Source organism: Lucilia sericata, unplaced genomic scaffold, assembly GCF_015586225.1.
Source record: "Lucilia sericata isolate MDLA Ls3-8-SP2 unplaced genomic scaffold, ASM1558622v1 Contig001646F_arrow, whole genome shotgun sequence".
Lineage (NCBI taxonomy): Eukaryota > Metazoa > Arthropoda > Insecta > Diptera > Calliphoridae > Lucilia > Lucilia sericata.
The window spans coordinates 43,045-104,218 of NW_023995560.1; the positions used below are offsets into that span (position 1 = coordinate 43,045).

The window sequence follows — 61,174 nt, forward strand, 5'->3', positions numbered from 1 at the left end:
ACAATATTTTCTTTTGAGAATCGCTGCTATATTGTAATTTTCTTTGATATTCATATATTTTCTAAAGAAAATCGCTGCTATATTGTCATTTTCTATGCTATTACTATATTTTCTTAAGAGAATCACTGCTATATTGTCAATTTCTATGCTTTTCATTTATTTTCTTAGTAGAATCACTGCTATATTGTAATTTTCTTAACTATTACTATATTTTCTTTAGAGAATAGCTGCTATATAGTAATTTTTTATGCTTTTATACTTTTTCTATATTTTCTTTAGAGAATCGCTGCTATCTTGTAGGTTTCTTAACTATTCTTTATTTTCTATAGAGAATCATTGCTATATTTTTTTTTTCCAAACTATTCCATTATTTTCTTTAGAGAATCGCTGATATATTCAAATTTTTTTTACTATTCATATATTTGTAGAAAATGGTAGCTATGTAGTAATTTTCTTAAGTGTTCCTATATTTTCTTTTCAGAATCGCTGCTATATTGTAATTTCCTTTAATATTTTAAAATTTTTACAGAAAATATTTAAAACACCAAAACTGAACTCTTAAGAAGAAAAATAAAAAAACAAAGATAAATCTTTCCATCATTCTTATCTGATCGACCTTGTCATGTTTTGTTCATTTTATTTTCATGTTCTTCTTCTTTTTTTTTAAAAAAAAACTAAAACGAAAAAACAAGATAGTTAAACGTAATAAAATTCTTCGTGATATAAACACATTGTGGTACTCAGTCTTGGCTCAAGTATCAGATTAAACTGGAAAAGGAAAATGTGTATAAGAGTGGTAGCCAGAAAAAACAGACAATAAAACAAACATCAGTTATTTGTATAGTTATTTATGACGAGATGAAAAGCTTGATGAAAGAGGAAAATAAAAAATTATGGAAAATATGAAGAATGTTAAAATTTTTCATTTAAATTTTTCTTCTCTTGTGAGTGTCAATTAAAAACAGCAGTTGATAGTAGTTTTATAGGATTCAGGAGAATTAAGGTTTGAAGAAATTAATAACTCTAGTAGTTTTGATGATAAAGAAATAAAACTATAGTAATAAAGTAAATATATAGCATTGATTTTATCAAGAAAATTAGCAAATAGTTAAAGAAAATTACAATATAGCAGTGACAATCTATAATATTTAATAAGTTTTGCAACTAAATTAATAACAAATTAAGAGTGATTTACAGTATAGCAAATGTTTTTTTTTTAACTATAATTAAAGTGTAATAGATTTCTGTAGTCTTTTGAACTTGTAAGACTTCCATATTCCAGCTGCTAGTTATAAAACATTTATCAAAGTGAAAGCAAAATAATTGTCTGACAAGTTTTTTCTTCATTTGGCCAAAAATTACAAGTTTCAAGGTTTATTATTAGTCAAAAGTAATTTATATACATTACAGCTGAAAAAAAAACTAACAAAAAGTTAATTAATTTGCCTGACACTTGCCATATTCATTGAAATATTAATTGTTTTTTTCATAAAATGTTCGTTTTAGTTGTTTTTCATTTTGATTTATATTAAATCGTTTAAATACTTATCTACATTTTGTTTATATTTTTTCTTTAAACATTTTCAGCAAATGACTCAATTTTGTTTTTAGTTTTTGTTATTTTATTAGCTAGATTATAAAATAATTTGTTGTCTTTAAAAATGCAAAAAAAAAAAAATATTTTGTCTGCTAACAAACAATTGTTTGCTAGTTTTTCACTTTTATTTAAAGAATTTGTTTCAGTCATTTTTAAGAATTTGTTGTTTTGGTTTATAATTTAAAGTGCTCTACAGTTGGCATATTTTCGCCAAAGAAAATTTTTAACTTTTATTTAATATTATTAATATATTTTCTTTTGAAAATCGCTACTATATTGCAAAACTGTTTGCTATTACTATATTTTCTATAGAGAATCGCTGCTATATTGGAATTTTCTCAACTATTCATATATTTTCTATAGAAAATCGCTGCTATATTGTTATTTTCTTAACTATTTCTATATTTTCTATAGAGAATCTTAACTATTCATATATTTTCTTTTGAGAATAGTTGCTATAATTGTAATTTTCTAGGCTATTCCTATATTTGCTATACAGAACCTCTGCTATATTGTAATTTTCTTAACTATTCCTGTATTTGCTATACAGAATCGCTCCTATATTATCATTTTCTTAACTATTGCGATATTTGCTATACAGAATCGCTGCTATATTGTAATTTCCTTAACTATTCATACATTTTCTATAAAAAATAGCTGCTATATTGTAATTTTATATGCCATTCCTATATTTTCTATAGAAAATCGCTGCTATATTGTAATTTTCTATGCTATTCCTATATTTGCTGTACAGAATCGCTGCTATATAGTAATTTTTTTTAACTATTCCAATATTTACAATACAGAATCGCTGCTATATTGTGATTTTCTTAACTATTCCTATATTTGCTATACAGAATCGCTGCTATATTGTGATTTTCTTAACTATTCCCATATTTGCTATACAGAATCGCTGCTATATTGTAATTTTCTTAACAATTTCTATATTTGCTGTACAGAATCGCTGCTATATTATAATTTCCTTAACTATTCCTATATTTTCTATACAGAATAGCTGCTATGTTGTAATTTCCTTAAATATTCATACATTTTCTATAGAGAATAGCTGCTATATTGCTATTTTCTTTACTATTCATATATTTTCTATGGAGAATCGCTGCTGTATTGTAATTTTCTTAAACATTCCTATATTTTCTATAGAAAATCGCTGCTATATTGTAATTTTCTATGCTATTCCTTTACTATACAGAATCGTTGCTATATAGTAATTTTCTTAACTATTCCTATATATATGCTATACAGAATCGCTGCTATTTAGTCATTTTCTTAACTATTCCTATATTAGCTATACAGAATCGCTGCTATATTGTAATTTTCTTAACTATACCTATATTTGCTATACATAATTGTTTCTATATTGTAATTTTCTTAACTATTCCCGTATTTACTGTACAGAATCGCTGCTATATTGTAATTTTCATAACTATGCCTATATTTGCTATGCAGAATCGCTGCTATATTGTAATTCTCTTAACTATTCCTATATTTGCTATACAGAATCACTGCTATATTGTAATTATCTTAACTATGTCTATATTTGCTATGCAGAATCACTGCTATATTGTAATTTTTTTTAACTATTCCTATATTTGCTTTACAGAATCGCTGCTATATTGTAATTTTCTTTACTACTCCTATATTTTCTATACGATTTGCTGCTATATTGTAATTTTCTTAACTATTCCTATATTTGCTATACAGAATCGCTGCTATATTGTAATTTTCTTAACTATTCCTATATTTGCTATACAGAATCGCTGCTATATTGTAATTTGCTTAACTATTCCTATATTTGCTATACAGAATCGCTGCTATATTGTAATTTTCTTAACTATTCCTATATTTTCTATGCAGAATAGCTGCTATATTTTAATTTCTTTACTCTTTATATATTTTCTATAGATAATAGCTGCTATATTGCTATTTTCTTTACTATTCATATATTTGCTATACAGAATTGCTGCTATATTGTAATTTTCTTAAACATTCCTATATTTTCTATAGAAAATCGCTGCTATATTGTAATTTTCTATGCTATTCCTATATTTGCTATACAGAATCGTTGCTATATAGTAATTTTCTTAACTATTCCTATATATGCTATACAGAATCGCTGCTATATAGTAATTTTCTTAACTATTCCTATACTTGCTATACAGAATCGCTGCTATATTTTAATTTTCTTAACTATACCTATATTTGCTATACAGAATCGTTGCTATATTGTAATTTTCTTAACTATTCCCGTATTTGCTGTACAGAATCGCTGCTATATTATAATTTTCTTAAGTTTTCCTATATTTGCTATACAAAATCGCTGCTATATTGTAATTATCTTAACTATTCCTATATTTGCTATACAGGATCGCTGATATGTTGTAATTTCCTTTACTATTCATATATTTTCTATACAGAATTGCTGCTATATTGTAATTTTCTTTACTATTCATATATTTTCTATACAGAATCGCTGCTGTATTGTAATTTTTTTAACTATTCATATTTTTTCTATATAGAATCGCTGCTATATAGCAATTTTCTTTACTATTCATACATTTCCTATAGAGAATTGCTGCTATATTGTAATTTTATATGCCATTCCTATATTTTCTATAGAAAATCGTTGTTATATTGTAAATTTAGTTAAATATTGTTAGGGTGTTTTAAATATCTACCAGTGTGACACTAATAAAATAAAATCTTTTAAAATTTCACAGCAATATTTTTAAACAACTACAGAATAACTTATTTCTATATAAATATATATTTATACACCAACAACTATATACTTATATATTTATTATTCTGTTTATAAACAATATATACTATTGACTATTACTTCATAAATGGTTTTTAAAAAAATTGTTCTTGATTTTCATAATCATTGACATTCTTCTTTATTCGCCTTTAATTTCTCTCATTCATTTTCATTTTGTATATTATTTTAGAAGCCACCACCACCCTGAACACAATACAGAAAATTATATTAAATATTCGAACTGACAATTTAATTTAATATATTTTTTTTCATTTCCCAAATTTTGTTAATAAAACATTTAAAATTTGAATAAATTTATTTGTTTTTAAATTATTTTCCTTATTAAAATTCCATTTTTATGGTTTGAATTATGGCAAAATGCACTTTTGTGCTTGAACATTTTCAAAAACGCATTTCGTAAATTTGTAATAAATTATGTCAGTGTTTGGTTTAAGTTTATTTTTCTTTATTTTTTTTTCTGGTATTGTTTAACAAGTGTCCAAAAATTTAGTTTTAACAAAATTTTTAAAAAATTTCAAATAACAATTAAATAATTTGTTTAGCTATTAAATCATATTTATTATTATTTATTTTCATTTATTTAGTTTTGGGCACGTGCTGTACAAAAATTTAGAATTTTTTTAAAGAAAGCTAAAAAAAAAAACAGTTGTTTTAATGGAATGTGAAGTGATTTTTCTGAATGAAATTTAAATAAATGAAACAATTTTAAGTGAACTCAAACAGAAATAGAAATGAACTAGAACTGAACTAGAACTGAACTAGACTGAACTAGAACTGAACTAGAACTGAACTAGAACTGAACTAGAACTGAACTAGAACTGAACTAGAACTGAAACTAGAACTGAACTGAACTAGAACTGAACTAGAACTGAACTAGAACTGAACTAGAACTGACTAGATGAACTGACATAGAACTAGAAGAACTACTGAACTAGAACTGAACTAGAACTGAACTAGAACTGAACTAGAACTGAACTAGAACTGAACTAGAACTGAACTAGAACTGAACTAGAACTGAACTAGAACTGAACTAGAACTGAACTAGAACTGAACTAGAACTGAACTAGAACTGAACTAGAACGAAGAACTGAACTAGAACTGAACTAGAACTGAACTAGAACTGAACTAAACTGAACTAGAACTGAACTAGAAATGAACTAGAACTGAACTAGGAACTGAAACTAGAACTGAACTAGAACTGAACTAGAAACTGAACTAGAACTAGAACTGAACTAGAACTGAACTCGAACTGAACTAGAACTGAGACTAGAACTAACTAGAACTGAATAGAACTGAACTAGAACTGAACTAGAACTGAACTAGAACTGAACTAGAACTGAACTAGAACTGAACTAGGAACTGAACTAGAACTGAACTAGGAACTGAACTAGAAACTGAACTAGAACTGAACTAGAACTGAACTAGAACTGAACTAGAACTGAACTAGAACTGAACTAGAACTGAACTAAGAACTGAACTAGAACTGAACTAGAACTGAACTAGAACTGACTAGAACTGAACTAGAACTGAACTAGAACTGAACTAGAACTGACTAGAACTGAACTAGAACTGAACTAGAACTGAACTAGAACTGACTATAACTGAACTAGAACTGAACTAGAACTGAACTAGAACTGAACTAGAACTGAACTGGAACTGAACTAGAACTGAACTAGAACTGAACTAGACTGAACTAGAACTGATTTTTGCGATTTTACAATTTTTGGTTTAAAATTTCATGAAACTTTATAAAATTAATATCAATCATACGCCATGTATGATGAGCCTCACAAAAATAAACGTTTTTTAACAGTAAAATCCCCACTACATAATCGATTTTTATAAAATTTGCTACATAAATAGAGTGAGAATAGTGCTTTTAAGATATACTTAAAGCAGAAGTTAAATTAGAACTCAGTGGGCCTGGGTGTGATAAAAAGCTACAAAATGTTTTCATAACTATTTTATGATCCATATTTTTTCCAATTTTCTGTCTAGTTAATTAAAATTATTTAATAAAATATTTTTGTTTGAAAACAGACCAAAAAATAAACCAAGAAAATCACCTTCGTCATAAACTAAACAAATAAAATAAAACTGTATAAATAAAAAAAGACAAGATATTTTCATATTCATAGACATAATGAAGAAAATTAAAAAAAAAATACATACAGATTGATATAAAAAGAAAACAAAATTCATACAAAAAAATAATACAAATTTGTGTGAGAGATTAAAAGAAATGTATAAAAAATCTTTAATAAACATAAAGAAAAATTAACACATAAATGTATCTGATAACTAATAAACAGACAGTGGTTAAAAAAAGCGAAAATTAGTGAACATTACAAAGTAGTATGTAGTAGCTAATTCTAAGATTTCAGTGTTTTTCAGTGATTTTAACTCTTTCTTTAATATTTGATATTCCAAGTTGTATAATAATCTTTTCAGTAGTTTAAAATTTTTACATAGTTACTTCTATTATGTGCCCACAATGAAATGTGAATATTTGTTTATTTATTTTACACTCAAAGAAAAAATAATAAATTGATGGTTGAAATAGGTAATAATATATTGAGTTGCGCACACTATGAAGCCTATAACTATATCATAACATTGTTGGAATTCTTGCAAATCATGTAATAATGATTGTTTATAAAGAACTGCAAGCACATTTTTCTCTGAGTGTATGTATTCCACATATGCTAGTATATTTGCTTAAACTGACACGGTATTTATTCAATGCTATTCTCACACTTTCTCACTCATTCATTCCATGGTTAATGACGATGATAGACATGATAATGACGATTATGATGTGAGTGTATTTAAATATGATTTTCTTTCTCTCATAAAGCTTCTTTTCCTTATATTTTTCCTGTTATCACATAAGCAACACACACTCATATTTACATATTTACGTTTGTTTTCCTTTTTGCCTCCACATGCTGTTCTTATTGTTGTTGCTACTGCCGCTGCTACGAGTAAGTGTATATTTGCTTATGTAAAAGAAAAACACTGAAAATAACTTAAAAGCTTATTTTTTTATAGATTAAAGTAAAAAACTGTTGTATTATTGAATTTATTTTTGCCAACAAAAAATTGCTTTAATATTATGTTTAAATGTTTTTTTTTTTTTAATTTTAAAAAAAAATTTGGTGGGTTTTGGAAATGAAGAAAAACTGAAATGAGACGCAAAGAAAAACAGAACAACAAGTCAAATAAAAAGAAAATATATCAATAACTTACAGTGGACGTGAGTTACAGAAGTGGCTAAACAAAAACAAAACTCAACTTATGTTCCTACATGAAGTATGAATAATATTAATTTGAACTGCAGGACACAGCTACAATATGACTAGAACAGTAGTAAACAACAACTAGATCACAACACGAACAAAGGTAGAAAATAACCAGAACAGAACTAAAAAAGAACTAAAACAGAATTAGAACAGAATTAGAACGAACTAGAACAGAACTAGAACAGAACTAGCACAGAACTAGAACAGCACTAGAACAGAACTAGAACAGAACTAGAAAGAACTAGAACAGAACTAGAACAGAACTAGAACAGAACTAGAACAGAACTAGAACAGAACTAGAACAGAACTAGAATAGAACTAGAACCAGAACTAGAACAGAACTTAAACAGAACTCGAACAGAACTAGACAACTAGAACAGAACTAGAACGAACTAGAACAGAACTAGAAACAGAACTAGAACAGAACTAGAACAGAACTAGAACAGAACTAGAACAGAACTAAGAACTAGAACAGACTAGAACAGAACTAGAACAGAACTAGAACAGAACTAGAACAGAACTAGAACAGAACTAGAACAGAACTAGAACAGAACTAGAACAGAACTAGAACAGAACTAGAACAGAACTAGAACAGAACTAGAACAGAACTAGAACAGAACTAGAACAGAACTAGAACAGAACTAGAACAGAACTAGAACAGAACTAGAACAGAACTAGAAACGAACTAGAACAGAACTAGAACAGAACTAGAACAGAACTAGAACAGAACTAGAAACATAGACAGAACTAGAACAGAACTAGAACAGAACTAGAACAGAAATAGAACAGAACTAGAACAGAACTAGAACAGAAATAGAACAGAACTAGAACAGAACTAGAACAGAACTAGAACAGAACTAGAACAGAACTAGAACAGAACTAGAACAGAACTAGAACAGAACTAGAACAGAACTAGAACAGAACTAGAACAGAACTAGAACAGAACTAGAACAGAACTAGAACAGAACTGAACAGAACTAAACAGAACTAGAACAGAACTAGAACAGAACTAGAACAGAACTAAAACAGAACTAGAACAGAACGAAACGAACTAGAACAGAACTAGAACAGAACTAGAACAGAACTAGAACAGAAATAGAACAGAACTAGAACAGAACTAGAACAGAACTAGAACAGAACTAGAACAGAACTAGAACAGAACTAGAACAGAACTAGAACAGAACTAGAACAACTAGAACAAACTAGAACAGAGAACAGAACTAGAACAGAACTAGAACAGAACTAGAACAACTAGAACATAACTAGAACAGAACTAGAACAGAACTAGAACAGAACTAGAACAGAACTAGAAAGAACTAGAACAGAACTAGAACAGAACTAGAACAGAACTAGAACAGAACTAGACAGCTAGAACAGAACTAGAACAGAACTAGAACAGAACTAACGAACTAGAACAGAACTAGAACAGAAAACTAGAACTAACAGAACTAGAAAGAACTAGAACAGAACTAGAACAGAACTAGAACAGAACTAGAACAGAACTAGAACAGAACTAGAACAGAACTAGAACAGAACTAGAACAGTATTATAATAGGACAGATCTCGGATTGAATTGCAACTGATCTTGAACTGTACTATAACCGACAACTTGTTTGTTACAGATCATAAACCGAACTCGAGTTGAAGTGCTAAAGTGAAAACTGATATAGAAGCGATGAAGAAGACTTGAACTGCTCTAGAGATTAATTGGAACTGAAGCAGACGTAAGGGCTACAATTGAATTGGAGTAGATTATAACAATTTTCTATTACTAATGATATTTTGTAGAAATTTTAAAATTTTCATCCACTGTACGCTATTGAGATGCTTTCTTTTTCACCTTATTAATTGTGTGTAGGTATTTGTTTAATGTTAAGTACATATACACTCTGATACACACATTTTTCTATGTATGTATAAAACAAACGCACACTCACACCCATGTACATATTTGTGTATATGTTGACATACAGACAAAAGTCATAAGTAAATGTATTTTAACACAGTAATAAGTTGTATTTAGTATTCATGATCATTTATTATGCGTGAGTACGAGTATATATTTGTTAGATGTGTGTATGTGTTCTCTCACATATACATATATGTATATTGGAATAAGTACGAATACGTGCGAATGTGTTTGGGCATTTTCTACGTAAATGAACTTGAAAATTAATTGCTTTGAACGGTGTATGACATATTAAAATAGCAACAACACTAACAACTAAAATAATAATGAAAAAACAAAAAAAAAAAAAAATAATAATAATAGCAATGAAATGAAAACCGACAAACAGACATACATATACATACATGTATAATAATGTATGTACATATATATGTATGTACATACATATGTATGTTTTTAATAATATTAAGTCGATTTTATTTTTCATTATTTAAATATTTGTTGGCTTTTCTTAATATTCAATCAATGTGTTCTTAAACGCATTGAACAAAAATTTAAATATTATGACAATTTGCTTGATTAAGCAAATATACGTATATAATGAAACAAAAATATATATGTATGTATATACATACATATATAGAATTATAACATTGATATACATATATACTTATGTTTAAATATGTGCGTATTTATATACATATACGAATTTGATTAAATGCTGTTGTCTTATGCTTAATAGGCTGTTTATGTATGTGAGTCTTAGATTTTTTGTGTTATTCTTCCACTAAATACTTCAACACTTAATTTAAATCTTTTTGTTATTGTTTAGTTGTTGATTTTTTCTTAAATTTATATTATTTCTGTTTTCCTTTTCATAGAAGTAGCATTAAGCTTCTCGTTAAAGAAAATTTCTATTTTTTTGCGTTCCATTTGTTAAGACGTCAACGAGGAAGTTGTTTGCTGACGCTCTGTAACAGATACATTTCCTTCTTCCGCTTTTAAGGAAATTTCTATTGTATTTTCCGTTTGGAAAAAAATTGAGATAAATAATACTTATTAAACAGGAGTTTAATTGGTGAGGTTTTATTGTTGTTTATAATAAACAATTTTTAGTATACAAGTGGTTAAAAAAATAAATTCTTAAAAAATTTAAATTCGTCGGTAACTGCTGTAAACTACTAAGAAATAAATTGGAATCGAACTAGAATTGAAATAGAACTGAACTAGAACTGAACTAGAACTGAACTAGAACTGAACTAGAACTGAACTAGAACTGAACTAGAACTGAACTAGAACTGAACTAGAACTGAACTAGAACTGAACTAGAACTGAACTGAACTGAACTAGAACTGAACTAGAACTGAACTAGAACTGAACTAGAACTGAACTTAGAACTGAACTAGAACTACTGAACTAACTAGAACTGAACTAGAACTGAACTAGAACTGAACTAGAACAGAACTAGAACTGAACTAGAAACAGAACTAGAACTGAACTAGAACTGAACTAGAACTGAACTAGAACTGAACTAGAACTGAACTAGAACTGAACTAGAACTGAACTAGAACTGAACTAGAACTGAAACTAGAACTGAACTAGAACTGAACTAGAACTGAACTAGAACTGAACTAGAACTGAACTAGAACTGAACTAGAACTGAACTAGAACTGAACTAGAACTGAACTAGACTGAACTAGAACTGAACTAGAACTGAACTAGAACTGAACTAGAACTGAACTAGAACTGAACTAGAACTGAACTAGAACTGAACTAGAACTGAACTAGAACTGAACTAGAACTGAACTAGAACTGACTACTACTAGAACTGACTAGAACTGAACTAGAACTGAACTAGAACTGAACTAGAACTGAACTAGACTGAACTAGAACTGAACTAGAACTGAACTAGCAACTGAACTAGAACTGAACTAGAACTGAACTAGAACTGAACTAGAACTGAACTAGAACTGACTAGAACTGAACTAGAACTGAACTAGAACTGAACTATGAACTAGAACTGAACTAGAACTGAAGAACTAGAAACTGAACTAGAACTGAACTAGAACTGAACTAGAACTGAACTAGAACTGAACTAGAACGACTAGAACTGAACTAGAACTGAACTAGAACTGAACTAGAACTGAACTAGAACTGAACTAGAACTGAACTAGAACTGAACTAGAACTGAACTAGAACTGAACTAGAGAACTGAACTAGAACTGAACTAGAACTGAACTAGAACTGAACTAGAACTGAACTAGAACTGAACTAGAACTGAACTAGAACTGAACTAGAACTGAACTAGAACTGACTAGAACTGAACTAGAATGAACTAGAACTGAACTAGAACTGAACTAGAACTGAACTAGAACTGAACTAGAACTGAACTAGAACTGAACTAGAACTGAACTAGAACTGAACTAGAACTGAACTAGAACTGAACTAGAACTGAACTAGACTGAACTAGAACTGAACTAGGAACTGAACTAGAACTGAACTAGAACTGAACTAGAACTGAACTAGAACTGAACTAGAACTGAACTAGAACTGAACTAGAACTGAACTAGAAGTGAACTAGAACTGAACTAGAACTGAACTAGAACTGAACTAGAACTGAACTAGAACTGACTAGAACTGAACTAGAACTGAACTAGAACTGAACTAGAACTGAACTAGAACTGAACTAGAGCTGAACTAGAACAGAAATAGTTAAATCTATAAAAAATTGCCAAAGTTATAATAAAATGTATGAAAATATTTTTTGATATCCCAATTAAGATTAATCATACGCCACACTGGGCGAATGAATGATTGAGAAATTCATAGTTTATAAATACCAAATGTAAATTTGTATAAAACATGGTACACACCATTGAGAAATTGTTATGCTTTTGAAAAGTTAAATTTAAAATTTAGGAACAGTGGGCTTTGTATAGTAAAATCTTACAGTCAAGTACGTATATGAAAAATTGTACAATTTTGTGTTCTTTTATTATTTACGTCTAAATTGTCTATTGCAGCTATGCAAAATTTACACAACATTTCTAATTTAACACACCACCACCTATTTTGCTTAAATGCAAAAACAAAACCGCGAAAAATATATTTATTTAATAAAAAATTTATTTTTAAACTAAAATATGTTCAAATATATTAATAAAATTATTATCTCTCACATACTTTAAGTATTTTCATATGCAAAATTTCAATATTAAATTAAAAAGAAAAAAATAATAATACAAAACAAATGATCATGAATAAAATGCATCATTGTAAAGTAGAAAAAAACAAAACACCTCCATTGAACCTCTAACAACAAGTACTTATACAAAAATGTTAAAGAAAACAACAAGTTCTTGTAAATGATTATCATGATCATTACGAATTAACATCAAATGAAAACAAAAGAATGAAACGAAATTAAATGAATCATTGTCAGGTATTGTATGGTAGTGATTCTGTTTCTGATTCTCATTTTCCTTAGTTTCACTTCTGCATTCTTTTTATTTTTTTCTTTTGATATTGAAAATTCATCACGATGATTTTTAAAACTAAATAATAGAAATTATTTTTTACAAGAAAACCACACAATATGTAATTGAAACAATCAAAAATTTATTTAAAAAGAAATAAATATTTAAATTTCTTGTGCTTTTTTACTTGTTTACATTTTTATGAGAGATATTAAACTTGAACTTCTTTTGTGTGTATTTGTTTTATTTGAATATTTATTTTAAATATTTATATGTGCAATGTTGCCTTGTGGTTAAATTAGTAACTGTTTCAAGATCATACTGATAAGTATTTGAAATATATTTTCTGAATTTTTAATACCTCGAATTCAGTTTTAGTCTAGTTCTAGTTTAGTTCTAGTTCAATTCTAGTTCAGTTCTAGTTCAGTTCTAGTCTAGTTCTAGTTTAGTTCTAGTTCAATTCTAGTTCAGTTCTAGTTCAGTTCTAGTTCAGTTCTAGTTCAGTTCTAGTTCAGTTCTAGTTCAGTTCTAGTTCAGTTCTAGTTCAGTTCTAGTTCAGTTCTAGTTCAGTTCTAGTTCAGTTCAGTTCTGTTAGTTCTAGTCTTTCTAGTTCAGTTCTAGTTCAGTTCTAGTTGAGTTCTAGTTGAGTTAGTTCAGTTTCTAGTTCAGTTCTAGTTCAGTTCTGTTGAGTTCTAGTTGAGTTCTAGTTCAGTTCTAGTTCAGTTCTAGTGAGTTCTAGTTGAGTTCTAGTTGAGTTCTAGTTCAGTTCTAGTTCAGTTCTAGTTCAGTTATAGTTCAGTTCTAGTTCAGTTCTAGTTCAGTTTCTAGTTTTCAGTTCTTAGTTCAGTTCTAGTTCAGTTCTAGTTCAGTTAGGTTCAGTTTAGTTCAGTTCTAGTTCAGTTCTAGTTCAGTTCTAGTTCAGTTCTAGTTCAGTTCTAGTTCAGTTCTAGTTCAGTTCTAGTTCAGTTTTAGTTCAGTTCTAGTTCAGTTCTAGTTCAGTTCTAGTTCAGTTCTAGTTCAGTTCTAGTTCAGTTCTAGTTCAGTTCTAGTTCAGTTCTAGTTCAGTTTCTAGTTCAGTTCTAGTTCAGTTCTAGTTCAGTTCTAGTTCAGTTCTAGTTTCAGTTCTAGTTCAGTTCTAGTTCAGTTCTAGTTCAGTTCTAGTTCAGTTCTAGTTCAGTTCTAGTTCAGTTCTAGTTCAGTTCTAGTTCAGTTCTAGTTCAGTTCTAGTTCAGTTCTAGTTCAGTTCTAGTTCAGTTCTAGTTCAGTTCTAGTTCAGTTCTAGTTCAGTTCTAGTTCAGTTCTAGTTCAGTTCTAGTTCAGTTCTAGTTCAGTTCTAGTTCAGTTCTAGTTCAGTTCTAGTTCAGTTCTAGTTCAGTTCTAGTTCAGTTCTAGTTCAGTTCTAGTTCAGTTCTAGTTCAGTTCTAGTTCAGTTCTAGTTCAGTTCTAGTTCAGTTCTAGTTCAGTTCTAGTTCAGTTCTAGTTCAGTTCTAGTTCAGTTCTAGTTCAGTTCTAGTTCAGTTCTAGTTCAGTTCTAGTTCAGTTCTAGTTCAGTTCTAGTTCAGTTCTAGTTCAGTTCTAGTTCTAGTTCAGTTCTATTCTAGTTCAGTTCTAGTTCAGTTCTAGTTCAGTTCTAGTTCAGTTCTAGTTCAGTTCTAGTTCAGTTCTAGTTCAGTTCTAGTTCAGTTCTAGTTCAGTTCTAGTTCAGTTCTAGTTCAGTTCTAGTTCAGTTCTAGTTCAGTTCTAGTTCAGTTCTAGTTCAGTTCTAGTTCAGTTCTAGTTCAGTTCTAGTTCAGTTCTAGTTCAGTTCTAGTTCAGTTCTAGTTCAGTTCTAGTTCAGTTCTAGTTCAGTTCTAGTTCAGTTCTAGTTCAGTTCTAGTTCAGTTCTAGTTCAGTTCTAGTTCAGTTCTAGTTCAGTTCTAGTTCAGTTCTAGTTCAGTTCTAGTTCAGTTCTAGTTCAGTTCTAGTTCAGTTCTAGTTCAGTTCTAGTTCAGTTCTAGTTCAGTTCTAGTTCAGTTCTAGTTCAGTTCTAGTTCAGTTCTAGTTCAGTTCTAGTTCAGTTCTAGTTCAGTTCTAGTTCAGTTCTAGTTCAGTTCTAGTTCAGTTCTAGTTCAGTTCTAGTTCAGTTCAGTTCTAGTTCAGTTCTAGTTCAGTTCTAGTTCATTCTAGTTCAGTTCTAGTTCAGTTCTAGTTCAGTTCTAGTTCGGTTCTAGTTTGTTTTTTAGTTAATTTTTCTTTCATACGTCATTAAAAATTCCATTAAGATGATTTTGATAATAATTTCTACTTCTTAGTTTCTTGTCATTGCCATAAATGAGTTTGTATTTTGGTGCTAAAATTAATAACACACAAGAATACATGAATTTTTGCCTCTTTTATCTTATTCCCTAATGTAAAATGAATGGTTTTGGCATCATTTACAGGTGTTGATTAAAAGGCATGTGCTAAAAATTACAAGGAAAAAACCACAAAATTAAACCACGTCATTTCAATTATGAATAAAATTTAAATAAAGAAAAATTATTCAGCTAAAACAGCCTACAATTAAAATTCATTGAAATTAAAAAAAATATCAAAATTTAAAAAAAATTAAATATAATTATTTAATGTATAACATAACACAAACAATTCCTATTAAGAAAATTATGTTATTTTCTTCGGTCTTCCTATGTTTATTTTTTGTTTTCAAGGTCTTTGTTAAAAAAGTATTTCAAATGTTCGCCCTTCAACCTATTTTTTTTTTCGTTTCGTTTGTACTTAAAACGATTTATTTTGCAGCGTACATTTGACCTTCCTGTTTCTCATCGGAGTACAATGACTCATAGATGAGATGATACTTGCTGTTGCTGTTTTTTTTTTTTAATTTGTAGATAAAATAATTTATATAATTCCTAAACAAGTCCAGCTGTTTCCTTAATGTTTGTAGAGTGTGTGTCTGTTGTTTTCTTTAGTTTAATTTAAGATAAACAACAAATTGTTGTTGCTAATAATTAGTTGGATATTTTCTGGTGCTTTTTTCATACACACAAATTATAGATTAGCTAGACATGGAAAATATTGTTTTTTTGTGAGTTCCCTTTAAAACATGATTTCCAACAGCAATTTTAAATGCTTTTCCTACAGATGATAAATAGTTTTCTTGTGATCAGGAAGTTTCAAACTATTACTTTATTAATATGTTTATAACTTAAATTTTTCTAGAAGAGTTAAGCCTAGAGAATATTAACAGCAAAAAGTTAAATTTTAAAATCTAGTTCTAGTCCACTTCTAGTTCAGTTCTAGTTCAGTTCAGTTCTAGTTCAGTTCTAGTTCAGTTCTAGTTCAGTTCTAGTTCAGTTCTAGTTCAGTTCTATTCAGTTCTACTTCAGTTCTAGTTCAGTTCTAGTTCAGTTCTAGTTCAGTTCTAGTTCAGTTCTAGTTCAGTTCTAGTTCTGTTCTAGTTCTGTTCTAGTTCTGTTCTAGTTCTGTTCTAGTTCTAGTTCTGTTCTAGTTCTGTTCTAGTTCTGTTCTAGTTCTGTTCTAGTTCTGTTCTAGTTCTGTTCTAGTTCTGTTCTAGTTCTGTTCCAGTTCTGTTCTAGTTCTGTTCTAGTTCTGTTCTAGTTCTGTTCTAGTTCTGTTCTAGTTCTGTTCTAGTTCTGTTCTAGTTCTGTTCTAGTTCAGTTCTAGTTCTGTTCTAGTTCTGTTCTAGTTCTGTTCTAGTTCCGTTCTAGTTCTGTTCTAGTTCTGTTCTAGTTCTGTTCTAGTTCTGTTCTAGTTCTGTTCTAGTTCTGTTCTAGTTCTGTTCTAGTTCTGTTCTAGTTCTGTTCTAGTTCTGTTCTGTTCTAGTTCTGTTCTAGTTCTGTTCTAGTTCTGTTCTGTTCTAGTTCTGTTCTAGTTCTGTTCTAGTTCTGTTCTAGTTCTGTTCTAGTTCTGTTCTAGTTCTGTTCTAGTTCTGTTCTAGTTCTGTTCTAGTTCTGTTCTAGTTCTGTTCTAGTTCTGTTCTAGTTCTGTTCTAGTTCTGTTCTAGTTATACCCTACACCACTTTAGTGGGGAGGGTATATTGGATTTGTGCTGATGTTTGTAACATATAAAAATATTCGTCCTAGACCCACCTTAAGTATACCAATCGGCTTAGAATCGTTTTCTGAGTCGATTAAGCTATGTCCGTCCGTCCGTCCGTCCGTCCGTCTGGCTGGCTGGCTGGCTGGCTGGCTGTCCATGTAAACCTTGTGCGCAAGCTACAGGTCGCAATTTTCAAGATAATTGGATGAAATTTGGCACGCATGTTTTATTTGACCCAAGGACGAAGCCTATTGAAAATGGTTAAAATCGGTCCATTATTTCACCTAGCCCCCATAGAACAGAACCCCCCGAAAAGGGCTTCTGAGCTCATAATTATGTTAAATTTACAGATATATCGATAAAATACGGCATAACTAAGATTTATAGAAGTCTTGATAACCCTGCCAAATTTCATAAAGATCGGGCCCCATTTGACCCTAGCTCCCATACAAAGTCCCCTTCAGAAAATTACTTGAATGTCCCAAATTAACTTATAAACACAAATATCGCGATGAAATTCAGCACAATAAAATATTATGTAAATATAAATATATTCACAAAATTTTATCGGGCTTGGTCCATATTTGCCCCTAGCCCCCATATAAAGCCTCTTTCAGAAAATTAGTTTTTCATCCATAAATTGCTTAAATGTATCGGAACAAGGGAATATTGAAGATAAATGCGATATTATGAAAATAAATCACATTTAATATTCATAACTGGTGTAGGGTATCATATGGTCGGCCACGCCCGACTATACTTTCTTACTTGTTCTGTTCTAGTTCTGTTCTAGTTCTGTTCTAGTTCTGTTCTAGTTCTGTTCTAGTTCTGTTCTAGTTCTGTTCTAGTTCTGTTCTAGTTCTGTTCTAGTTCTGTTCTAGTTCTGTTCTAGTTCTGTTCTAGTTCTGTTCTAGTTCTGTTCTAGTTCTGTTCTAGTTTTGTTCTAGGTTCTGTTCTAGTTCTGTTCTAGTTTTGTTCTAGTTCTGTTCTAGTTCTGTTCTAGTTCTGTTCTAGTTCTGTTCTAGTTCTGTTCTAGTTCAGTTCTAGTTCTGTTCTAGTTCTGTCTAGTTCTGTTCTAGTTCCGTTCTAGTTCTGTTCTAGTTCTGTTCTAGTCTGTTCTAGTTCATGTTCTAGTTCTGTTCTAGTTCTGTTCTAGTTCTGTTCTAGTTTCTGTTCTAGTTCTGTTCTAGTTCTGTTTCTAGTTCTGTTTCTAGTTCTGTTCTGTTCTAGGTTCTGTTCTAGTTCTGTTCTAGTTCTGTCTGTTCTAGTTCTGTTCTAGTTCTGTTCGTCTGTTCTAGTTCTGTTCTAGTTCTGTTCTAGTTCTGTTCTAGTTCTGTTCTAGTTCTGTTCTAGTTCTGTTCTAGTTCTGTTCTAGTTCTGTTCTAGGTCTGTTCTAGTTCTGTTCTAGTTCTGTTCTAGTCTGTTCTAGTTCTGTTCTAGTTCTGTTCTAGTTCTGTTCTAGTTCTGTTTCTAAGTTCTGTTCTAGTTCTGTTCTAGTTCTGTTCTAGTTCTGTTCTAGTTCTGTTCTAGTTCTGTTCTAGTTCTGTCTAGTCTGTTCTAGTTCTGTTCTAGTTCTGTTCTAGTTCTGTTCTAGTTCTGTTCTAGTTCTGTTCTAGTATTTTGTTCTAGTTCTGTTTCTAGTTCTGTTCTAGTTTTGTTCTAGTTCTGTTCTAGTTCTGTTCTACTTCTGTTCTAGTTCTGTTCTAATTCTGTTCTAGTTCTGTTCTAGTTCTGCCCTAGTTCATTTCTACTTCTGTTCTAGTTCTGTTATGGTTCTGGTTAAGAAACCGTAATCTTAGTATATTTTTTATGTGGGGAAATGGTGTATTTTTCTTTGTATTATAAATAAGTTCAAATATTTTTTATTTATTTCCTTATTGAAAATATCTCTCATGTTACAATTTATTACACTAAATTTGTGTTTTAGTTGTGGGCCTTAAATTGTGACCCCTTTTTATTTATTTTAAATATTTTTTTCCTCTACATTTATTTACATAATTTTACGGTTTTATTTGATTTCCTGGAAAATATGTTATAAAAAAAGTATTTTTGTTTAGTTTTATTTTAAACTAAACAAATTTGTTTCTCTGTTTCTTAAAAGAATTTGTTTATAAACAATACAACCCACATAAGCAGTGGTAGCAGAAGAAAAAAAAAAAAAAAAAACAAAATATTTTCTTATGTTTTTAGTTAGTTGTAGGTAATTAATATTGGCAATATTTTCTTCGTGTGGAATTTAAGGAAAAAATATATAAATTGAAGAAGAAATTTTTAATTTAAACAAAATTTTGCTATAACAATGACGTTATAAAGAACAATGTAAAGGAAATATACTTTGAAAAAGAAAAAGATTTAAAATTAATTGACGTCATATAATTTTCTTAGTCTTTAGCAGAAGATTATAAATTTAAGCTCTAAAGCTTAAAATGTATAGTTATTTTAAGCTGCTTTTGTTGTTTTCAACAAGAAACTGTTTCATTATATTTTTAAGTAGATTGAAAAGGTATTTGTAGAGATTTTGTTAGTTTAATTAGAGTTTTAGTTGTTTGGAAAAATAATGATAAAAAATTAAAAAAAATAATCTTAAACATATAAATGGGATTTTTTTTATATAATTTCTTATATTATTTAGATATTTTAATACAATGTAAAAAAACCAGTATGTATTATGCCAGTATAATGAAAAGATGTTAAGTACTTACTTTATTTGTTAACATAGAAAATTTTACTTTTTTTAGAAAAAAGTAAGCCTGCAAAAGAAATAGGTATTAATTCATTGGACATTATATTAAGTAGAAGTAATTTTAATAATTTTCCTAAAAAATAAATATTTTGTAAAGAAATATGTTTTTTAAAAAATCTTCTGTACAATTTTTATAAAACGAAAACGTAATTTTACTTTTCGTTATTTGATAGATCTAAACGTAAGCTTTTAGAAATATAAGAGATCAACTAAAACGCTTAATATAATTATTTTTTACATGACTTTAAATTTTGACCATTTTTTTAAAATGTAAAAATGTTCTAGTTCAGCTCTATTTCAGTTCTAGTTCATTTCTAGTTCTAGTTCAGTTCTAGTTCAGTTCTAGTTCAGTTCTAGTTCTAGTTCTAGTTCTAGTTCAGTTCTAGTTCTAGTTCTAGTTCTAGTTCAGTTCTAGTTCAGTTCTAGTTTCAGTTCTAGTTCAGTTCTAGTTCAGTTCAAGTTAAGTTCAAGTTTAGTTCTAGTTCAGTTCTAGTTCAGTTCAGTTTTAGTTCAGTTCTAGTTCGATTTCTAGTTCTATTTCTAGTTCAGTTCTAGTTCAGTTCTAGTTCAGTTCTAGTTTAGTTTTAGTTCAGTTCTAGTTCTGTTTTAGTTCTGTTCTAGTTCTGTTCTAGTTCTGTTCTAGTTCTGTTCTAGTTCTGTTCTGTTCTAGTTCTGTTCTAGTTCTGTTCTAGTTCTGTTCTAGTTCTGTTCTAGTTCTGTTCTAGTTCTGTTCTAGTTCTGTTCTAGTTCTGTTCTAGTTCTGTTCTAGTTCTAGTTCTTTTCTAGTTCTGTTCTAGTTCTGTTCTAGTTCTGTTCTAGTTCTGTTCTAGTTCTGTTCTAGTTCTGTTCTAGTTCTGTTCTAGTTCTGTTCTAGTTCTGTTCTAGTTCTGTTCTAGTTCTGTTCTAGTTCTGTTCTAGTTCTGTTCTAGTTCTGTTCTAGTTCTGTTCTAGTTCTGTTCTAGTTCTGTTCTAGTTCTGTTCTAGTTCTGTTCTAGTTCTGTTCTAGTTCTGTCTAGTTCTGTTCTAGTTCTGTTCTAGTTCTGTTCTAGTTCTGTTCTAGTTCTGTTCTAGTTCTGTTCTAGTTCTGTTCTAGTTCTGTTCTAGTTCTGTTCTAGTTCTGTTCTAGTTCTGTTCTAGTTCTGTTCTAGTTCTGTTCTAGTTCTTTCTAGTTCTGTTCTAGTTCTGTTCAGTTCTGTTCTAGTTCTGTTCTAGTTCTGTTCTAGTTCTGTTCTAGTTCTGTTCTAGTTCTGTTCTAGTTCTAGTTCTGTTCTAGTTCTATTCTAGTTCTGTCTTTCTGTTCTAGTTCAGTTCTAGTTCAGTTCTAGTTCAGTTCTAGTTCAGTTCTAGTTCAGTTCTAGTTCAGTTCTAGTTCAGTTTTAGTTCAGTTCCAGTTCATTCTAGTTCAGTTTCTAGTTCAGTTCTAGTTCAGTTCTAGTTCTGTTCTAGTTCTGTTCTAGTTTTGTTCTAGTTTTGTTCTAGTTCTGTTCTAGTTCAGTTCTAGTTCAGTTTTAGTTCAGTTCCAGTTCAGTTCTAGTTCAGTTCTAGTTCAGTTCTAGTTCAGTTCTAGTTCAGTTCTAGTTCAGTTCTAGTTCTGTTCTAGTTCTGTTCTAGTTCTGTTCTAGTTCTGTTCTGTTCTGTTCTAGTTCTGTTCTAGTTCTGTTCTAGTTCTGTTCTAGTTCTGTTCTAGTTCTGTTCTAGTTCTGTTCTAGTTCTGTTCTAGTTCTGTTCTAGTTCTGTTCTAGTTCTGTTCTAGTTCTGTTCTAGTTCTGTTCTAGTTCTGTTCTAGTTCTGTTCTAGTTCTGTTCTAGTTCTGTTCTAGTTCTGTTCTAGTTCTGTTCTAGTTCATTTCTAGTTCTGTTCTAGTTCTGTTCTAGTTCTGTTCTGTTCTAGTTCTGTTCTAGTTCTGTTCTAGTTCTGTTCTAGTTCTCTTCTAGTTCTCTTCTAGCTCTGTTCTAGTTCTGTTCTAGTTCTGTTCTAGTTCTGTTCTAGTTCTGTTCTAGTTCTGTTCTAGTTCTGTTCTAGTTCTGTTCTAGTTCTGTTCTAGTTCTGTTCTAGTTTCTAGTTCTGTCTAGTTCTGTTCTAGTTCTGTTCTAGTTCTGTTCTAGTTCTGTTCTAGTTCTGTTCTAGTTCTGTTCTAGTTCTGTTCTAGTTCTGTTCTAGTTCTTTCTAGTTCTTTCTAGTTCTGTTCTAGTTCTGTTCTAGTTCTGTTCTAGTTCTGTTCTAGTTCTGTTCTAGTTCTGTTCTAGTTTCTGTTCTAGTTCTGTTCTAGTTCTGTTCTAGTTCTGTTCTAGTTCTGTTCTAGTTCTGTTCTAGTTCTGTTCTAGTTCTGTTCTAGTTCTGTTCTAGTTCTGTTCTAGTTCTGTTCTAGTTCTGTTCTAGTTCTAGTTCTGTTCTAGTTCTGTTCTAGTTCTGTTCTAGTTCTGTTCTAGTTCTGTTCTAGTTCTGTTCAAGTTCTGTTCTAGTTCTGTTCTAGTTCTGTCCTAGTTCTGTTCTAGTTCTGTTCTAGTTCTGTTCTAGTTCTAGTTCTGTTCTAGTTCTATTCTAGTTCTGTTCTAGTTCTGTTCTAGTTCAGTTCTAGTTCAGTTCTAGTTCAGTTCTAGTTCAGTTCTAGTTCAGTTCTAGTGTCAGTTCTAGTTCAGTTCTAGTTCAGTTCTAGTTCAGTTCTAGTTCAGTTTTAGTTCAGTTCCAGTTCAGTTCTAGTTCAGTTCTAGTTCAGTTCTAGTTCAGTTCTAGTTCTGTTCTAGTTCTGTTCTAGTTTTGTTCTAGTTTTGTTCTAGTTTTGTTCTAGTTTTGTTCTAGTTTTGTTCTAGTTCTGTTCTAGTTCAGTTCTAGTTCAGTTCTAGTTCAGTTCTAGTTCAGTTCTAGTTCTAGTTCTAGTTAGTTCTAGTTCTAGTTCTAGTTCTGTTCTAGTTCTGTTTCTAGTTCTGTTCTAGTTCTGTTCTAGTTCTGTTCTAGTTCTGTTCTAGTTCTGTTCTAGTTCTGTTCTAGTTCTGTTCTAGTTCTGTTCTAGTTCTGTTCTAGTTCTGTTCTAGTTCTGTTCTAGTTCTGTTCTAGTTCTGTTCTAGTTCTGTTCTAGTTCTGTTCTAGTTCTGTTCTAGTTCTGTTCTAGTTCTGTTCTAGTTCTGTTCTAGTTCTGTTCTAGTTCTGTTCTAGTTCTGTTCTAGTTCTGTTCTAGTTCTGTTCTAGTTCTGTTCTAGTTCTGTTCTAGTTCTGTTCTAGTTCTGTTCTAGTTCTGTTCTAGTTCTGTTCTAGTTCTGTTCTAGTTCTGTTCTAGTTCTGTTCTAGTTCTGTTCTAGTTCTGTTCTAGTTCTCTTCTAGTTCTCTTCTAGTCTCTGTTCTAGTTCTGTTCTAGTTCTGTTCTAGTTCTGTTCTAGTTCTGTTCTAGTTCTGTTCTAGTTCTGTTCTAGTTCTGTTCTAGTTCTGTTCTAGTTCTGTTCTAGTTCTGTTCTAGTTCTGTTCTAGTTCTGTTCTAGTTCTGTTCTAGTTCTGTTCTAGTTCTGTTCTAGTTCTGTTCTAGTTCTGTTCTAGTTCTGTTCTAGTTCTGTTCTAGTTCTGTTCTAGTTCTGTTCTAGTAAAAAAGTACTAAATACCAGATGTTTCTTGGTACTTTTTCTTTTAAATTTGGCACTAAAATTAAGCGAAAGTTATGTAGAATATTTTAATTTTAAAAACAAAAACAATTCAGAAATAAGTCTTTGTTAACTATTTGGTCACGGGTCTCTATTATCGAACAATTAAATAAAACAAATATTACGTTTTATTTATAAAAATAGGAAAATTACATGATTGATTTTTTTGCCAACAACAAAGCTAATTTTGCCAAAAAAGAAAACAGATTTGTTTGTTGACTTTTACTTTCTTTGTTGAAAGAATTTTTTGGGTGAAATCTTAAAATGCAAACACTAAAAGTATGAAAAACTAAATAACAATCAATTAAGGAAGTTTTCTTTGTTTAAAACAAAATAACCCTGAAAGTTTAAAAAAATGAAAAACAACAATATTTGTTTTTCTAAAGGGAAAATATTTTTTAGTTTGTTCCCAAGTGAAAATACGTTTTAAGGAATTTTTTTAAAGGTGACCCAATTAATGTCAATAATAAACAATTTTTAAAACAAAGTATCAGTTTTTTAAGAAATAAATTTGAAATTTAGAGAATTACAACCAATTTTTGTTCTGATATGAAAAAGTCCAAAGTGCCATATTTTCTTTTGAAAATGTCATTGCATTTTTATATAAGTTTAAAATATTTTTTGTCATTATTTATATTTAAAGAAATTTTGAAATTTTAAAATTTAAATTTTTTTACTCCTTATAGAAATGATTTATACACGTGTAATTTTCTATTTTTATTTATTTATTTCTTTAACCCAATTTACTTGTACATTTCCCCAGTTCAAGGCCAAATTTAACGTAATTGTTACCTTTTTTTTTTGTTCTGAAATTATGATCAGTCAGAACAAGTAAATGTTTATTATATTTATTGTTTGTGGCCAAAATAATAAATTTTCAAACAGCCCATTAAAAAATTCATGTCAAATATTCTTTTTACGATTTTTTAATTAACGAAATTTTTAAATTTATTTTTAAACATTTCGAAATGAAATGTATTAAACTTTTTATAAGTAAAACCAAAATTAATGTAAACGTTAATAAAATGGTGGAATTTTAACAATGAATTCAATATCAAATTTTAAAAATTAACGTCATATCAAATAAATACATATGAATCTTTTTAGTTTATTTCATATTTTCCTAATAGCTAATGTTTAGGTCTATGGAATTATAAAAATAAATTTTACAATTTGTGTTAAAATTCAATTTTATACAAAAAAGTTTAAAACGCTATTCAGTGTCGCAACACTGTGTTTTATGTTGCAAAAAATGTTTAACTCTTATCAAACTTCCAGTTGCAGTTCAGTTCTGAATCAGTTTTGTTTCTAGTTCAGTTCTAGTTCGGTTCTAGTTCGGTTCTATTTCAGTTCTAGTTCAGTTCTAAATCAGTTCTAGTTCGGTTTTAGTTCGGTTCTAGTTCGGTACTAGTTCAGTTTCTAGTTCAATTCTAGTTCAGTTCTAGTTCAGTTCTAGTTCAGTTCTAGTTCAGTTCTAGTTCAGTTCTAGTTCAGTTCTAGTTCAGTTCTAGTTCAGTTCTAGTTCAGTTCTAGTTCAGTTCTAGTTCAGTTTCTAGTTCAGTTCTAGTTCAGTTCTAGTTCAGTTCTAGTTCAGTTCTAGTTCAGTTCTAGTTCAGTTCTAGTTCAGTTCTAGTTCAGTTCTAGTTCAGTTCTAGTTCAGTTCTAGTTCAGTTCTAGTTCAGTTCTAGTTCAGTTCTAGTTCAGTTCTAGTTCAGTTCTAGTTCAGTTCTAGTTCAGTTCTAGTTCAGTTCTAGTTCAGTTCTAGTTCAGTTCTAGTTCAGTTCTAGTTTCAGTTCTAGTTCAGTTCTAGTTCAGTTCTAGTTCAGTTCTAGTTCAGTTCTAGTTCAGTTCTAGTTCAGTTCTAGTTCAGTTCTAGTTCAGTTCTAGTTCAGTTCTAGTTCAGTTCTAGTTCAGTTCTAGTTCAGTTCTAGTTCAGTTCTAGTTCAGTTCTAGTTCAGTTCTAGTTCAGTTCTAGTTCAGTTCTAGTTCAGTTCTAGTTCAGTTCTAGTTCAGTTCTAGTTCAGTTCTAGTTCAGTTCTAGTTCAGTTCTAGTTCAGTTCTAGTTCAGTTCTAGTTCAGTTCTAGTTCAGTTCTAGTTCAGTTCTAGTTCAGTTCTAGTTCAGTTCTAGTTCAGTTCTAGTTCAGTTCTAGTTCAGTTCTAGTTCAGTTCTAGTTCAGTTCTAGTTCAGTTCTAGTTCAGTTCTAGTTCAGTTCTAGTTCAGTTCTAGTTCAGTTCTAGTTCAGTTCTAGTTCAGTTCTAGTTCAGTTCTAGTTCAGTTCAGTTCAGTTCTAGTCAGTTCTAGTTCAGTTCTAGTTCAGTTCTAGTTCTAGTTCCGTTCTAGTTCAGTTCTAGTTCAGTTCTAGTTCAGTTCTAGTTCAGTTCTAGTTCAGTTCTAGTTCAGTTCTAGTTCAGTTCTAGTTCAGTTCTAGTTCAGTTCTAGTTCAGTTCTAGTTCAGTTCTAGTTCAGTTCTAGTTCAGTTCTAGTTCAGTTCTAGTTCAGTTCTAGTTCAGTTCTAGTTCAGTTCTAGTTCAGTTCTAGTTCAGTTCTAGTTCAGTTCTAGTTCAGTTCTAGTTCAGTTCTAGTTTCAGTTCTAGTTCAGTTCTAGTTCAGTTCTAGTTCAGTTCTAGTTCAGTTCTAGTTCAGTTCTAGTTCAGTTCTAGTTCAGTTCTAGTTCAGTTCTAGTCAGTTCTAGTTCAGTTCTAGTTCAGTTCTAGTTCAGTTCTAGTTCAGTTCTAGTTTCAGTTCAGTTAGTTCTAGTTCAGTTCTAGTTCAGTTCTAGTTCAGTTCTAGTTCAGTTCTAGTTCAGTTCTAGTTCAGTTCTAGTTCAGTTCTAGTTCAGTTCTAGTCAGTTAGTTCAGTTCTAGTTCGTTCAGTTCTAGTTCAGTTCCAGTTCTAGTTCAGTTCTAGTTCAGTTTCTAGTTCAGTTCTAGTTCAGTTCTAGTTCAGTTCTAGTTCAGTTCTAGTTCAGTTCTAGTTCAGTTCTAGTTCAGTTCTAGTTCAGTTCTAGTTCAGTTCTAGTTCAGTTCTAGTTCAGTTCTAGTTCAGTTCTAGTTCAGTTCTAGTTCAGTTCTAGTTCAGTTCTAGTTCAGTTCTAGTTCAGTTCTAGTTCAGTTCTAGTTCAGTTCTAGTTCAGTTCTAGTTCAGTTCTAGTTCAGTTCTAGTTTAGTTCTAGTTCAGTCCTAGTTCAGTTCTAGTTCAGTTCAAAATATTTTTAAAATTTTCAGAATCTATTCGATTCAAAATCTTTCTTGCTTTTAATTTTTTGTAAAATTTTAAAATATTTTTTATTAAATTGTTTTTTTTGTTTTTTTGAAAAATTTTTAATAAATATTCTAAAATTTATTTATAATAAATCATATTTTTTTTAAATATATACGTACATACATATACTATGTTTATATTTTGAAACAAATTTAAACAAATTTTATAAAAAAAAGTATTGACTAATTTAATTTAAAAAAAAACAGATTTTTATAATATTTTTCAAAACAATCAATAAATAATACGATATATTTTTATATAATTAATAATATTTACAATTAGATTATGACAAAATTTCAATTTATTTAAAAAATTTTTCAAATAAATTTTAAAATTTTTTTTTATTGATTTTCTTTTGAAAAATTGTAAAAATTATTAGATAAACTTTTATAAGTTAGAGAAGCAGAACAAAAAAAGTGAAAATAAACAGAAAATTTATTTTTAAAAATGTTATGAAAACCTCAATTAATATACAAAATATTTATTTAAAATTTTTATGTTGTTTTATTTGAAATTTTTATTTTTTTTCAAGAAAATAAGATAAAAAATTTTAAAAGTGAGTGGGTGTGGGTGGGTTGATCATGATGATGATTTTGAAAATAATAAACATGACAACAACACATATAATAAAAATAATAAAGAGTTTTTTTAAAGCTTTTTCAAATAAAATTGAAAAATTATAAAGAAAAAAAAAACTCAAAAACGGATGTTGGAAACAATGAACGAACATATTTGATTAACTACGAGCCAAAATAATGAATTAATAAAGAACTTTTTTTTTATAATTTTTTTTTATAAAAAAATCGTTATTGTTGTTTTTTCCTTTAATAATTTTTTCAATTTACTCACTAACACTTAAGCAATTTTAAAACAGCCAAGAGAGAGTAAGAGAGCAAGTAATAAAATTTGCGCATATTTTAAGGCTTGTTATGTGTATTAGTGTGTGTGTGTGTAAGAGTAGGTTCAAAATTAGTGATCGAGAAAAACCTGCAGGTTTAGTGTTGTTGTTGCCAAAAAAAGCTTTTGGCCAACAGGAAAAACTTTTATGGTGTGAGGTGTATGTGTGCATGTGTGCATGTATGGTATTTATTGTCTTAGTATTGGTGAACATATAACTCTGCCGAGTTTTTATAAGAAAAGCGAGTGATATTGGTGAAGCAAAATTTTAAACATCAGCAGTTTGAAAAAATTCTTCGTTGAGGATAGAACGCTATATTTTAGGGAGTAATTAAAAGTAAGAAGAATAAAAATTTTCTTTAAAACAAATATATTTGGAAATCAAATTAAAACAAAACTATTTTAAAAAAGGAATTTGTTTTAAGTTAATAAACAGCTAAAGAAACAATAAAAAACATCAATATAATTTTTTACAAAATTGTAAAGAAAGTGAATTGAAAATATATATAAAAAAGTAAATACAAGAACAAGCAAAAGAAAAAAAAAACGATTTTAAAGAAAAGTAACAATTTGAAAGTGTTTGTAAACAAATTGAAGAAAATGAAAATAAGAAAATTTTTGAAAAATCTTGAACAATTTTCATAAAAATATAAAGAAAATAATAAAATTTGTTAAAAAATAAAAAAAATAAGGAACAATTTAAAAAAATCTTATATAATCACAACCGATCGATCAATTTTATGAAAAACAAGAATAATATTTTTTTAAAAGTGTCATATATTTTTGGTTGTCACATATAACCTAAAAAAAAAGACTGCCAGACAAAAAATATAAACGATGATCATGTTTATAAATAGACTTTGAAATATTTTTTTAAAGAAAAATATTTATTAAAATTAAAAGATTATGAAATCTACAAATTTTAATACAAGAACAAGAATATTGAAAAAATTTTAAAGAAAAAAAAACTTTTAAGATTTTAGATGATAACGGATAAACTAACAGCTTTTCAATAAAATTTGAATTATTTAAGAGGAAAAACTTAAAAAAACTTTCAAAAAGTGAAAAGAAATTTTGATTTAAACGAAAGAAAATGTTTAAAGTGTTAATTTTTTTAATTTAAATTTCAATAATTATAACAAAGAAACTGGAAATTTTACTTCAATTATTTTTCCAAAAAGAGTAGTGTTTCAGAATTTTGAAAAATATTTCAAAATTTTTTTTATATATAACAAGAACTTTTGAAAATTTGGGAAAAATCATGATTTTAATATGAAATACTTTATAAAAACTGTTTGGATTATTTTGAATTTTAAAATTTTGATTTTTTTTTGAAAACTTTTCAAAACTTTTTCAACTTTTTCATAAATTTTTTTGAAATTTTTTCGTTTTAATTTAGAAATTTTCGACATTTCTAAGCATTTCGCTCACTTTCAATATTTTTTCGAATTTTAGAAATTTCAAAATTTATTTCGTATTTTCGAACTTATTATTCGAATTTTCGAACTGTATCGTTTTTCGTATTTTCGAACTTATTTTGATATTTTCAATAATTTTTTCGAATTTTCGAACTTCTTATTCGAATTTTCGAACTTCTTATTCGAATTTTCGAACTTATTATTCGAATTTTCAAACTTATTATTCGAATTTTCGAACTTATTATTTGAATTTTCGAACTATATCGAATTTATTTCGTATTTTCGAACTTATTATTCGAATTTTCGAACTGTTTTTTGTATTTTTGAACTTATTTTGATATTTTCAATAATTTTTTTCGAATTTTCAAATTTTTTTAGAATTTTCGAGCTTTAACGTATTTTTTCGATTTTTCTTCTTAATTTTTGGTATTTTCAACAATTTGTAAAATTTATTTTGAATTTTCAATATTATTTTCGAATTTTCAAAATTCAAAATATTTTTTTAAAGTTTTTAGTTAAATTAAAATTTCAAAACCTTTCGAATTTTCGATTTTATTATCTGAATTTTTAAACTGTATTTTCGAACAATAATTTTATCGATTTTTCAAAATTTCAGAAGTTTTTAGAATTTTCGAAATTTATCGCATTTTGTTTTTCTTAATTTTTGATATTTTCAACAATATAATACAATATAATAAATAAATTTCACAATTTTGAATTTTCAAAATTTTTTTCGAATTTTCAAAATTCAAAATATTTTTTAAAATATTTAGTTTAATTAGAATTTCAAAACCCCTTCGAATTTTCGGTCTTATTATCGAAATTTTCGAACTGTATCGAATTTTTTTCATATTTTTGATTTTTTTATTAAATTTTGAAAACTTTTCGAATATTCAAAATTCAATTTTTTTTCGAATTTTCAAAATTCAAAATTTTTTCAAATTTATTTGATTAATATTTTTAATTTCTTAGAATTTAATTTCATTGAATTTTCGAACTTTTGTATAATGAAATTCTGAAAATTTTTCAAATATTCAATATTTTTCCAATTTTTCGAAATTTCAAAATTTTTAAGAAATTTATTCTATATTTGAGATTTGTTCTTTTTAATTTTGGTATTTTCAACAATTTTTTCGAAATTCAAAAATTTTGAAATTTTTCAAAATTTTTCGAACATTATACATTTTTATCGAATTTTTGATAATTATGAATTATCTTTCGAAATTTGTTCCATCTTTTGGATTATTTCCTCTTAATTTTTGGTATTTTCAACAATTCGGAACAATTTTCAAAATTTTCGAAATTCAAAATTTTTGAAAATTTTTCGAACATTATACATTTTTAGCGAATTTTTGATAATTTTGAATTATCTTTCAAAATTTATTCCATTTTATGGATTTTTTCTTCTTAATTTTTGATATTTTCAACAATTCGGAACATCTTTTTTTGAAATTTCAATATTTTTTCGAATTTTCGAATTTTTGAAATTCAAAATTTTTTTAAGTTTTTCTAAATTTTTAGAACATTAAAAATTTTTTAAAAAATTTTGATAATAATAATGTTAAAAAGATTTTGTTCGAAGTTCGAATTTCAGATTTCACGAAATTCGAAGTAAACAAACAAATTAAAAGCTTTTTAGTAATAACAACTAATTCGTAGAACGAACGCTTAATTTCGCGATTTCGTTATGTTTATTACAAGAAGAGAAACTTTTTTAATGGAGAGTATTAAGATCATTCAAGATTTCTGTTTTAAACGCATTATAAATATAAAAGCTTTTTACTATATATTCAAGAAAAAGCTCTTTTGGAATTCTATACCAAACAAAAACAAAAAAAAAAAAAAAATCCACATAATTCTGTAATAAATCATCCATTAACAACAAAACTAATGCTTAAAACAAAACGTCAACAACAAATACAAAACTTTTCTAAATATTTGGTGGTTTCTTTTTTGAAAAGTTGTTGTTGCTGCTGTAGTTGATGCTGTTGCTGTTTCTTGCTGCGCTACACACTGCTCAAGGACATTTAAAAATAACTGAAATTTTTAGCTAAAGCTAGTGCGAAAAAATCGAAAAAAATACAAAAAAAGTAAAACAAAAACAACAACAAACTAGAAAATAGAAAAAAATACAAAATAATGAAACGCTATAAAAAAACGCCAAAATTTCACACATTTCTATTTCATATTTGTGCTAAAAAAAATAGAAATGAAAATTTACTCTCTCACACTAATACAAATCTTAAAATATCCTCACTTACACATACACACATACAAAGACACTTACTCACTCATTCCACTCTTTTGCCTTAGAAAGGGGATTTCGAAATCAACAACTTTATCATACACTCAAGAAATTGCGTCAGTTGTCGTTGTGTCATCGCAAAAGATCGATCGATTTTTGCTTGCTGCAGACAATAATTTTTTTTAAAGAATTTCAATTTTTTCGTTCTTGTTTTCAAACGACTCGTGTGAGTGATTAAACATCAAGTATTTATTTTATTTATTTTCAAACAAGTGTAGGGAAAAAAAATCGGAATTTATTTTTAGTGTCATGATCTTGTCGTGTATACCAACTATTTTTTACAAAAAAAAATATAAAATTAAATGCTTCTAATATATTCTATAATGTGAAAATGTGAAAAATTGGAACACAAAATAAAAATTAAGTGTGGAATCAAGTGAAAGTGTTGTCAATTTGCTATTCATATAAAACAATATATAAAAAAATTTAACAAATGAACTTTGTACTTGTTTAAATTTGACTAAAATAGTTGCAATACAATGTTACAGGCCAAAAGGAAATGTTAAAGAATTTGTCTGAAAAAAAAATACAAATTATAAACTTTGTACTTTATGTAGTGAGAGAAATTATTGACATAGATTTATAAAGGAATCCTGTAAATTATTTTGTGAGAAATAATGACAACACATTTGAAATTCAATAAAAGCTTTACGAAAACAGAAAGCTTTTTATGGAAATATTAAAACATTTAGTTTGTTTTTGTTTAAAATATCTGAACATTTTCCAAAGAAAAGCTTTTTGAAAGCTTATGATCAAAAAGCTTTTTGAAAGCTTAACATCAAAAAGCTTTTTGTATATTTCTTGTGGTTTATTGATCTTTACAAGACCTCTTAACGTCCAAATATAAATTTTCTAGCAGAAGCTTTTCAAAAGCTTAAGCTTTCTTAAAAGCTTTTAAAAGGTTCTTCTAACTATTTAAGCTCTCTGAAAACCCAAAAGTACAATCTTCAATGTTGAGTATATTTCCTGATTAATCTTCTTCTACTTACAATTATTTAAGCTTTCTATAACTTCACATATTTTTTTTTTCTTATATTATCTAAGAAAAGCTTTCTAAAAGCTTAAGTTTAAAATATTTAAGAAGCTGTGAAGAAAGCTGAAGTTTACGATATTAAACAATTTATTTCTCACACGTCCTTAAGTTGAGCTTTTAGCTTGTTTAGAGAGTTTTTTTTTTATATTTCAAGTTTTTGGAAAGCTTTAAACATTTTCACAATTTTTGTTTTTTCATTATAAGTCTTACTTTAAATTGAGCTTTTGAAAAGCTTTAGAATATTCCGAGATTTCTATTGATCTTGTCAAACTTACAAAGTATAAAGTTTTTGGAAAGCTTTAAACATTTTCACAATTATTGCTTTTACTTTACATTGAGCTTTTCAAAAGCTTTAGAATATTCGTAGATTTCTATTGATCTTGTCAAACTTTTCTGACAAGTATTTAAGTAGATCTTTTGAAAAGCTTTAGTTTATACAATATTTTTTAGAATTTTCTTTTAACAAATTCATTATTCACAAGCTTTAAGCTATTAAGCTTTAATGTTTCGAAGAGAATTTGTGTAAAAGCTCAAGTTCTAGAAGCTTATAATTGCGAGAAAAGGAGAAAGGGATAGTACACAACAAATTTTTAACTAGAAATTTACTTCTTATAAGATGAAGTTTTGAAAAGCTTTAGTTTACAAAATTTGTTATATATTGTTTTATAAACTTCTTATTCGAAAAGCTTTACATAAACTTGTAAGAAAAGCTTAGAAAGCTTTTCAGAAAGCTATAAGACTTTGAAAATGCGTTCAATTTTCTAGGAAAATGTGTAATTCTTCAAACTATAATGTTTTCTAGAAAGCTTTTGGTAAAATTAAATTATTAATAACAGTTCCTTGAAAGTTTTGTTTTAATTTTAATGTTGTAATTGTATTTGTTATTTTTTTAAGACAAATTATTAATAATTTTAATTTCTGTTTTCTTTAACAGCGAACGAGTCCTTAATTAAACGAACTTTTTACGCTTAAAACACACACACACAAACAAATCGATCAAGATGTTCAAGAACCATTTGGAAATGATTGGTCGCAACGAGAGCCCCAGCAAGAAGGCTAAGTTCTGGCAATCCTATATCAGATCCTTGAAGGGTAAGTTGAAAATTTTACAACAAAATAAAAAAATGTTGGACAAAAGCTGCTAAAAGCTTAGAAAACTTTAGTGAAACTCTTTGCAAATAGGAAGTAGAAAAAAACTTCAAAGAAATTAAGATTAGAGCTTTTTAAAAAGCTTTATGAGAACTTTTAGAAGTAACAGCTTATAATTGAGATTTGAAAACCAGCTGTTGTTGGACAAAAGCTGAAAAAAGCTTAGAAAAAACTTCAAAGAAATTAAGATTAGAGCTTTTAAAAAACTTAATGAGAACTTTTAAAAGTAAAAAGGAAAAAAGCTTAGAAAACTTTAGGGAATCTTTTTCTATACACACTGAAATACAACATTTAAAAGAGCTTTTAAAAAGCTTTAAGCAAACATTAAGAAGTAACAGTTTATATATAACTGTGAATGGTTAAAAACTTTCAAAAAGCTTTTCTTAAAGATGTTTTTAAGGTAATTTAATAAAGACCAAAAGAGAAAAAGTTTAGAAATCTGGAGGAAGACTGTTTCCACATAAGAACAAAAAGAAAGCTTAACTTAAATGTATGATAGAGCTTTTTAAGGAAATGGCCGTTATTAAAAGGGTATATTAGGCGTAAAACGGGTTCTTTCTTAGAGTTACAGTCCAAATTTTCCGAAAACTAAAGAATTCACTTTATTTGAAAAGTTTTTTTAAAAATCTTTTTGTAAATCTTTGAATAATTTAATTCCAAATGTCTGTATATCAATTAGAATATTATACTTCTCTCTTCAAGAACCCATTAGCAAATTCCATTTAAACTACTCTACTAATCCAAATATTTGATACTTTAGTATTTTTTTTTTTTTTTGTATTCATAACCTAAAAAAAAAGAATACACAAAATAAAAATCTCAATATAAATTTAAATTTTCTGCAATTTCCACGAAAAAAATAAGAATATTTAGTACAGTTTTCGTATTGGTATTTTGATTAACGCTGGCGAAAAAAATACAAAAAAAATTTATATACAAAAAGCAAATTGTATAATTTGGCAAAAAGCCAATGAAGAAAAAAAAAAAAACTGTTTCAATTTCAAATACGTAAAAATAAAGAAATATATAAATTCCAAAAACAAAAGAATTAAACGTATTGAAATTTGTTTAAAACAAATGACGTAAAATATATATTTAAATTAAGACTAAAGAGGAAATAAGTGGGTTTGAGAAAGGGTGGAAGGGGAATAAATTATTGCGATATGAAATTTTTGAAAATAAATAGTATCAAATTCTTTTTTGATTTCCATTTCAGAAGATTTTAATTTATTTGCGTGTTTACGTTACGTAAAGACTAAAGACTTTTTAAGAAAATGTTTCCAATTATTTTGGTTAGAAAAACTATTCCAAAACAATTTCTATAAACTCTAACGTTACTTTAGAATATTTTAAAAATTTTCCATATTTGACACTTTTTCAACCCTTAGTAAACTAAAGAGTAGTCACTACAACAAACTACAATTTATTAAAAACTCACAAAAATAATACGAAATTGTTTATTTATTTCCATTCCCCAAAAAATGCTTTATTTTGGATACGAATAACCATTTTTGCTTTATTAGCCACTCTTCTATACCTTAGTAATCTAAAAAGTAAACAATCCAAAAAAACTGAAACCAATAGAACTTCTTTTTAGTAACTAGAAATTGTTCTTTGAATTAAATGTAGGCCTTACATGGAAATCTAAGGAGTTGAAGTAATTTTAAGATATTTGACACTTTACTATCCCTTGGTAAACTATTAAGTAGACAGCCCCAAAAAATTGAACATAATAGAACTTCGTTTTATTAACTAGAAATTATTCTTTGAATTAAGCTAAAATGTAAGCTTTAGACTGTAAACTAAAATCTTCTAGTAAATTTAAAACATTTGACACTTTATCAGCCCTAAGTAAACTAAGGTGTGGACACTCCAACAAAACTTAATCTTATAGATATTCCTACAAATAACTAAAATAAATGTTTCTTAAAATAGAGGATTTTTAAAGACTTCCAGTAAATTTGAGACTTTTGCCCCTGTACCAGTCCTTAGTAAACTAAAGAGTAGACACTGTAATGAAAATGAATTTACTGGAAATAAACCAAAAGAAAACAAAGAAAACTTCATTAAGTTTCTTTAAAAATTAATGCTTTATTTAGAGATTAATTAGCTCATTCTTAAAAGCCTTTAACACTTTATTATCCCTTGGTAAACTATGTAGTAAACACACTATTTAAAAGGAAATTTAATACTTTGTGGAAAAAAATGTCAGCGAAATTTTTCTTCAAATTACCACAATAACTTTAAACTAAGTTTGAAATATCTTAGTAAAGTTAAAATAATTAACACCCAAAGAGTAGACAGACCAAAAATAGTGTGAACATAACGAAAAATTTTGAATAAACTGCAAAATATTCAATAAAATTCCTAAAATGTAGGATTTAAATAGTATACTAAGGACTTTTAGTGACTTTAAAGCATTTGTCACTTTATCGCCCCTTAGTAATCTAAAGAGTGGACGCTTCAACAAACAGGAATTTACTCATAAATTCTCAGGATTTCTGCTAATATTTATTAATTAGTTTAACAAATTTTCTTACAACTATTTTAAATTTCTTCCTTTTCTAAAAGAAAATTCAATGATATTTACGTAAACGTGACGTAACCATACTAGTTGAAATAACATAATTCAAAGAAATTTTAAAGTTAATATTAAAATTTGTTTAAATTTAAATATAATTTATAGCAATTAATGGTTTACTTAATTGGCTGTTACGTAACGTATGTTTACGTATTTACGTTAATATCAGAATTTAATATAATTTTAAAGTAAATATTAAGTTTTTTTTTAAATTTTAAATTAAAAAAATAGTAATTTATGTTAATAAAAAGTTTACCATTACGTAACGTAAGTTTACGTATTTGCAATAAACTAAGTTTCTGGCAATTTTGTAAATGAAACCAAAGAAACAAACTTTGTTTAAATGTTTAGTAAGCAAAAATATTATTATTCTGAACATAACGTAACGTAACTCTGCGTATAACAATTTACGTAACGTAATGTTAAACTTTTTTCGATGTTTTGAACAAATTCTGTTTGATTTTATTTTCTATTTTTAATAAACATATATTTGTATCACAGAAAATTCCAAAATCGTAAATGTTTACTTTATTCGCTATAACGTAACGTTAGTTGACGTAATTGAAATAAACTGATTTTATTGTAATTCTGCAAATGAAACCAAAGAAACAAACTTTGTTTAAAGGTGTAGAACACAAAAACCTTAAATTTCTTAACACAACGTAACGTAACTCTGCGTTAAACCATTTACGTAAAGTTACGTTAATTTGTTTTTTCGTTTTTTTTTTAAACAAATTTTGTTTGGTTTTATTTTCTGTTTTTTAATATCTATTTTTATCACTGAAAATTCTAAAAATTTATTCGTATAGTCACCCAATTTTATTGTCTGTCTGGTAGGAAAAGAAATTTTTCTTGTTGTCTTGTTATATGAGGAAAAATAAATAGAACTTTTGCGTTTAAGAAAAGAGGTAGTGACAAGTTTTAAATTAAGAACACAACTGATTTGTTTGAAAACATATAAAATAAATAAAGACCCTAATATTAAGTAATAGTAAAAGAGAAAAAGTTGAAACTTATTTAATAATTGTTCTTTTTTTCTTCATCTTTTCTTTCCAGGATCTGAGGATATCCGTGCCCATGAGACTCCTAGAGCTTCTCGCCCTTACAGCTCATACTTAGATTCTCCTGCCACATACAGGAGCATCTATGATGAGCCTGCTACCGCCAACGAGCGTGTACAGTCTCATGGCTACAGATATTTGCCCGTCAGCAGAGACACCTATGGCTATTCTCCACGTGCCATCTACGATCATCATTACAGCAGAACAAGTAAGTTGAAGTTTTTAAAACTTTTTTCTTCATTTTAAAGTTAAATATTATTAAAAGCTTTTTAATTTAAATCCTTTTCGAAAAATTTTCAAACAGCTTTTTAACATAAACACATTTTTAATAAAAAAAACATTTCAAAACATCTCGACATTAAACATTAAATTCATTATTATATGTTTATTAGATTTTTAAATATTTGAAACATTTGATACTTTACTAGCCCTAAGTAAACTAGAAAGTAGTTACCCAAGTAAAAATTAATCTACTAGAAGTTTTCAAATATAACTAAAAATGTTTTTTTTGAATTGTCTTTGAATGTTAGCTTTATATAGTAATCTAAAGGCTCCTAGCAACTTTAAGGCAGTTGACACTTTATCAGCCCTTGGTAAACTAAAAAGTAGATACTCCTACAAAACTGAATGTAATAGAAACTTTTTTAGATAATTATTAATAAAAATTTATTGAATTTCCTAAAATATTATCTTTTTATAGTAGTTTATTGACTCCCAATAAGTTTTAGACTCCTATCACTTAACCAGTCCTTTGTAATCTAAAAAGTAAACACTCCAATTGAACAGAAACTAATGGAAATAAAAAAAAACTTAAAATATTCTTTGAATTGTCATAAAATGTTAGCTTTGCATAGTAATCTAGAGGCTCTTAGCTACTTTAAGACCTTAGACACTTTACCAACCCATAGTAAACTAAAAAGTAAACACTCCCACAAAAATTTATCTAACAGAAACTTTTATGAATACTTATTAATTTATTGAATTACCCAAAATGATAGCTTTACATAATAGTTTGTCATTTCCCAGTAAGTTTTAGACTCTTGTCACTTTATCAGTCTTTGGTAATGTAGAGAGTAGACACCTCAATAAAACTGAAAATAATAGAAATTAAAAAAAAACTATTCTTAGAATTGTTTTCAAATATAAATCTAAAGTCTCCTAGTAACTTTAAAACATTAACCACTTTACCAGACCTTAGTAATCGAAAGAGTAGACACTTTCACAAAAATGATTGTAAAATAAACGTTTATAAATAATTAATAAGAATTTAAAGAAAATCCCAAAATAGAAGTTTTACATAGACTCCTAGCAATCTTAAAACTCCTAGTAACATTAGAACACTTCACACTTTATCAGTCCTTGGTAAACAAAAGAGTAGACACTCGCACAAAAATTAATCTAATAAAAACTTTTATAAATAATTAATAAGAATTAAAAAAAAATCTCAAAATAGAAGCTTTACATAGCAGTTGTTCGACTCCCAGTAAGTTTGAGACTTTTGACCCTCTATCAGTCCTTTGTAATCTATAGAGTAATCACCTTAAAAACTAAAACTAACAGGAATTCTTTAAAATAGTTTAGGAATTGCTTCAAAATGTCTTCCTTACACAGTAATTAAATGTTTTATAAAAAAATTTTAAAACATTTGACACTTTATCAGTCCTAAGTAAACAAAAGAGTAGACACTCTTATAAAAATGAATGTAAAAGAAACTTTTATAAATAATTAACAAAACTTAATGAATTTCCCAAAATAAAGGCTTTACATAGCAGTTTTTTAACTCCCAGTAAGTTTGAGACTATTGACCCTTTACTTAGCCCTTAGTAATCTAGAGAGTAAACAGCCTAAGAAACTAAAACTAACAGGAATTCTTAAAAATATTTAGAAAATATTAAAAATATTGCAATTGTTGCAAAATGTCTTTTTAACACAGTAATTTATTGATACTTGACATTTGACACTTTATCAGTCCCTAGTAATCAAACGAGTAGACTCTCCCACAAATATGAATCTGTTGGAAATTCTTACAAATAACTAATAAATAATTATTAAATTACCCAAAATAGAGGCTTTTTCTAGTCATCGAGACATTCCTAGTATGTTTGAGAGCTTAGACACTTTATCGCCCCTTAGTAAACTAGTCGGTAGACACACCCTTAAAACTAATAAAAATTCCTAAAAATAACTAAAAAATTTTCTTTTAACTGCAACAAAATATATTCTTTACACTGTAAACTAAAGTCTTTTTGAAACTTTAAAACATTTAACACTTTACTAGCCCTTAGTAAACCAAAGAGTAGACACTTTTAAAAAAATTAATCTAAAAGAAATTTAATAAATTTTCAAGGTTTTAGGTTAATATTAGTTAATTTATTTAAATGTTTTAAAAATATTACGTCAATTATGTATTGTTGTTGTTTTTCTCAAAACAAATATTATACAATATTTTTTAAATAAATTATTTTTATTTATTATATGGTTGAAAAAAAATTTTTGTTTATATTATACAAAAAAACAATTTTTTTAAATAGAAAAGCTTTTTCTTTGTTGTTTATTTTCGTATACAAAATTTGGTATAAAATTTCATTAATAATAAATAGTTTTTTTCTCTTCTTCTTTCTGCTTATTTTCATATAAATTTAAAAAATTTTCTCAATTTTATTATAAACAAATTTATAAAAATAATAAACAAAAACAAAATATATATTTTAAAATTTCTTAAAATACATATGCAAATTAATAACACACTCACACACACACACACCTTTGCAGAATTAAATATCAGATATCGAAAATATATATAGAAATATACCTCTACATTTAAACATATGTTTTTTTTGCCAATTTTTTTTTAAACATAAGTTTATATTGTTTATTAAACATATAGAAAGAAAGAGAGAAGAAGAAAAAAAAGCTTTTTTAAAAGTTCTCAACAAACTCATTATAATTTATGATTTGAAATGCAAAAATTTTGAGTGGGCGTTAGCTGTGAAAGATCAAAAAAAAAAGAAAACTTTCAAGGTTTATGTTACTTGAGATTTTTTTCACTCCTTTTTTTGTTTTTTTATAAACTAAATAATAAAATTTATTTACTAGCAGAAAAATTTGTTGTTGTTTTAAATATAACAACAAATTTTGAAATATTTTTTTTTTTTAGAAATTTCAATGTTAGACAAATATACCTTTCATTTCATAATTTTAAATTAGAAATGACCTTTTAATGCCAAACATATTGCAAAAAAAACTTTTGGCAGCTTACTACTCCTTAGTAATCTACAGGGTAGATGGATATTCCAACAAAATTAAATCTATAAGAAACTTTTAAAAGCAAATAAAACATATTCAATGAATTTTAAAGAAATTTCCTAGAAATTTAAAGTCCTAAAAGTTAAAGGATGTTAGATACTTTACCACCTCTAGGTAATCTAGAAAGTAGACACACGTTTAAAAAGGACATTAATAAAATTTCTTTAAAAATTTTAACTATTTTCAATTTACTCCTCAATATAGAGAATTTACCTAGAAGACCAAAAGCCGTTTAGTAAATTTAAAACATTAGACACTTTACCAACCCCTAGTAATCTAAAGAGTAGACATAAGGCCAAGTTTAAAACTGACGGAAACTGTTAAACTATCACTTAAGTATTCAAATCAATTAGTTTTCAAAAAGTTATGCTTAACCTTGCTGTTGTTTAGACTTCTAGTAATTGGAAGTAATTTAACACTTTATTTGCCCCTAGTAATCTAAACAGTAGTTAATTGATTAAAAATTACACATAATAGAATTTAAATAAAAATTTGAACAATTTTCAGTTTATTCCACCAAAATAGGGACTTAAAATAACATTTTCAAGACTCTTTTGTAAGTTTAAAACATTTGTCACTTCACCCGTCCTTAGTAATCTACGCAGTAGATAGTCGAACAAAACTATATCTAATAAAAGCTTTTAAAAACAAAAGAAACTTAATCAAAAATTTTCTTAAATATATTTTACACATAAAAGTCTAAAGATTCTTACAAAAGTTTAAGACACTTGTCCCTTAAGCACCCCATTAGTAATCTATGCAGTAGCCACATGTTTTAAAACGAATTTTATATAAACTTCTTGAAAGAATTTGAAAATTTTCATTTAATTTCCCAAAATTTATGGTTTTACTTTGAAATCTAAAGACTTTTAAAAAGTTTCAGGCATTTGACACTTTATTAGCTCTCAGTAATCTACAAAGTAGATAGCTAATTAAAAATGTATTAAATGGAAACTTCTGAAAAGAAGCTTCCACTCAATTATCTTAATTAAAGATTTATAAAGATCTTTAAAGACTTTTAAAAATTTACACTAAGACTTCTAGCAACTTTAGTGCAGCTTGTTCACTTTTTCACCCCTTGGTAATCTAAAGAGTAGAAAGCTGATGTCAAATTAAATGAACAGAAAGTTTCAAATATTATTTAAAATTTTTCTCACAATTTTCTGTTTAAAATATATTTTGTAAAAATTTTTTGAAATGTTTTAAAGACTAGACACTTTCCTAACCCTTAGTAGTCTAGAGAGTAGACACTCCATTAATAGAAAATTTTCCGAAATTTACAAAACCAAACAGCGGTAAAATTTCCATTTAATAATGCATATTAAAGTGTTTACTTTTGGGAAAAATATTTTCATTGTTTAAAACATTAGACACTTTTCCACACCTTGGTAAACTAGAATGTAAACAACAGATCCAAAAATGAATTTATTAGTTATTTTAATACTTAAGAACTTTTGGTAAACTTTATATTAGTACTTTCCTCAATAACTGAATATGTATATAATACATTCTGGAAAAAATACTTTTTTGTAGTGTTTTTATTTCGGGTACTTTAGAAAAAAGTTTAAATTTAACAAAAATCGGTATAAATTAATAATTTTAAATAAAGAGGGCCATTTTGGTGCATTTTTAACGCAAATACTTTGCTTTCATTGTACTTTTTTGATGTGACACGATTTTGGTACTTTTTTTTAGAAAAAGTACTTTTTTATTTTAAGCCGAAAATTAAGCAAAATTCAATATAAATATGAAATTTTAATTAAAAAGAACTAATTTGGTACTTTTTAAAAAAGTACTTTTTTGGTACTATTTTACTTTTGGCCTAAAATTGAACAGAAATTAGTATAAATTTTAAATTGTAACTAAAAATTTATAATTTGTTCCCTTTTTTAAAGCAAATACTTTGTTTAGTTGTACTTTTTGATGCATATGATTTTGGTACTTTAAAAAAAAAAAAAAAATACTTTTTTATTTTAGTTCAAAAATTTAACCCAAATCAATATAAATATGAAAATTTAGTTAGAAAGGACTAAATTGGTACTTTTTAAAAAAGTACTTTTTTGGTACTTTTTTTATTTTCTGATTAAAATTAACCAGAAATCAGTAAAAATTTAAAATAACGAGAACTGTTTTGGCACTTTTTGGTACAAATACTGGAGTTTTCAGTTGTACTTTTTAGAGAGTCATGATTTTGGTACTTTTTCTAAAAAAGTACTTTTTTATTTTTGGTCAAAATGTAAACAGAAATCACTAAAAATATAAAATTTTAATGAAAAGGGACTAATTTAGTACTTTTTGAAAAAGTACTTTTTTATTTTAGTCCAAAAATTAAATATTAAGATTTTCCAAAACATTTCTTAATAAATCTGTTGCTAACTATATGAGAAATATCCCTTTATAATGGGATTATTAAGAAATACCTTCAAACCCACACACACACACACAAATATTTTCAAATACTTTTCTATATATTATCCCAACCCAGCTAAAAAACCCAACAAGATATATTTCCCAAAAAATCTAAAAACAGAAATATTAATAAACTATATAAATTGTTTTTGTTCTTTTTTTCTTTCTTTCATTACAAAAACAAAATATCGATGCAGAACACTAAAATTATAAGAAAATAAAATCTATATTTAAAAAAATACCAAAAAAAAAAGATCTAATGTTCTATAGATGAGAGATTAAGTGTAACTGTGTGTGTGTTTTTATATATTAAATGTGTGTCTAACTAATCAAGCAGTTTTGGGTCATCTAAAAAGCGAAAAAAACCAAAATGTTATTAATAATAGAAGTTTATGTATCAATACAACAAATAAATAAAGAAAAAGCCACAAAACAGCAGATATCCTATAGATATTAAATCTCATATAAAGAATTTAATGTATTTCTTAGCCATGTTAATAAATTGTTAATTAAACAAAAAAATAACTAAAATATTATCTGATTCATTATTTAGGTTGTTCTTCTATTTTTGTTAAGTTTCATTTAAAGCATTTCGTTAACGTTCATTTTTTCAAAATTTTGCATATTTTTAAACTCATGCTAATAACGCCTTTTATTCCTTTTTTATAGTTTAACAAAACTTGCTAATATTTTTCTCTTTTTTTTTCTTTGTTTAATTTGCTTTTGAAAAAAACAAACTATAACTGCTTTTTATCCTCAATGCCTCACCCTGCTTTTTAAATGGTAAATTTTCTTCTTTTTTGTTGCTTTATTTGCTAAAAAAAATGTTTGATTTTAAACTGCTGCTAATACCGAGAGAATTGCTGCTGCTTAAGCTAAAGTTTGGCTAAAATTTGTTTTTAATTTATTTTTTCTTGCTACAAAATTGTAAGTTTATTTATGACAATAAACTGTTTTTAATGGTGCCAAGTTTGGTTTTAATGGTTTTTGTTTTTATCGTACTTTTCAGTTCCAGCTAACTACGATGCAGAGAAGGCCTGGAATGATCATTTGAAGCGTATGCAAGAAATTGAACGCAGGTAATTATGAAGTTCTAAGTAGTTCAAGTTCAATAGTAGTTAAGTTGTAATTCAGTTTTAAGTCAATTCTAGTTCAGATCTAGTTCAGATCTAGTTCAGTTCTAGTTCAGTTCTAGTTCAGTTCTAGTTCAGTTCTAGTTCAGTTCTAGTTCAGTTCTAGTTCAGTTCTAGTTCAGTTCTAGTTCAGTTCTAGTTCAGTTCTAGTTCAGTTCTAGTTCAGTTCTAGTTCAGTTCTAGTTCAGTTCTAGTTCAGTTCTAGTTCAGTTCTAGTTCAGTTCTAGTTCAGTTCTAGTTCAGTTCTAGTTCAGTTTCTAGTTCAGTTCTAGTTCGTTCTAGTTCAGTTCTAGTTCAGTTCTAGTTCAGTTCTAGTTCAGTTCTAGTTCAGTTCTAGTTCAGTTCTAGTTCAGTTCTAGTTCAGTTCTAGTTCAGTTCTAGTTCAGTTCTAGTTCAGTTCTAGTTCAGTTCTAGTTCAGTTCTAGTTCAGTTCTAGTTCAGTTCTAGTTCAGTTCTAGTTCAGTTCTAGTTCAGTTCTAGTTCAGTTCTAGTTCAGTTCTAGTTCAGTTCTAGTTCAGTTCTAGTTCAGTTCTAGTTCAGTTCTAGTTCAGTTCTAGTTCAGTTCTAGTTCAGTTCTAGTTCAGTTCTAGTTCAGTTCTAGTTCAGTTCTAGTTCAGTTCTAGTTCAGTTCTAGTTCAGTTCTAGTTCAGTTCTAGTTCAGTTCTAGTTCAGTTCTAGTTCAGTTCTAGTTCAGTTCTAGTTCAGTTCTAGTTCAGTTCTAGTTCAGTTCTAGTTCAGTTCTAGTTCAGTTCTAGTTCAGTTCTAGTTCAGTTCTAGTTCAGTTCTAGTTCAGTTCTAGTTCAGTTCTAGTTCAGTTCTAGTTCAGTTTCTAGTTCAGTTCTAGTTCAGTTCTAGTTCAGTTCTAGTTCAGTTCTAGTTCAGTTCTAGTTCTGTTCTAGTTCAGTTCTAGTTCACTATAGACTATACTATAGACTAGACTATAGAGTACACTATAGACTAGACTATAGAGTAGACTATAGACTAGACTATAGAGTACACTATAGACTAGACTATAGAGCAGACTATAGACTAGACTAGACTATAGACAAAACTATAGACTAGACTATAGACTATAGACAAAACTATAGACTAGACTATAGACTAAACTATAGACTAGACTATAGACTAGACTATAGACTAGACTATAGACTAGACTATAGACTAGACTATAGACTAGACTATAGACTGGACTATAGACTAGACTATAGATTAGACTATAGACTAGACTATATACTAGACTATAGACTAGACTATAGACTAGACTATAGACTGCACTATAGAGTAGACTATAGACTAGACTATAGACTAGACTATAGACTACACTATAGACTAGACTATGGACTAGACTATAGACTAGACTATAGACTAGATTATAGACTAGATTATAGACTAGACTATAGACTAAACTATAGACTAGACTATAGACTAGACTATAGACTAGACTGTAGACTAGACTATAGACTAGACTATAGACTAGACTATAGACTAGACTGTAGACTAGACTATAGACTAGACTATAGACTAGACTATAGACTAGACTATAGACTAGACTATAGACTAGACTATAGACTAGACTATAGACTAGACTATAGACTAGACTATAGACTAGACTATAGACTAGACTATAGACTAGACTATAGACTACACTATAGACTAGACTATAGGCTAGACTATAGACTAGACTATAGACTAGACTATAGACTAGACTATAGACTAGACTATAGACTAGACTATAGACTAGACTATAGACTAGACTATAGACTAGACTATAGACTAGACTATAGACTAGACTATAGACTAGACTATAGACTAGACTATAGACTAGACTATAGACTAGACTATAGACTAGACTATAGACTAGACTATAGACTAGACTATAGACTAGACTATAGACTAGACTATAGACTAGACTATAGACTAGACTATAGACTAGACTATAGACTAGACTATAGACTAGACTATAGACTAGACTATAGACTAGACTATAGACTAGACTAGACTAGACTTGAGACAAACTTTAAAACAAAATATTTACGATTTTTATCTCTTTTTTCAGATACCCATCTCGTTATGGTTTGTATCTTAAGGACAAGCCCCTCACTCCCAACTCTTTGGTCCCCTTGGAATATGAGCCCGAAGATAAATTGCTCCAAGAACTCAACAAGGGTAAGAACAAGGAATTCTAAATAAGAACACAAAACCAAAAAAAAATCAATCATATAATAATAATACCCAACAACAACTACAAAATACATTTATACAAACAACATCGAGCAAAAAGTATATTATTAATATAAATAAAACTAAAAACTAAATTAATAAAAAAAAAACGAAAAATATGAAACATTTCACAAAGGCCAACGACTAAAATTAGTTTTTTATCCTCAAAAATTTGTTAATATTTTAAAAAAGTAAAAAAAGAATTTTTTCAAATTCATTCAAAAAAACAATAAAAAAGATGACACCAAACCACAAAACACACAAATTAACAAAAAAAAAGTATATTAAAGAAATATAAGTTTTTAAAATAATTTTTTGTTGTAAAAAAAAACGAGAAGAAAAAAATAAAACTTTTTGTTTTTTTAAGAAAATAAAATTTAATTTATTTTTTTTATAAATAAAAAAACTACCATCTGTTTTTACCGGGGCTTAAAAAAATAAATTAAATTTAAATTTTCTTTTATAAAATTTTTTTCTTCTTAAAAAAATTATTTAAAAACTTAATTTCTTTTTATATATTTTTTTCATCTTTTTTTGTTTTTTTCTCTTCTTCTTTTCTTTATTTTCTTGGTTTAATTACAGTTTTGAAAGTTTGATTTGTTAAGAATTTAATTAAAAAAAAATTATTAACAAATCTTAGGCCATAAACAAAAAAAAAAAAAAACACAAAAGAAAATTCTTTTGTTTTTTAGCTCAAGTTTTATTTCGAAATAAACCAAGTTCTTCTAGTTAATAGTTGATATACAAGCAACAACTACAACAACAAACAACATATTTAACAAAAAACAATTAATAAATACTTAATAAAATTAATGTCATTTTAAAATTTAAGTGCAATTTTTAAATATAGTTTAAATTTAAAACATATTTTACTCTGTAAATTTTATTTAATAAAATAAAAAACAAAAAATCACATACAAAAAAAAAATCTAAAGAAAAACCAAAACAAAATTCGTTAAATGTTTCATTGAATTTAGTTTTAACTTTTTTTCTTAGTCATTTCATAAAAATAATAAAAATTTCGAAACAAAAAATTAATTAAAGTTTTTGCTTAAAACACAATTTGGTATCGTAAGCTGTATTTAATTGAAGCTATTACAAAATTATTGAAAAACTTTAATTAAGTTTTCTTCAACTATATAACATTTAATAAAAAAAAATACATAAAATCAAACATCTTTTTCTACTAAATATTTAAGCTTAAGTTTAATCTAATAAAGATTTTGTTTTAGTAACAGAATCTTAATTTTTAACAGCTGTATAGAAAACAACATATAAAATTAACAGTAATTGAAAAATTAACTAACATTTTATTAACTAAAACTATTATAATTTTAAAATACTCTCCAACTATTTATTATGATTTAAAAAAGCTTTAAATTTAGTTAATACTTATATACAATTTAAACAACACCTTAGCAAACACTTAAATCAAAGAGAGTAATCTATATAAACTCAATAACAAACAGAAAATAAGAGAGAGGCAGAACGACTCTCGTTGTTCTAGGTCAGCTCTAGTTCAGTTCTAGTTCAAGTTAAGTTCTAGTTCAGTTCTAGATCAGTTCTAGTTAAGTTCTAGTTCATTTCTAGTTCAATTCTAGTTCAAATCTATTTCAGTTCTAGTTCAGTTTTAGTTCAGTTTTAGTTCAGTTCTAGTTCTGTTCTAGTTCAGTTCTAGTTCTAGTTCAGTTCTAGTTCAGTTCTAGTTCAGTTCTAGTTCAGTTCTAGTTCAGTTCTAGTTCAGTTCTAGTTCAGTTCTAGTTCAGTTCTAGTTCAGTTCTAGTTCAGTTCTAGTTCAGTTCTAGTTCAGTTCTAGTTCAGTTCTAGTTCAGTTCTAGTTCAGTTCTAGTTCAGTTCTAGTTCAGTTCTAGTTCAGTTCTAGTTCAGTTCTAGTTCAGTTCTAGTTCAGTTCTAGTTCAGTTCTAGTTCAGTTCTAGTTCAGTTCTAGTTCAGTTCTAGTTCAGTTCTAGTTCAGTTCTAGTTCAGTTCTAGTTCAGTTCTAGTTCAGTTCTAGTTCTAGTTCAGTTCTAGTTCAGTTCTAGTTCAGTTCTAGTTCAGTTCTAGTTCAGTTCTAGTTCTGTTCTAGTTCTGTTCTAGTTCTGTTCTAGTTCTGTTCTAGTTCTGTTCTAGTTCTGTTCTAGTTCTGTTCTAGTTCTGTTCTAGTTCTGTTCTAGTTCTGTTCTAGTTCTGTTCTAGTTCTGTTCTAGTTCTGTTCTAGTTCTGTTCTAGTTCTGTTCTAGTTCTGTTCTAGTTCTGTTCTAGTTCTGTTCTAGTTCTGTTCTAGTTCTGTTCTAGTTCTGTTCTAGTTCTGTTCTAGTTCTGTTCTAGTTCTGTTCTAGTTCTGTTTCTAGTTCTGTTTAGTTCTGTTCTAGTTCTGTTCTAGTTCTGTTCTAGTTCTGTTCTAGTTCTGTTCTAGTTCTGTTCTAGTTCTGTGTTCTAGTTCTGTTCTAGTTCTGTTCTAGTTCTGTTCTAGTTCTGCTCTAGTTATGCTCTAGTTCTGTTCTAGTTCTGCTCTAGTTCTGTTCTAGTTCTGTTTTAGTTCTGTTCTAGTTCTGTTCTAGTTCTGTTCTAGTTCTGTTCTAGTTCTGTTCTAGTTCTGTTCTAGTTCTGTTCTAGTTCTGTTCTAGTTCTGTTCTAGTTCTGTTTCTAGTTCTGTTCTAGTTCTGTTCTAGTTCTGTTCTAGTTCTGTTCTAGTTCTGTTCTAGTTCTGTTCTAGTTCTGTTCTAGTTCTGTTCTAGTTCTGTTCTAGTTCTGTTCTAGTTCTGTTCTAGTTCTGTTCTAGTTCTGTTCTAGTTCTGTTCTAGTTCTGTTCTAGTTCTGTTCTAGTTCTGTTCTAGTTCTGTTCTAGTTCTGTTCTAGTTCTGTTCTAGTTCTGTTTAGTTCTGTTCTAGTTCTGTTCTAGTTCTGTTCTAGTTCTGTTCTAGTTCTGTTTTAGTTCTGTTCTAGTTCTGCTCTAGTTCTGTTCTGTTCTAGTTCTGTTCTAGTTCTGTTCTAGTTCTGTTCTAGTTCTGTTCTAGTTCTGTTCTAGTTCTGTTCTAGTTCTGTTCTAGTTCTGTTCTAGTTCTGTTCCAGTTCTGTTCCAGTTCTGTTCTAGTTCTGTTCTAGTTCTGTTCTAGTTCTGTTCTAGTTCTGTTCTAGTTCTGTTCTAGTTCTGTTCTAGTTCTAGTTCTGTTCTAGTTCTGTTCTAGTTCTGTTCTAGTTCTGTTCTAGTTCTGTTCTAGTTCTGTTCTAGTTCTGTCTAGTTCTGTTCTAGTTCTGTTCTAGTTCTGTTCTAGTTCTGTTCTAGTTCTGTTCTAGTTTCTGTTCTAGTTCTGTTCTAGTTCTGTTCTAGTTCTGTTCTAGTTCTGTTCCAGTTCTGTTCTAGTTCTGTTCTAGTTCTGTTCTAGTTCTGTTCTAGTTCTGTTCTAGTTCTGTTCTAGTTCTGTTCTAGTTCTGTTCTAGTTCTGTTCTAGTTCTGTTCTAGTTCTGTTCTAGTTCTATTCTAGTTCTGTTCTAGTTCTGTTCTAGTTGGAGAGTATGTGAAAATTATAAATTTGTGAATTATGTATAATAAAATCTTTTCAATTACTGTTAATTTTCTAATAAACTGTAAAATACAAAAATCTAAACTTAACTAAAAATAAACTCAGAGAAACTCAATAAAATAACTTAAAAAAAACGACAATAATCAAAACATCAACCAAAGGCCAGCTCTCGCTCAGTACAAAATGGATTTAATAAAAAAAGAACAAACTACTAAAACCCAACAAAACTCTCCCCTCTCAATACTTAACTTAAGTACAAAAAAAAGATATATCAATAAAAACTCATTTTTATTAATAAAACTTAAAAAAACGTTGTTTTGTTTCATTTATAAAAAAAACAAAAAACCTTGGATAATAGTTTTGAATTTTGAAGGTTTAATTTTTAATAAATAACTTTTATTGTAACTAATAAATACTAACCAACAAAAAAAAAAAAAAAAAAAAAAAAAAAAAACATTTTTTTATGTACAAAAACTAACACATTAACTTTACCTGTGACTACTCCTTTGTCTATTCCCTTTACAATTCATTTACTTACAATTTGCGTGTGGTAATAAATGTAAATTATTTATGTTTTATTTTAATTAATGTTTATGTAATTACTGCCTTTCATTTCTTCTAAAAATAAAAAAACTAAATTTCTTTTCAATAACTTTTCATCATTTTTCAATTCAGAAACCAATCAAATCAAAAAACTCATTACAAAAAATGAAATATTTAACGAAAATTTTAAAATTATGTGAAAATATGTTAAAAAGTAATTAATTTTGTGAAAGTGTTTGTTTTAAATGTGAAATTGTTTTATTGTTTTTTTTTTATGTAAAACATTTGAATTGTCTTAATTGTTTGTTGAAAATCATGGCAGTAATATGCAATTTTTCATCAATTTTTCCTTATTAAAAGCAAAACTTAAATTTATTTAAAATATTACAACAAAAATACCAGCGCAATATTTAAAATTACAAAAAAAAAAATATCTTTAACATTTTACAAAATATTTATTTAAACTGACATCAAGCTAGAAAACAAATAGTTTACCACTTTCGTTCAAACAACACCTCAGCAAATGAGAGTCTCTAATCAAAGAGACCTTCTTTAAAAGTATAAGGCAACAGCCAATCAGAACCTCTCTAAAAATGAGCTCAAAATACTCCTTAAAACAATTCACAGCATAAAAATTTTCTCACAAACAGCTATCGGCAAAAGGTTCTCTTCTGACCTATTATGATCACTTTCTTTCGAAAGTGTCTAAACTCACACAAAACCAGAAAGAGTTCTCCTTTCCCTCTCTCAGAGAAAGTAAGCAATTATATCGGCTTACAGAGAACAATGAAAAGGCTTTTTTTTTAAAAGTTCCAAAATCTTTGAAAATTTTAGTAATTGTTAAATTTCTTTGTTTTCCATTTAATTTGTTTAATTGTCTACTAATATTTGAAATAATTTTGTTTAACTTTTTTTCTGAATAATTTGTATTTTGCGGTTACGTTGTTGGTAAGTACTAATACATTTTCTAATTTTTGTTTAATGAAACTAAAATTGACTGTGACTTAAACTAAAGATTAAAAGATAATCAATACCAACCTTAAGACATTTCACTGGCTCAATATAACAAGGAAAACTGTAAAGAAATTAAAAGAAAATGTCAAATAAAATTAGTTTCTTATCAATAACAAAAAAAAATTATATATTGACAAGTGCATTTCCGATAACTTGATTTTTCTATAATAAAGTTATCGATAACTTGACTTTTCTATACAAAAGTAATCGATATCTTGACTTTTATGAAGAAAAGTTAACGATAACTTGATTTTTTTATACAAAATGTTATCGATAACTTGAATTTTCTATACAAGAGTTATCGATAACATGTCTTTTCTGTACAAGAGTTATGGATAACTTGACTTTTCTATAAAAAAGTTATCGTTAACTTGAGTTTTATATAGGAAAATTATAGATAACTTGACTTTATACAAAAGTTATCGATATCTTGACATTTCTAAAAAAATTATCGATATCTTGACTTTTCTAAAGAAAAGTTATCAATAACTTGACTTTTCTATAGAACAGCTATCGATAACTTGACTTTTCTATAGAAAAGTTATCGATAACTTGAATTTTCTATAGAAAAGTTATCGATAACTTGACTTTTCTATAGAAAAGTTATCGATAACTTGACTTTTCTATAGAAAAGTTATCGAAATCTTGACTTTTCTAAGGAAAAGTTATCTAAATCTTGACTTTTCTTTAGAAAAGTTATAGGTAACTTCAGTTTTTTATAGAAAAGTTAACGATAATGCTTTTCTATAGAAAAGTAAAGTTATCGATAATCCTTTTCTATAGAAAAGTTATCGATAAATTGAGTTTTCGATAGAAAAGTTATCGATAACTTTGTTTTTCCATAGAAAAGTTAGCGATAACTTGACTTTACTAAAGAAAAGTTAGCGATAACTTGACTTTACTAAAGAAAAGTTGTCGATAACTTGACTTTTCTATAGAAAAGTTGTCGATAACTTGACTCTTCTATAGAAAAGTTAACGATAACTTGGCTTTTCTATAGAAAAGTTATCGATAACTTGACTTTTCTATAGAAAAATTATGGATAACTTGACTTTTCTATAGAAAAGTTATCGATAACTTGACTTTTCTATAGAAAAGTTGTCGATAACTTGACTTTTCTATAGAAAAGTTATCGATAACTTGACTTTTCTATAGAAAAGTTATCGAAATCTTGACTTTTCTATAGAAAAGTTATCGGTAACTTCAGTTTTTTATAAGTTATCGATAATCCTTTTCAATAGAAGTAAAGTTATCGATAGCTTTTCTATAAAAAAGGATTATCGATAACTTGACTTTTCAACGGAAAAGTTTTGGATAACTAGACTTTTCAATGGAAAAGTTACCGATAACTTGACTTTTCAATGGAAAAGTTATTGATAACTTGACTTTTCAATGGAAAAGTTATCGATAACTTGACTTTTCTATAGAAAAGTTATCGATATCTTGATTTTTCTTTAGAAAAGTTATTGATATATTGAATTTTATAAAAAAAAAGTTATCGATAGGTTGAAGTTTATATAGAAAAGTTACCGATAACTTGAGTTTACTATAGGAAAGCTGTCGATAAAATGAGTTTTCTATAGAAAAGCTATCGATAACTTTAATTTTCTATAGAAAAGTTATCGATTATTTTACTGTTCTATAAAAAGTTATCGATTACTTTAATTTTTTATAGAAAAATTATCGATTACTTTGCTTTTCCATAGAAAAGTTGTTCATAACTTGTACTTCTCTAGAAATGTTTTCGATAGATTGATATTCTTTGGGAAAGCTATCGGTAACTGGATTAATCTCTGTTAAAGTATCGATAACTTAAGTTTTCTTTAAAAAATATATTAATTTGTTTTCTATAGAAAAGTTATCGGTGACTTGATATTTATACAAAAAAGTCTAATAACTTGAATTTGATTTTCTATAGAAAATATATCAACAACTTGACTTATCGAAAACATGACATTTCTATACAAAAATTATCAAAAACTAATTTAATTAAAAACTTTAATATTTCCTTTAAAAATCTGTAATTTTTCAAAAATTTCTCCATATTTGATGAATTTCTAATGAAATTTTTTAATTTGCAATTTTTTCCATTAATATCATTCATACGCCTCTTAATGTGTAATTATGTACATTGTAATTATAAGGCGTATAATTGTTAAATATTTAAGTAAAAAAATATCACTCATACGTGATGGTTTCAATAGTAATTAATTCTTGACATTTTTATTCTCATTTAACACAGTTGAAAATGTCATAAAATTTTCCATATACCGCAAAGCACCCACGAATGCATAAATAATTTAATATGCAACAAATGTTGCCGTTTTTTTTTTTGCCACAAATGCGTATAAAATGAACATTTGATTTTCAGCCGACAATTTTAATTGACCAGTGGGTTATAAATATATTTCATAATTTCATCATTAAAGTCATATCAATTTGCATGCATGCACAACACACATACATTTGAACGTTGTTTATAAAACTGGCATTAAACAAATAATAAAAATTAAAAATTTAATTACGCAAAATACTTGGTTATCTCTATTTATTAAAAACAAACACACACGTGACAAAAATTAAAAGAAAAAACTTTCACCAATATCAACAGTACTTGTTAATGTTAAAACAATTTAAGTTAAAAATGTAAGAGAAAAAATATTAATTTAATTATTATTTTTTTATTACAGCTCGTCACTCCCCCACCCCAGCTCCCTCACGTTACAGACGTGCCGGCAGTGAACCCTATGTTCCACCACCAACCTACTGGAACCGTGGCTCAAGTGTAGCTCCTCGTGCTCCATCTGTATTCGATCGTGCACCATCCGTATTCGATCGTGCCACTAGCTTGGCTCCTTTCACCCGTCCCTTGTTCCGTGCCAGTTCATTGGAACCCTTGGATGAACTCTTTGCCAGTAAGTTAGATAAAGATAATGTTTTCCAGCGTGCTGGCTCACCAAGTCCCACTCCCGTTAAGGCTGGTCGCTGGGGACCTCGCCCCACTGAAGTTGCCTATGATGCTGATGGTAAACACACACAAAAAAAAATTCAATTCAATTCAAAATTTCAAAATTTTGTTAACTTTTTATTCGTTTGCTAAAATGTTAAATGTTATTTTTGTTTCCCTAAAGGAACTGGAATTGAAAGCTAGTAGTTTAGTTACAAACTGATAAAATTATCAAGGGGAACATTCTTTCCCCCCGGTTTTTTTATTAGTGGCTTAAAGCTTTATTTTTGGTGTTACGAAATTTTAAGAATTTGGCTTAAACGAGTTTATGTTTTTATATTACACACGTCTTAATGTGGCCAGAAGCATCAGCGCAAATTTGTACCCATGATTGGCAACCGTTTTATATATTCTTCTTCTTTATATATGATCCTGTGTCAGCTAAGAATTTGAATCATTATTTGAAAAAGCTTTTACTTTACAAAATGTTCTTTTACTTCTTCAATTCCTTTTTATAACGGGATTATTTTGGAAGTAAAGAACAGTTCTGACTTTTTAGTCATTTTCACCCAAATCTCTATATGAAGAGTAGAGTATGATTTGGAAATGTCATCCAAAAAAGTTATCCTTCATCATCCATATTTCATCTCTTCCATCTTCATCTCTAACTATACTTAATCTTTCTCTAGAAAAGTTATCGATAACTTGACTTTTCTATAGAGAAGTTATCGATATCTTGTCTTTCCTATATATAAGTTATCGATAACTTTACTTTTCTATAGAGAAGTTACTTTTCTGTAGAAGAGTTATCGATAACTTTACTTTTCTATTGAAAAGTTATTGATAATTTTACTCTTCTATAGAAAAGTTATCGATAACTTGACTTTTCTCTAGAAAAGTTATCGATAACTTGATTTTTCTTTAGAAAAGTTATCGATAACTTGACTTTTTTATAGAAAAGTTATCGATAACTTGACTTTTCTATAGAAAAGTAAAATTAACGATAATTTTTCTATAGAAAAGCCAAGTTATCGATAACTTGACATTACTATAGAAAAGTTATCGATAACTTGACTTTTCTATAGAAAAGTTATCGTTAATTTGACTTTTCTATAAAAAATTATCGTTATTTTGACTTTTCTATGTAAAAGTTATCGATAACTTGATTTTTCTTTAGAAAAGTTATCGATAACTTGACTTTTCTGTAGAAAAGTTATCAATAACATGACTTTTCTATAGAAAAGTTATCGATATCTATACTTTTCTATAGAAAAGTTATCGACATCTTTATTATTCTATAAAAAAGTTATCGATATCTTTGCTTTTCTATAGAAAAGTTATCGATAACTTGACTTTTCTATAGAAAAGTTATCGATAACTTGACTTTTCTATAGAAAAGTTATCGATAACTTAACTTTTCTATAGAAAAGTTATCGATAATTTGACTTTTCTATAGAAAAGTTATCGATAATTTGACTTTTCTATAGAAAAGTTATCGATAACTTGACTTTTTTATAGAAAAGTTATCGATCACTTGACTTTTCTATAGAAAAGTTATCGATAACTTGACTTTTCCATAGAAAAGTCAAATTAACGATAACTTTTCAATAGAAAAGTAAAATTAACGATAATTTTTCTATAGAAAAGCCAAGTTATCGATAACTTGACATTACTATAGAAAAGTTATCGATAACTTGACTTTTCTATAGAAAAGTTATCGTTAATTTGACTTTTCTATGTAAAAGTTATCAATAACTTGACTTTTCTATAGAAAAGTTATCGATAACATGACTTTTCTATAAAAAAGTTATCGATAACTTAACTTTTCTATAGAAAATTTATCGATAACTTTACTTTTCTATAAAGAAGTTATCGATAACATGACTTTTCTATAGAAAATTTATCGATAACTTAACTTTTCTATAGAAAAGTTATCGATAACTTTACTTTTATATAAAATATCGATAATTTTAATTCTCTCTACAAAAGTTATCGATAACTTGTTTTTTCTATAGAAATCGAAAACTTAACTAATATATTAAGGAAGTTATCGATAACCTTACAAAAAAGTTATTGAGATTTTTCTTATCATTCAATCATTCTCTCATCTATAATCCTCCTTTTTCAATTTCCTTTTTTCATTCGTATCCTGCTCGCCTTAATGTTTTCCTGCTTTCTCCTTTCTCTACTTCACGATTCCAAAAAGACAAAAAACTTTTGATATTATTTCCCACATCTTGAAATATATATATTTTTAAAATCCCCAAAATCCTTCCAACAGAACTGATGATCTCAAAAATAATTTCAATTTGAACAGCATTTACGCATGGATTAATATCAAAAATTTGTTTTTTTTATTTTATTTGTTTTCTGTGTTTTTTTATATTCTCTTCATTTGTGCGACTAAATCACAGTGTAAAATCAAAACAAAAACAATCAAAATCAAATCAAAAAAAATCACAACAAAATTGCACACAACATTTTTCTTTCTACCTCCCTATACTCTTTTTGTTAAAAAAAAATTAAAAACTAAAACATCAAAAAAAAAAAAAAAAAAATATCCAACCGAAAAAAATATCATCTATATACGTTCGCCCTTCCTAGGACTACCCATCTTCCATCCCAGAAACCGCTTCAGGGATATGTTGGAACCCAATCCCCACGCTCCCATCTCAGCCTTCACTCGTGATCCCTTCTGGTGGGATATGGATGATTTAGCTCCCATTCGTGCTGTTTCACCATTCCGTGCCACATCGATGCCACGCGGCGGTTCCGTTGCCAGGGATTCGTTCTTGTCGCCCATTAAGAATCGTTATTTGTGGACAAAACACCCCGTCAGACCATTGACTCGTAAGTATTCAAATTTTAAGTTTTTCACTTAAGTAGAGAATTTTTATTAAATAAAAACCTCAACTTGTAATATATTTTATATATAACGATTGTATAAATCCTTTCCCCATCTAGAAAAACCCTTTAGTTTTTTAGTTGAGTTTAGAGTTTTTGCAACTTGGTCCCAGTGTAAATATCAAAAATCCCGTTTGTAATGTGTGACTAAAAAGATTAATTTCATTCAAAAACACATTTGTAAAAAAGATATCAATCAAATGTTATAGATTTTGCAAGTTTTATTGGATTTGTGTTACATTTTTTTAGGTTTTAGAATGAAAAGCTTTAAAAGCTTTTAAGTTATTAAATATAGCAGTTTATATTTTGATTATTTTATTTAATTTTAGAAATTTAGCTTTAGTTGTAAGAATAATAATAATAATTTGTTTCTCATAAAATGTTTTTAAAAGCTTTTAAATATTAAATAGATTTAATGGTTTTAGTTTAGTAAAAAAGCTTAGGTGTCTTAAAGCTTAAAAAAGACATCTTAAATTATTGAAATGTGATGACCGAACATTGTTATTTTCTAAAGTTTAATACTCTGTAAAAAAGCTTTTTCTTACAAACTTTTTTTTATTTAAGCTTTTCTTTGAAAAATAACTTCGATTTTCTTTAGTACTAAAAGCATTTAGTACTAAATTTGGTATTAAAATGAGCTTTTAATAAGAGCTGTTTGTACATAAATACTCTTAAGGTGCTAAAAAGAGCGTTCATAAAGAAATTTGAAATGTGATGACCGAACATTGTTATATTATAAAGTTCAAATGCTTTTTCTTATAAACTTTTTTTTATTTAAGCTTGATTGTTACTAAAAGCATCTTTTGGTACTAAAAAATACTTTTTATTTAGAAAATTACATTTGTTTCCTTCAGTACTAAGAGCTTTTAGTACTAAATGGAGCTCAATTTTGTGTTGAAATGGGCTTTTTATACTGAAGGGTGAAAAAAAGCTTTTTGTGCATAAGACACTAAAAAGAGCTTTACGTTCTTAATGAAATGTTTAATACTAAAATGATCTTTTAGTATTAAAAGAGCTTTTAGTACTTAAACCAAGTGAGTTTTCAATGACAGATCAAGCTTTCAAAGGCATAACGAGCTTTTAGTACTAGAACGAACGTTTAATAAAAACACGAGCTTTTAGTATAAAAAACGCTAGTAATTAAACGAGATTTTAGTACTATAAAATGAGCTTTGATTATTAAAAATATATTTTAGCACTAAAACGAGAATTTATAACTAAAAAAAGCTTTTTTTACTATAAGGTACCAAAACTAGCGTTTAGTACTAAAACGAGCTCTTTGTTCTAAAACGAGGTTCTACTACTAATATGAGCTTTAGGTTCTAAACAAACTTTTAGTAGTAAAAAGAACTTTTAGCAGTAAAAGGAGCTTTTAGCACTCAATCAAACTTTTAGGAGCTTTTAGCGCTAAAAAGAGCTTTTAGTATTAAAACGAGATTTTAGTGCTAAACAGAACTTTTAATGCTAAAAGTACTTTTAGCAGTAAAAATTGCTTTTAGTATTAAATCAAACTTTTAGTACTAAAAAGAGCTTTTAGTATGATAACTTAAAAGTAACATTTTTTCGAAAAATTATCATTATCTTCAATTTTTTATAGAAATATTGTGGATAATTTGATTTTTCTGCTTTTAGCACTAAAAATAGCTTTTAGTACGAAAACGAGTTTTTAGTACTAAACGGAACATTTAGTACTAAAAGTACTTTTAGTAGTAAAAAAAGTATTAAAAGTATTTTTAGTAGTAAAAAAAGCTTTTAGTTCTAAATCAAGCCTTGAGGAGCTTAAAGCACTAAAAAGATCTTTTAGATCTTTAACGAGTTTTTAGTACAAAATAGAACTTTTAGTTATAAATGTACTTTTAGTAGCAAAAAGAGCTTTTAGTACTAAAAAGAGCTTTTAGTATGATAACTTAAAAGTAACTTCACTTTTTTCGAAAAATTATCATTATCTTCACTTTTTTATAAAAATATTCTGTATAATTTGATTTTTCTGTAGGAAATCTTCAGTTGTTATAGCGTTATGATTTCTTAATGAGCTTTTTAAGATACACCAAGCTTTATAGTATTTAAAGCTTTAATAAACTCCTAAAATGTTTCAAAATTGTCAAATACAATTTAATTTTTCTATGGAAAAGTTATTGAATAATTCAGTTTTTAAAGAGCTGTGATTTCTTAGTGAGCTTTTTAAAGATATACCAGGTTTTATAGTATTTAAAGCTTTAATAAACTCCCAAAACATTTCAAAATATTCAAATTTGATCGTATATTTTATAGTCAAACAATTGTAAAATAAAAAGAAAAAAAAACGAGATTAGACTCCTAAGCAGAGTTGTATATAATAGTAGTAAATAGTATAACAGTGAAGAACGTATAAAAACGTAAATGTTATACTTTTAGATAAATATTAAGTTTCTATCACTTTATTAATATTAACACATTTTTTCTTTTATGGAAAATTTCTATATATCACTTATCAATAGCTGAAGAAGAGGCAATTTTTGAATAAAATTTCAAAGTAGAAAACTCTCGAGCTGTAAAAGAAAAAACCTAAAAACAAAACGAATTAAAAAAAATTAAAAAACAAATAAATCTACTCATCTACGATTAAACCAAAAAAAAAAAATAAAAACGATTTTTTGAGAACTAACACAAAAAGCACTAAAATGCACAAAATAAACGAAAAAATAAAATTGGTAAGAAAAAAATTTAAAACAAAAAAAAAAAAAATGCATGTAGTAGAATTCAAAAAAAAATATATGTTTAGAACAAAAAACAAACATGAAAATTGTTTAAAAACAATGTTTGAGTAGAATGTAAAGTTCGCAAAATAAACAACAAACAAAACACAAAATTCCCCTTTTTTTAATTTAGAACAAAAACACAAACCTCTACTTACAAGTAGTTTTGGTACTAAATTATTAGTAGTATTTAGCTTATTAAATAAAGTAGTATTTAGTAGCTTTTGGTATTTTTTCTTTATTATGTATTTGGTAGTAGTTTGATATTTATGTTTTTTTGTGCTTTTTATATAAAAAAAAACTAATTTTTATTTTTTTTAAATTTCTTTCTTAAATTTTAACAGCCCATCGCGCTATGTAAATTGTGATGCTAAGTTTTAATTTATAAAATAAAAAATATAAAAAAAATAAAAAACAGCAAAACGAATTAAAGGCCTCAATGCAACAAAACAAAACGATTCTTACAAACAAATCAAACCAACAAATCTTTAGCGAAATTCGAAACGAAGAAGATTTTTTCAACTTTAAACTCTTTCTCTCCTACAAAAAAGCTCTTACTGCACAACAAAACCATCAACAACAACAACAAAAAACTACCATTATTATCATGACAATTAAAAATGCCTAAGTGTCATTTACATCACCTCTCGCAAAACTCTTTTTTTTAATTAATTTTAATTTTTTTTCTATAATTTATTTTGTTATTTTCTGTGTAAAATATTGTATTTAAAAAAAAAAAATATTAAAAAAAGCATATTAAAAAAATCTAAAAAAAAAAATAATAAAATGATTTACATTTAAGTTTGTAAAAAAAACAGTACTTTTTAAAACTTGTTCCTTTTTGTATACTTTAAATAGAAAGAAAGAAAAAAACAAACCTAAAAACACCAACAAATAAATGTATTTTTATTAAAACAGCAAAAAAAAAAAAAATATGTCAAGTGTCAAATGCACTGTCAAGTTCTAACTCTTTTTTTCTCCCTCTTTTACAACATCTTTCTCTCTATTAAAACCGCTACAACAACATTTATCTACAACACTTTGACATCATTTATATTGTGGTATTGCAAGAAAATTTGCAAAATGAATTTTTGAAAAAAATAATAACTGTCATTTGTGTCAAAATGTTAAATTATTAGTTTATTAAAATTTAATTTAAACAAAATACAATTTTTGTGAAATAATAAAAAAAAAAACAATATAAATAATTCATGTCTGCCAAAAATAATAATAAAAA

At 27.5% G+C, this 61,174-nt stretch overlaps 1 protein-coding gene across 16 annotated transcripts; it reads left to right on the forward strand.

The window, feature by feature from the left end:
* Window positions 1-27,849: 27,849 nt before the first annotated feature.
* Window positions 27,850-60,724, forward strand: LOC119612300. Of its 16 annotated transcripts, none has more exons than XR_005232123.1 (9): window positions 27,850-27,992; window positions 33,346-33,503; window positions 37,198-37,410; window positions 43,927-43,996; window positions 46,107-46,216; window positions 54,042-54,377; window positions 56,903-57,148; window positions 59,680-59,892; window positions 60,282-60,716. XR_005232123.1 is itself a non-coding variant. In XM_037968056.1 (8 exons), exons 2-8 carry the CDS (start codon window positions 33,413-33,415, stop codon window positions 60,296-60,298), a joined length of 1,083 nt encoding a protein of 360 aa, XP_037823984.1. In that variant the 5' UTR covers window positions 27,850-27,992; window positions 33,346-33,412; the 3' UTR covers window positions 60,299-60,724. The 16 variants fall into 16 exon arrangements, 8 of the variants coding, with proteins under 8 accessions (XP_037823984.1, XP_037823987.1, XP_037823989.1 ...); XR_005232126.1 differs by having other exon boundaries at window positions 54,042-54,266; XR_005232125.1 differs by having other exon boundaries at window positions 43,948-43,996.
* The last annotated feature ends 450 nt before the right edge of the window (window positions 60,725-61,174 follow it).

What these genes read in the sequence shown, in the direction of transcription:
- LOC119612300 (XM_037968056.1), top strand. Translation starts at nt 33,413, where the DNA reads ATGTTCAAGAACCATTTGGAAATGATTGGTCGCAACGAGAGCCCCAGC. An exon ending in ATGCAAGAAATTGAACGCAG is followed by an intron (nt 43,997 to 46,106) that starts GTAATTATGAAG and finishes CTCTTTTTTCAG; the next exon opens with ATACCCATCTCGTTATGGTT. An exon ending in AGTTGCCTATGATGCTGATG is followed by an intron (nt 54,378 to 56,902) that starts GTAAACACACAC and finishes CGCCCTTCCTAG; the next exon opens with GACTACCCATCTTCCATCCC.